At 39.4% G+C, this 72,089-nt stretch overlaps 1 protein-coding gene across 1 annotated transcript; it reads right to left on the reverse strand.

Moving 5' to 3' along the window:
• Window positions 1–19,677: 19,677 nt before the first annotated feature.
• Window positions 19,678–57,549, reverse strand: LOC132070234 (putative uncharacterized protein ENSP00000383407). The gene is made up of 8 exons (XM_059466894.1): window positions 57,469–57,549; window positions 43,097–43,233; window positions 33,925–34,062; window positions 27,763–27,803; window positions 25,372–25,409; window positions 23,806–23,892; window positions 19,964–20,031; window positions 19,678–19,780 (listed from the first exon to the last, which is right to left on the reverse strand). Exons 2-8 carry the CDS (start codon window positions 43,118–43,120, stop codon window positions 19,706–19,708), a joined length of 471 nt encoding a protein of 156 aa, XP_059322877.1. The 5' UTR covers window positions 43,121–43,233; window positions 57,469–57,549; the 3' UTR covers window positions 19,678–19,705.
• Between the last annotated feature and the right edge of the window lie 14,540 nt (window positions 57,550–72,089).

A 72,089-nucleotide genomic window follows, 5' to 3' on the forward strand; every position in this document is an offset into this window, starting at 1 on the left:
GCAGAAGCCACAGATTTATCAAACATCTGTGTAAAGTCTGCTGCAGCAATGTGCGTCACTGGTGGTTTTCCTGTACAATTCCTGGGCTCTGCAAGCAGAGAGCACTTTCCAGTTTGTGATGAACAGCAGAAAGCAACGGGCAGGATGCTGCTGCTGTGAGTTCAGACGTGCAGGGGAGCAGCCACACTGCTTCAGAGTGAATGTTAAAATCAATGCTAAAATACACTGCAGTGCTCATACCTAGAACATCTCAGTAGATTCTGTTGGTGAACGCTGTGATTACTAATCAGCTACAAGGGCATTTTATCCCATGGAATTAGCAGGTTTGGATGACTTGCTTTATAGTCATCCAGCTGAAGCTCAGCCTCCCAGAAATGCATTTACACATAAATAGTGATGGTTGTACATCTGCTTAAAAAGCTCAGATATGAGATTTTCAATAAAAGAAACTGATATAAAAATAAATTTAGGCTCTCTGTTTTAATCTCATACACAAAACATGACATGCTTCATTTGGTATTTAGAAGACCAGCTTAACACAGGAGCCCTGACAGTGCAGCAGGGGATTTTTTCAAGGTATGTACATGACGTCTGCCAGCCTATCTCTGATTAGAATCAAGATCAACAGAAGTAAATTCTGATTAACTCTAATGCCAGCCTGCTGTCAGAACACTCTGCAGTTGAAACCATCTTTTCCCAGTAAACATCTCCTGCTGAATTTCTTCACTGGTGTCAGAGTGTCACATTGCTGTGCCATCACAGTGTAAGGACTGCTGTGCAAAGGCTAGCAGGAAAAGGAATAACACAGCACCACTGCACATCCATTCACTTACAGGGCTTGGATTTCATACTGATTTTAGAGGAAAATGTTGTTCTCCCTTTCTCCTTTAACATGGTTTAAAGTGAGTGAAAATCCTAATTTGGAAGTGACAGAGAGTGACAAGAGGGTTTTATTTGTAATTAGTTTTAAAAATCTATTTCTACCTATTTAAATGATATGATACCTGACTGATAGCCAGCAGAGACACAGAGTCTTCATCGTTGAGAACAGATGATCATCTGCAACCTTCACCATCCTTTCCCTCCTCTCCTCCCCACACTCTCTACCAGAGCTGTGGGCTTCTATAGCAAAACTTAATCCAGGTGCTAACATTAATGGCAAGACCTTCAAAATCCAGCAGGATGTGGGTCAGAATAGCTCCATCAGCAGACCTGCCAAATCACACACACTGGGAATGAGACTTGAGAGCTGATTTTCTCTTACTTCCAGGTGTGAACCTCAGTATAGGGCAGCCTGGCTCATGATCTGTGCTGGTCTGGCAGGTGTAGGAGGTTACCTGGATCCCTCAGCTGCTTGCTCCAGGGCAGGAGTGAGGGAAAGTGAGAAAGCTACAGCCATGCTGGGCTCCCTGACAAAGGAGAGGAGATGCTTTTCCTGCTGGATTTTGGCACTGGGGACTGGCAAGGTGATTGCTGCACCCTGTGCTGGTCATGGCCAGTGCTCATCCTGCCCCACTCAGGATTTCATGGGATGCTTCAGGCTGTGGCTGCATGGTCACAACTCTCTAAGCTGCCCCAGGTCAGCTGAGCCTCTCTAGCAGGGTGGGGGCTTGTCCTTAGCCCATCAACCAGATGAAGTGAAGCACAGTCACATAAATTTATTTCATTAAGAGTTTTAGATAACATGCTTTATCTCAGGCTGTAGGCTAAAGGCACTCACAGGGACAGTCACAGTGCTCAGTATGTTTAAGGTAATTACTTATGTGTCAGTAACTTGTCTTTGGGGAGACAAGGGAATGGAAAGGGAAAGCTGCCTCCAAAGCTATGCTTTGTACAAAGTAATGCTTTGCCTCTTCACAAACTTCTCCTTTTTCTTCCATATTCCTTCCATCAATCTTTACCTTTTTCCATTATCCAACTCCTTCCCCTCTCACTTCCCACAGCTTTTGTCTCACTTTGCATACCTCTTCTATAGAGAACCTTCTTCTACCATCTATTCTCATTTATGTACTACTTTTTTCTTCTATTACAGGTATTATTTTGTATGGTTTCTGTTTCCTTTGCCTTAATGCTGCCATAGAAAGCAGAAGCTGATGAAAAGACAGAAAAACTTTTCCTGCAAACAGCTCCATAATCTGCTAAATATTCTACTGAGCTACAGACAGCAAACTGGAGGGGATCCTCACTCCAGGAGGAAACTCTGAAAGCTGGATTTAGGCCTTCTAGTTTAGAAGTTTTTTTGGGCTTTTTTACTATAAACTGGTAGAGAGAAACATTGATATTATGCTCCTCTGGTTTGTGAGGAGAAAGCTCACAAAAACCTTTGAAATATCTTTGGGTTAAAACACCCCTAGAAGTAGAAAGAATAAGACCTAAACCCCTAAAAATCAGCACCTTTATGTAAAATACACACCCAAACCCATTAGAGGAAGAAAACAAACTTTTGAAGCCAAGGAAGGGCAGAATCATTGCTATCTGTGATACCCGATTCTCACCCCTACACGTGTGTGTTTCATGGTGCAGTTTTAATAAGACAGCTTTAACGTTTACCATATTTTCTCTACTGAATGTCTGTCTAATTTAGTGCAAACTATGAATCTGAATGACAGTGCCAGGCCCTGCAAATAAAGTGTTTGAACTGCTGCCCTTCTGGGGCACAGGCTGGAATATGTATCCTTGCTCATGCACAACCAATTGATGTGTACAGGAACACACCATCCCCATTTTGCAAATGAAGCCTGAGGCAGACAAGTGAAGAGATTTGTCTAATTTCACACAAGAGGTCTGTAGCAGTGCAGGGAGCTGAATCTGCATTATCTACAGCCTTAATCACTGGATCATGAATCATTAGTTTAAATAACCTATGCTGCTATAAGGAAGTGGAGTAAGAATTTATTTTGGCCTTCTAGTTCAGGGGAGCACTAAGAAATTGTGTCAAAAGTTATTTACTTTGCAACTGATCATTGACTGCATGTAATTCTCAGGGTGTGACCCTGGGGTTAGGTGTGCAGAAAATTTGAGCAAATATAGAGTATTTGAGCAAAGTTTGGGGAGTTTGATTTCAGTCTTTCAGACTGGAAAATCTGAATACTAACCTGTTATAATTCTTAGGGGAATTATGTTGAAGCATAAATGTGAAGCAGGAAATCTAGGTATTAAAACACTTACACAATCTAGAACTAAATATAGAAACCCTCAAGATAGCTGCAAAAGTTTCTGTCTCATGATCTTAAACTATCTGAACTCCTGATTTTCCTACTTCCCACACACTGTTTGTCATCATTTCTTGTGCTATGCTATCAAAGGTAAGTTGTAAGTAGATGTGAACAAGAAGTTTCACATCATTTAACCTAATTAATTTGGTTCTTCTGCAAAAATTATTCAGCCAGATTTTTTCAAATGAATTGGAGTGTAAGCACTTCCAGCAAGAATTATGTTATGCTCAAGTTTCCAATTTGCTTTCCTTATGTATTAGGGAAGGTGAACTTCTGCAATCAATTAAATGTCTGCAGAAAAACAGTCCAGAAATTTCATTACCAGAGGTGAATTCCTTTCAAAATAAAAGTGAACACTCAGATACAAATCACTGTCCATTTTTTTCTGAAAAGCCCTGATCTTTGTCTTCCAATGATCTGTCCATATATCTGAGAGTATTTAAATAGCAGAATTACAGGTGTGTCCACTATGTGTTCATTTTTTCATTTCCAGTCTTATTTTTCAGGTCCTATTCTTGTTCATTTCACCCACAAGTAATTTTTCCAAGCTGGATGAACACACAGTTTTCACATTAAAATTTCAGTTTCTAAAAACAAGTTTGGAATTATGCAAGACATGCCCTGCTTTTGGAGAATGTCACAACAGAAGGGCTTCTTTTAAAGGGCTTTGAAACACATTCATTATAATAATGCTGCAGCCCTGGAAAACCGAATTTCTGGCAGTGAAAATCCTCACTCTTCCATTTGTGCCATTGCTGAGCACTGATATCATGTGGCTTTCCCTTCACTTCTGTGTGAGGGAGATGTAAACACAACTAATTTCTTCTGATTTGTGAAAGCCTTATAATTAAATTATTTTAGATTATATAAAAGTGACTTACCAAAGAGAATAACAAGCTAAATCTTAACTCACAAAAGAAGCAAGAAAACACAACCAGGTTCTGAGCCATCTCAGAGCTTCCAGAAAATTGATGTCCCCAAAAGAAGAGCCATTTGAGTCAGCTAGAGAAGACAAGGAGTATCAGGCACTGTGGGTGCACTGCCAGCCACCACTTAGCTATTCCTGTAACTTAAGGTTAGTGAGGATCCTTGAGTCATCTTCATGGCTTCCTTACCAAAGCCTCAAAATCCTTACCTAATTAGCACTTTCATTTCAGTTTCATCAGGGATTCTGAGGAAATCTGAAGCTAACTTTGCTCCTTCTCCTGCATGAAGATGAGCACACTGAGCTACTGCAAGCACAATGAAGATTAAACATTTTGGCTACAAATGCGAAGTTTGTCACCAACTCAACAAACATGAGATCTGGAAAATATTTATGTTTCAAAAGTGAATCTACACGGAAGTAAACTGCATTACTTTGTGTGAGGAGATAAACTGCACTGTAAAAACTGTAAAAGTTGCCTGATGGTTTCATTGGTCAAGGTATCCCTGCCAGCACCAGGAGCTAATACATTAGCACAACACAGCATGAAAACACAGCCTGGAGTAGCTGGTTCATTCCGCAGGAGCACTGAACAAGTGAAGTAATGTGTATTTTTCTTTTTTTTTCTTTTCTTTTTTTGCTTTGTATGTTGTATGGGAAGAAAGTATAGCCTTAAAAACATCTTTTTTAAAAATAAGAAACAACAAGAAGAATGTCCTTTATACTGGACTGATAGCAGATCCACATAAGGATGATATTGTCACAGACTAGGTAAATAAAGCAGCAGACAAGCAATGCAATCTATTTCCTTCAGCATGCAAAAGTGCATCATTTTGGCAATTCTAAAGTAGGCTAGCAGGAAGTCATCCTTTTACTAGACAGCTTGTTACCAACAACTTCACTTAGCTTAATTATATTTTGACTCTTAATCATGTTTCATGAAGCAGGTAGCACTCTTTCTATTGAGAAGTCATATGCCATTTACAAAGAATAAGTCTGGGAAATGCACAGTTTTCCCTGCAATTTCAATGATCACATTGCCTTTCATACTACATTCATGACAGTAATCCAAAATCTTTCATTTCTCTCTCTAGCTGTAGCTCTGCAGGACCTAGCAGCTATGTCAGAAGCAAACCTATGAAATTTGCTGAGGTGAATAATAATACTCTTCTGCAGTTATCTGCAACAATATTAAAAATGTTGTGGTACTCTAAACTATCTTTTAGTGCAAATAAATCCACTTCATTATCATTCTGCCTCATATTTACTAGCAAGTACTAGCAACCCAACTTCACAAAACAGCCCAGAAGTTTGTGGCAGAAAAAGTTTGGGAAGCTTTTTGGTAGAGTTAGGTATACATGCCTTTAAGATTAATAGAAGGTATGATATCATTCCCTATATAGCTATGAAAATTCTAGTCAGGTATTAAAAATAAAAAATAAGGCAAGGGTTACCATAGTGAAGAATAACAGCATCAGATTTTTCACATTTTTTAAAACCTGATTTAAGACTGCATGGTCAAAGACATACAGATGAGGACACCAAAATTTTCACATTCCTATGCAAGAAATAGCAAAAATCACTGTAGGAAGTGGAATGGTGCTGACAGATATTTGCTATCAGCACAGTGAATGGTGCATCTTTAGAGATGCTGGAACACCCTCCCAGTTTGCTGTCTTCCCAGAACAAAGCTTGTGAGAAACCTTGCACTTTAAGAGGTGATTTTCTCTCACTTTTTGTATTTAACTGAAGCAGGCCCTGTAATGTTTACCAACTTGTTGCTGTAACTGTTTCTTGAACAAAGTTCTTGTGAAAGTAGAAAAAGTAAAATTCTATAGATTCCAAAGCATTAAGAAAATAAGTGCTCCTAAATTCACTAGTATTTACGTAGGTTTTTTTCTGAATCCATCTTTTTCTTCACATTTCCAGGAAAATAAACACTGAAACTTCAGTTGTGGCTCTTGTCTTTTCATCAGTTTAAAAAACAAAGCCATTCAAATGTCACCAGCACTTTACTACAATAGATTTGAATAAATCACAATCCCTACCTGCTCACAAATCTTAAAATTCAAAATAAGTTTTCACAAAGTTCTGGAACTGGGGAGAAGATGAGTTGCTTTGTAGCACTGTTCCTTTTTGCCTATCAGTTCCTGTATCTCTCATGTCTGCAATCTGGGGAGCATGGGGGTGTTTCTAGGTGTCTCTTTACCTTGCAAGAGAGGTGCTGAACGCAGAGGGAGAAGGGCTGAGCTGGTGGAACAGTGGGGAGAGCACTGAAATTAGCCAGAATGTTATAAAAAGCAACAGGAAACCTCTTGAGGGCCTTGTAAATGAAGATACGACAAGATGAAAGAGAAGCAGCTGGGGACAGTTTCATATCTTAGAAAACAAATCCTGTTTTCATGCCTTAGCCACAGCTTGTCACCTGAACATGCATATCATGGTCTTGATTGGTTTTGTTTACTGCCTCTTTCCAGCTGCCCTTTATCTCTTCTCTGGGCAAAGACTTTGGGCCTCAGCTTGGCTACAGCTGAGCAGGACACTCTAACACCCATAGAAAATAGATTTATACTTGGATCTGGCTTCCTACCTTGTCACTGAAATAGGAACAAGAGCCACAGCTTTTAAAAGGACCACTTATTACTGACAGTAAAGCAGCCAGAGTGACCAGAGCAGCTGAAAATTGGTGTCTCAGAAAAGCAATTTGGGGATTTCCAGGCATTCTTTTTAGTGCTATATTTGTGCCAAATGAGGATTCAAAATGCAATTGAGAAAGCTCTTCTAAGGCATGTTCAGGTGTCTCTCAACAGAAAGACATGAGCTGAAGAAAGGAAAAACTGCAGAAAACAGCCAAATTGCTTAAGAAAATTGAGCAGTCAGAAAGTCCATTAAAGCCTACAGCATTCTGGTGTGCAGCAGAAACTGCTGGCTGAAATGGAGCAGAAATCTTCCCACAGCAATTCTATGGGCAGTGCAAATACAACTTTCAGCTTTGGAGCACATTTTGCTGGAGAAGAGCACTCTGTCCTGTTTGTTCATTACCAGCTGTCTGTACCCTTCCTCCCCACTCCACCAGTCCAGGGAGCAGAGATCAGTCCCTGGAATCACAGTGCCCCACACCTGCATAAACCTCCAGGCAATATGCAGCACGTTTTTGAGAGCCAAAATGATCAGAGGAGGTGCAGAGGGCAGGGTAAGAGCAACCAAAGCAAGGAAGCAAGGCTCTGATGGGGCAACCAGCAGCCAGAACCTATGCACAATGTGTCAGGAAAAGTTGGAGTAAGGAAATGTACAAAACCAGGGTTGACAATTGGAGTGTTTCTTCATCAAAAAAAAAAAAATGAGTGTCAAAGTAGCCATGTCTCCTAGGGGTGAAAGGGAGATGCTGGGAAATGGCTTGTCTGACTAGGAAGCAGCCAGACCAGGAGAAAAGTGACAGTGACAATGTCACTGAAATGGCAGAGAACCATGGCCAGTAACAGCAGGGCAAACATTATCCCGATAACATACAACGCTTTCATGAGAGGAACATGGAGAGAATGAACACAGAAATTGGCATAAAGTCTTTTGCAGTTTCCCCAAACTTATTGTTCATTCTACCACAATGCAACACATTCATATCGGATAGAAGCCAATCTTTCAAAGATTTTGAATCTGCTCTTAACCTGAAAAAGAGAGAGAAAGTTTATCTTCCTCTGCAGTACCTTTAGATTTTTTTTCTGTCTCCTCATCAAAATGCCAGGTCTTTTTAGTCTTGGGGAATGTCCCTCATACTTCATTCCCACTGAATGCCAAACACAGGTTGCACCAAAAAAATATTCTTATGGTATCAATGACTAAATCCTTCTTCTGTAAAACTTAACCATGCTGCTGAGAGGTGTGAAGAAGAGAAACCCACTTCCAGTAACTCTCTGCTGATTTGTCTCCAACAGAGGATGTTGTCTCCTCTCCTTTTCCTGTAAAGGAGGCCTGTGTGATTCTACAAATACATCTTCAATGTTTCACAGATATTGGGAGAGTGGATGGGTCAGCCAGTGATGGAGAAAAGGACTTATCTGCTTTTCTTCTCTTTGTCCCAGACTGTCCAGGATAGTCTGGGAACCCTTTTGTGAAGAGGACCTCACTGTGCCTTTCAGGTCCATTCAAGCCCAGCAAGCTCCTGCAGTTTACAGCCTTCTGACCGTGGATTTTTCCTGCCTCGTGAGGTTGAAAAAGTCTTATGCAATTGCACAGATTGAGAAAAAGCAACAGAAGGCTGAAAGAGCTTCTATAAAAGTCATATGGACATGGCACTTCTAAGTATACTACTTTGTTGGGGTACTGAGTATCTTAGCATACAAATGACAGAAGGACAGCTTTTAGTAAACACAAAAACAAAAGGGAAAAAAATAGTCTGAGACAGACAGCTTAACTGTTTTCTGCAGGGCTAAGCCTGAGGAATAAAAAGAAGTATAAAAATCCAATAACCTTTCCCATTAGGGTCAAGTGGTTGTTAAAGTGGTGTCTGGACAATCTTTTATTCCATCCTCTGCCTCTCTGCCTGCTTTTAAGCTGATTCATAACATCATAAACATCAGCCCAGATAGCCCCAATATTCTTTGTGATAATAGAAAAATATGCAGCATAGTAGTTACTTTATCCAAGCATGCAAGAACATTTTTCTTTTTTTTCTCCCTCAAGTATACTCTATTTCTTAAAATATACTCTTCCACTTTCTAAGGAAGAAGTATTTATAAACTACATGTCCTCTGGAAAGAATAACAGTAAAAATAATTTCACATGACAAGCTTGACACACCAAAAAATGCAATGCTTTATGTTGCCCCTAGCAAAATTTTGGCCAACCACTAATTATATTTTAAGAAGCTGAATGATAAAATATATATATATAAGACCTGTGGTTAAGTTAACTCTGCACAAAGAAGCTAATGGGTGCATCATGGCAGGATGGGTGAAATGTGGGTGGTCAGCAATATCCCTGTGCCAGAGGCTGTCCAGCTAATGCAGGAGGTTACTGAGGGATTAAATGGGGGAGGCTGGAGAAGAGTGGCTGGAGGAGCCTGATGGAGCTGAAGATGGATATGGTTTTTGGAGTCTGTTCTCACAGTCCTTGTCTAGATGACCTCTGTCAGCATTTTTACTGGTTTAGGTGATAAAAACTGGCAATATGAGGCATCATAAGGGAAGCTGTGAAAAGTGCTGGGGCAGAAGAAAGGAAGGAGTCAAGGGAAGAAAGGTGTCAAGGGAAGAAATTGGAGGAAGGGAATTAGGATTATTCATATTTTGTCTCTCTAAACAACAATCTTTCATGGAGAGATCCATGTCTTTCCTTGTGATTACAGGAGAGCACTGCTTAATTCACTGTCTGCCATTCAAGCTTTAATAAAGGCCAGGCCTGATCAGCTTTGTCTGCATTGCTCTGTCTGGATAATATTTGTCTGATCTAGATATTTGTCTGTCCCTCAAGCCAGATCAGCAGCAGTTTGCTGATGGAATAGCAGAGTCTTGGACCTTTGTCTTGCATCTACCACTTTAGTCTCAGAAGCATTTTGATAGTTCATATCTAGCTAATTCCTCCACAACTTGCTGCAGCAGACACAACAGAGGAGTTACCAAGTCAAGAAAATGAAACCATACCTTCCTTCTCACAGAATAAGGAAGAGTATTATGGAATATATTGCTTTTCCTCTAATAAGTAAATCAACATCAGAAAGAACATCTGCACCATCCCCTCTGTCTGATCCTCTCATAGCAAAACCACCAGTGTCCGCTTTTTGATCCTTAAACAGCAAAACTGAAAATCCAGCCTTTGTAATCTTCAACTGAGCCAGTTGGTAAAATGCAGATGCAAAGAATGAGAGTCTTGCCATTGGCTGTAACCTAAATCTAAAGGCACTAAGCCCACAGAGATACATTAAAGTCAGAGAGGCCATCAGGAAGGCAGATGGCAAAATAAACAATTCAGGAAAAAAAAGCACTAAACCCCTTGCTGGCACTTAATAGTAACATGGGTAGGACAAATCTCACCAGGGTAGGGAACATTAACAGCCCGTTTGTGACAAAATGAAATAAAATTATTTGAATTGACACTTTTGTTCTTATAAATCTGACCAACACCTCTATTACTGTTTTTACCTGGGACTTCAGTCTTCCCTGGGGATGCTGACAGCTGCTTGCATAAATGAGCCAGGCCGATGATGGAGGCCAGCATCCCTGACACAATTCACTCTCTGCAGAGACTCCTGTTTCCTGGCATGCAGGGGGACTCCTCTCACAGATCACAGCCTTTGTTCACAGCTCCCAGCCCATTTCAGCCAACTCTCTGTCCTGCAGGTGCTCTCCCTGGGACTGTGCAGGGCTGAGGCTGTCCAGGGTTCCTCTGATGCATCTCCCTCAGCTTTTTTTAGGGTAGTTTCCTTCCTTTCTTTTTCTAATTATCCACCATTCAAATTTTCAGACTCTGTTTCCTACATCAAATCCCAGGAAAATCTACAGCTAGATAGATCCCACATTTCAGGTCCTGCCTGGTATGTCAGCTACTGTGTCATTGGAAAGGAGCTGAATTACCTCCTCCATGAATTCAGAAATATGGCTGCTGTTCAGACCCCCATCTATTACCTCTCTAATGCTGTATGGGCACTCTGAGATCATGCTGCTCTCAGCAGGAAACTCTCTGATCTCAGGCTGTGGTTGCTCAGCCCTACATTTGAACACTCAGCTGGCTCAGGTTTCTGCAGGTGTCTCACCTCCTGTGGCTTGGCTGAACTTTCCTGGGAGATGGTCTTATTCCACAGTGAGAGACAGATCTGTCCCTGGAGCACTGTAGAGGGAACAGGCAGAAAGGGAAAAGTGGCTGCTTTTTACTGCTTCCCTGATGTATTTCACTGTACCAGTCACCCTCTGTGTGCTCACCACTCTGTGGAGTGTCAGAAGACCTCCTGTGCCCAGTGAGGAGAGGGAGAGGGAGAAAATCCTTGTTGTAATGCCTGTATTTTGTATATCTCACCAAAAAGAGTTTCTCTTGGTTTTGCTCTTCTAGTTTTGAATATTCCTTTTTAAAAAAGCCTGCAATTAAACCACAAAAACCTCCTCAAGAGATCTGTGCAGGAAGATAATTTCAGAACAAGGTTAAACTCTGCTTCTTTGTTTCTGTCTCTAGAATCTTCTTGCTGCCACACAGGTAATTGCAAAAATAGGCTCCACCAGCTAAGCTGACCAAGATGATGGAAACACAGATACCTCTGCAACCTCTGACATCTGCCTAAATAACTCTAGTGACCTTTACTAGCACTGCAGTGACCTCTAGGAACCTGCTCCAAGTCCATTGGCTCCATTCTCTCTTACTGACTTAGCCCAGACTTGCAGAAAGTTTTCTAAGCCTGGAAAGATGAGTATAGTACAGATGAAAAAACCCAAAAAACATGAGTGTGCTGATGAGAAACAGAATAGCCTGGAGCCTCCCATTTCTAAGCTGCTGATGTCTGCATGGTTAAAAATGAATTACCCAGGGCTATAGGAAGCCCTGGTGTTAGTCTGAACAATGCATTCACATCCCTTTACCTGAAATCTAAATTTGGTTTATAGCATTTCACAACCACATGGAAGATGACAGTATCTCTTTAATGCTGAATCAGAGCAAAAAGTTACCAATTTTTATGCATATCAGCACAAAAGAAACCACTTCTACTTACCCAGGAGTACTGTAGATCCATATCTGTTAGGGAATATGTAAGATGTGGCTGATGAGAAGAGCAAGTACAGTTTTCCCATTCCTCTATTTTTGAAATTAAAAAGTCACAAGGACAGAGCTGGTTGTCAGGAAACGGCTTCCAGTCACTCCACAAGTGAAATTCTGTTTCAGAATGAATTGAAATAGTTCCTAAGTTATTAAGTCTGGAAGTGTATGAGCGGCCCAGAGATGCAGAAAAAAAATCTGTCCTGGTCTCAGGCTCTTCTTTTCTTCTTATATTATCTTTCCATGTCTTCTTTTCCTGAGGCTTTGTCAGCTTCATGCAAGAAGTTAATGCTTCTTCATCCTCTTCAGAGAGATAAGCATCTTCTAAGGTATCTTTAAAAATGCAAATACTTGTTATAGTATGTTGCAATTCATAGAGAAAGTAGCACAATTTTATCTTTTAACTTAATAGCTGTCTTTCACTCTATATAATGAAGAAGTCAAGGACAAAAAAACCCCAAAGAAAACAAACAAACAAAAAAAAACCAAAACCCACACATGCACACAAAAATACCTCCCACAAACAAACAAGGAAACAAAGCCCTAACAAAACCAAAACCAAATAATTATGATAATTAGGGAGATGGAAAGGATTTTTTACTAGGTCAGGCATCAGAGCCAAAAGTGAGATTTATTCTCCATTTGCTATATTCATTTGTTCCCTCAAAGGTGTGGAAAATTTTATTAGTTCTGCCCATGAAAATTTGCTAACTGAATGTCATATTGCTGATAGTTTCAGACAGCATGAGTTGAGCTGGAAAAGTTCAGGAAGCTTTCTGGACAATTGCCCTCCCACCCCTTGTATGTATGTTGTGTTACAAAACTCCCTATTTCCCTCATGTGTTTCAGCCCAGGCAGTGATTTGGCTGGAGCAGTAGTTCAGCAGACAGTTTAAACTCATTTTGCTAATACTGAATTATAAATAATCATATAAACAAGTGCATTGTATAACCAATGTGTGTGTTGTTAAAATAATGTTGGCAAAACAAGTTTAGAGGAAGAACTGTTGCACAGTCAGACCAGAGATCCATAGGAGACTCCAGAAAATCAGCTGAGGCCGGAATTAATTCAGAATTTCTGTGTATTATAGCCCTGGGCATTGAGGTATGATGAGAGACTGACTTGCTTATCATCCCTCAGACCTTCCTGCACTTGCAGATGCTGCTGACCCATGGATTAGCACTGGAAATTATCTTCCCACTTGTGAATTTTGCCTTTCTGACCCGAAATGTGATACAAAACTAGAAAACCCAAAGTGTCCCCAGCATGGAGACCCTGCTGTTATACAATTCTATTTACCTAAAATCCCCACTTGCGAGATCTACTGTTACAAAACTCCAGCTAGAGTGACAGGAAACAGGTTTTCACACTCTGGGGAAGTCAGAGCTGGAGTGGTATCACAGTAACATCTCACTTGGGGGTTGAATATTGTGGGTGGTGAATGACAGACCAGGACAGGATTGTTTACAGTTATGTTCAATCCAGTGTCATTTGCCAAATGTTGGGAAGAATGCTGATGTGATGCTGTACTTACTGAGGGGAACCAGAACGTGCTTGACATCCTCCAAGCTCTGTGTGCTTGTTTTCTTTGTTCGGACCAATTTCTGCAATCTTTTTAATGTTCCCCTGGACTCAGCTTTATTGTCTGTATTGTCTGGTTCTGTACCCTGCCAAAAAAGAAAAAAAAAACCAAACCAAAACAAGAAAGACATTAAAATCATTCAAACTGTAAAAATAAAAACTAAGGGTAACATGATGTTTATCTTGAGAATGACCAAGTGTTGGATTCAAAGAACTGATCATTGACACAATGCTGTGAAAGTCAGGCTTTTCCTTGCTTCAGACTAAGAGGTAAAAAAAGAGTGAAAGGCAACTAAGAAACATCAAGCTTAGACCACTGTTCGTATTGCTGTTTGCATATTACTTTTCTTGAATACCCGAGCATTACTGAATACAAGCAGGACCAAGTGAAATAAACATATATTTTGTTTATTTCACTTGGTCCTGCTTGTATTCAATACAGGACCAAGTGAAATAATGTACACAGCCCAAAAAATCTGAAACTGCTTTGTTCTTTCAGACACTGTTATGATAAAATAATCTTAGTTATGTAAATTATTATTATCATTATTATCATTACTATTATTATTTGCAATAATAATTATTACTATTATTGTTGTTGCTGTTTTTATTATATGTCTAGATACACCTTTAAGGGCTGCCTTCATGGGTGATATTAATCTCACTGATGCTGATGGAGCCTATGTTGACTTCTTTCCTTAAAGATAGGACCCTAGGAGTCCTCCTTCTTTAATCACAATAATGCAAAAGTTCCCACAGTGGATAGCACTTGGCTTTAGACTCCCTCCTTCTCAGCAGCAAGCTATATTTCATGAGATCTGCAGTGTTCTGGAAACTGGGAATCCACCTCAGGAGCAGAGCAGGAAGAGAGTTGACACCATTTCATGTCTCCAGTGTCCCCTTTAAGTCATGGCTTCATTAGTGCCTTAGCTTTGCAGTGAATTTCACAGCTATCCTTGAAAGCTGCACTTTGGTCACAAAGTGCCACAACCTGAACTCATTACAGATAAAATTAAAACAAAAGACACTTTCCAGAAGTTCAGCTGATGACCTCCAGCTTCTGGTTGGTGTCCAACAGAGGATGTGAGCACAGTGTGGACATCAGCTCATCAGCACCAACTGTTCTCCTGTGCTTTTTCTGTCCTTCACTTGTTTGTAGAGTTCTTTCCTCTCCCAAATTCAAGATAGCAGGAATGCATTTTTACCTCAGCTAACAAGAGAAACTGAGGTGCAATTTTTCAGTCTCTCACTGTGAGATGTCTTTGCAAAATAAATCACAGGGGTTTAAAATGCTAATATTGCTCTCATATTAGATCTCTTGTAGCAATAATAATTTGTTCACTTGTAAGTAACGACACAAAAGAAACATGATGACTTTGATTTATGCTCTGGGATTTCCATCATGGAGACATCAAGATAAATGGAAGATAATCTATTCAGATAATTTCATTAATGGCAGACTCTAATCCTCTTTTCCTTAAAAGCACTCATTTCATAGAGTCCATTGTTAGGGAAAAGTCATAAGTGCTTAAATAATAAATGCAGTAACTCTCTTTCATGGAGAAAAAAGCTCATGCAGTATCAGCTGGTGGTGAGACAGCTTTTAAATTTACAGTATTTTATTTTGGCTTACCTAAGCATTAAAACATGGATTTTTATCTGCCTATCCAAACATTCTTTGGTGTAGAAACCAGAGAATCAGGTGAACTGTGCTTTGCCCCAATCTATATGCAAAGCTATCTATAAGGAAAGAATTCCCGCATGAACAAGAACCAAGAATATTATTGATTTCCCTACTTAATGGGCTTTAGTGATGAAAAAATCATGCCACCTCACAAATCAAAATGAATTGTATAAAAAATAAATCACAGGCTGCCCTTCAGTTGCAAATAATTTGCATGAAGTGTGCAGAAATACTTAAGCACAAAAAATATACATTTTAAAAATGCATTCTAAAATGCATTACAGAAGAAAGACCTAAATTGTGTCTGATAAACTGTTTCCAGTTTCTACAAAGGTATTTTAAATACCTTAGAAATCTTTGCCCAGTGAGATGTTATGAGGATTAACCTGGTGACAGCAATACAGCAATTTGGAAGCTAAGTGTGAAACACTGCTGGTCAGATTCCTGCAATCTCAGCCCTGTTGAGCACTCTCTTTCCTGGGTGTAACTGCATTAATTTCAATAAAACTACTTGCACAGCATGTCACTTCTCAGTAGAAAGAATTTAGTCATGGCACAGTCTAATCTCTGTGATTTTTCTTCAACTGCTTTGCCTTTCCCAAAGAAGTGCAATGATTTAATCATGCCTACCAATGTGCTTAAATTCAGAGTACAGACTAATAGTGAGAAGATATATATTAGTGTGTGTTTACTGTGTCCATAGTGCTAATTGTTATGGTACCTTAATGTTTGGGAAGCTTCAGTAATAACATGGCTGCACATAATTAATGTTAAAATAGTGTGTGATGATAGACAACTTCTTGCTCTGTTTAAAAGAGTTCTGTAAGACACACCAAATTTGGATAAATTTTCTGTTAAAAAATGTTGATAAAGCCATGGTCAGCCAGTGTATAGAGAAGTACTGTGCAGACTTTCCTATGCTCCTGTCCATATATATCTGACCTTGAAATATTCCCATGATGTTGGGCTGGTACTCCAGTGCAAGGCAAACTAGGCAGCCTAAGATAACAGGCAGATTCTGTCTTGGGAATCACAGCAATAATACAATATTCTCTAAATGATAAAGAAATATAATGATTAATAGCAGAGCAATAATAAGGTATTCTACAGAAGACAAAGAGATATCACAATTAATAACCTGGATATGGATAAAGATCTTTCAGCTTTTGGAAAAAGAACATATAGCACAGGAAAAAACAGGCTGTTCTTCCCAGCTGCTGGTGAAAGAAATTCACAATTTTCATGGTCACTCACCATTTCACTGTTACCAGGCACACCTGGACTGTGAATTCGTGGTGGGATCCATTGCTCATAGTTTATCACCTAGATAGTAAGAAAGGTAATATATATTAAATAATACAGCTTACATAAGATGAATAAGCATAATTAGCGTCATGTAATTAAATATAGACAAGAGCTCAGCAGTTTTTCAGGCCGGTACTGTGTGGATATGAAAGCAAAAGACTGACATACACCAGCTGCCACCCACTGAAATTGTTTTGGAATTGAGCTATCTTGATTTCCTCAGTTATCTGGGATTCAGTAACATCTTGGAGACATCACAGTGAAAGGAGCACCATGGCAGAGGTGTGCATTATAGTGTGGGATCCTTGGATCTCATCCTAGATCTTGGCTTTCCTTGCTCAATGAACAGGAAAGGCAGGCAAGCAGCAGCTCCCCAGCTGAGGAGCATCACTGATGCAGTTCTAAAAAGGGTCTTGCTTAGTTCACCTCATTGTTCACCTCATTTTTCCTGGGGTGTTGAGCACCAAGGGTGTGAGTTTGAGCTGGATTAACAATGTGGAGAAAAATGGGACAATCCTCAGAACTAAGACAAAACTATTTATACTTTGATCATCTGCCCATAAGCCATTTGTTGGTCACAGTGTCCTCAGGAGAGGAACTCCAGGGGAATCCACCTTCCTTGGGGCACTGCTGCAGCCCCTGGGGGCAAGCCTGGCAGTGCCTGCAGCTCAGCAGGAAAGTGATGAACACTGGCCTTTTCCTTTCATGAATATGAATGACACGTTGAAGGCTGAATGCAACCTATGAATTTACGTGAGAAATGAGGCATGAAACATTTTTGAAAATGTATTAGCCCAAAGACTGCGTTACTTGGTATTTTATGTCTTTCCCAATATGCTACAGAGGCTTCCAGCCATCAAGGGAGCCCTGCTAGACACAAGTAAAAAAGAACAAAGGTGCAGAAAATAAAGGCACTTTTTATGGAAAGGTACAATTATTGCAGCAGTGCTCATGCTATATCCCTCAACCTGTACTTCTGTTTTAAGCCCCATTTTCCAGCACTTACAGAATAAATGGAATGAATGAATGTCAATTTAGGAAATGGAGAAGGATTAAAGCTTTTTGTGAAGCACTCAGGGAAACTTACTTGCTTTCTCTTTTTTTATTTTTTTTCCTTCAACGAGAGGAAAAAGAAATCTAAGGTGTTAATCTGTGCTATTTACTCCTGCTTGTAAATTTGCCTCTTCCATGGCCCACAGAATCACAAACTCCCTCTGACCAGCTGAGGTAGGAATGCTCTTTTGGGGATTGTCTAGTTTAGCTCCCTGCTCAGAATTGGTCACCAGAGCAAGCTGGAGACAGGAATGTCTCCAAAGATGAACTTCTCATATCCTGTCTAGGAAGCTTCATCAGTGTCTGACCACTCTTATACTAGAAGAGTGCTTTCTTTATGTTCAGTGAAATTTCCTGTATCTCAGTTTGTGCCCATTGCTCCATCACATTCCTGGGAGTAGCAGCCTGTAATTCCCTGGACTTTTTGGGACAGCTGAGTTGTGTGAGCTATCCCAGCCCAGTTTTGTGATCCTGAGGCTGCAGTTGAGCAATTGCATGCAGATTTCTAATTCCTCATGTCTGTTCCCCATGCTGTGTGCATCAGCAGACAGGCACTTCATGAGGGCACTCCTTTGTGCTGATTTTGCAGAAAAAGAGCTTCCCCCATAATGCTGTTCTTTCAGCATTTCCTTGTTTGTGTGCATAATGTAGTGCAGCAAATGAAAACAGATATAATCAGACTATTTTGGAAGCTTAAAAGAGAATTGTATCAATGATGATATATAATAACTATATTAATGATGATATAATAATTATATCAATGATGACATATTATAACGAAGACATGAGGTAACAATCACTAAAATTCAAAATAATTCCATTAAACTTGAATTTTCTATAAAACAAGTGCAATAGGTCTTAAACTGATACCAAAGTTTGGAGGAACCAAAGTCCCTACAGTTCATTATTCATGCACCTGAAAAAAAAATCCTCTAATGCTTTGAGAAGTCAAAAAAAGGACTTTGCTTCTAAAATGGAACAAATAATTCATGGGGAAAAGTTTTAAGGGATTTTATGGGAGCTTATACTTAAAGCAAACATAGGCCTTATTCCCTTTTCCCCTCCATAGTCTGTCATGTCTAAGGAATGATCTCCTGGACCTTTACAGGAGCCAGTCCCAAAGTTGCCATGGCAGGAAAGGGACAGAGCCAGAGATCCCTCACACTAAGGGAAGAGCTATTGTAGGAAATCAAAGAATAATCTTTCTCCACAGTACCTAGAGAATGAGAGAAAGAAATCAAAGACAATGAGAGATGCAAAAGAACGAAGAGTTCTTTTCTCCTTTCCTTCCTCCTCAGATACTCTTTTGTCAGCTGGGAGAGGAGATAATCATGAGAACAAACTAAGAGTGCAGAGACAGATAAAGCCCTGAGGGAAAGCAGGAGGTACCTGGGACACAGTGACTTTCCTTGGTTTCCAATATGGAAATTTTCTGCCCCCCAACATGCAGATCATTTGACTCTTTTTTTAACCCACATTTTGACTTTGACCTACACTGGAGCTGAGCACTGCCTAAACATTGGGTCTTCACTGTTCCCTGTCTTGTCTCAGATCCCTTGAGGGTGATGAATGTACGGGCTTTTTCTTGGTTTTAACCTAAACATCTAAAAGGACTCCTGACATTGTATAGAAACAAGAGAGGAAGCTCAGCTCAGAGCTTTTTCTAAAGTTTATTGCTCACCTTGAATTTAAAACTTTTCTGCAAAGGAAAATGTAATAGATTTTCAGCTTCTAAATAATTTTATTGTATTCATTCCTCATTTAGAACACACACATATATACATGTGTGTTACACATTTTTAGTCCCAAACTGTGTAAAATTTTAGGTCCTGTGAAATCAGCAGAGCTAAGCTGGTTTGCCACAGATAGGAACTGAAGTAAAACATTATCAGAGCAAACATTGGACTGGAAGTGGAATAAAACCCAAACACCACTCATTCCAATTCCAGAGCTACAAATCTTTCTCCTCACCTCTGCTGCTCACCAGCTGATGGGCTGTTCCCTAATTTTATGTTGTTGCCATGATTATGCAAACCCAGTGATCAGAATTTGTTCATTCCTCATGCCAGGGGGATGACCAGTACAGATGTAGGAAGAAGAAATATGGTATATGTTGATAGAAATTCAGAGAGCATTAGGATACATGTGCCAGTATGGATCATGCAAGACAGATCTAACCACTCAGGATAGATCTTGCCAGACACAGTTCTAGCACATCAATTTAGCAGAAATGTATTCACTCAGGGAAGGAAGAGGTTTTCTAGGCAATGAAATCCATATGGCCTGCAAAAGAAAAATCACGAAAAACTTTGGAAGTCACCAGAGTCTTCTTTTAAAATCAGCTTCTAAAATACAGAGGCATGCTGAGTATGAAGTTTAGGTTAGGCAAATGCTGAATGGAAACAAGAAATGAAATTCTATTTGAATGAAAATTTAGATTCTGAAAAAAAAGAGTAGTTGTTTCACCTGACATGTTGTTTCTTCTATCTTCTTTCCTTGGAGCAAATGTATTCCATCAGCAATAATATTATCTTCTGTGAATTATGACCAAAAAAGAGAAAACATGCTTTAAAATGTCCTGCTTTATGTTTTAATGAGGAGTATAATTTGAATTGCACTTGATGTTTTGAGCTGACATTTTGACTCTCTGAAGTTAATCTTATATCATTTAAGCGCACATTTTATCTTACACTGCTTTGAAGTGAGGCTGCAGAACAAATTGGCAAACTGACTGACAGAAAGAAAACTCATTCGTGCTTATTTCTCCTGTACTCAGTCCTCAGTTTACTAACCCAGAACCCCACTGTGACTTTCCTCTTGCCCTGCTCATTTACAACAGCAAAGTCTAGAATATTCATACAAAAAATGATGGGCAAAAAATGATCTTTTCAACTTAAATCGGTTTAATTTAGATTAGATTAGAAATTGCTTTCAAAGGATGAACAGCCTTCCTTCTCTTGCAATAAGTGGATGTTTGGATGGGAAGAGTATTAACTTTCACTTCAACAATGAGCAATAATAGGTCAAACAAGTCTGGAAAAATATTTTAAGTAAGCTTACTTTGAAAGATCTACTTTTACTCCCAGTCTTAAGGCAAAGCACCCACCACTGTGCAACTGTAGGACAGCCCTAGTGATTAGATTACATCAGAACAGATATCAGGATCACTCAGACATTGCAGGGAGAAAAAAATCATGAAGAAAAATATCTGCTAATCACACTACCTTTTCTACCTGTTTTCACTAGAAAACAGCAAGAATCTTTTTTCCTCATTAATCCTAATTTGGTATTTTTATTGCTTCTGTGCAATACCTTATAGCATCAGTAGTTCTCCTGTTTGCAAAAGGACAGCTTACTTAACATCTAGATCCACAAAAACTAACTGTATGCAGGCAAAAGTGATTGCATTCCCTACTAGTAACAGGAAAAGAAAGAGTAATTCAGGGAATAATTCTGTGACTTAGATTCCTTAGCTATCACATGGAAAAAAAATCTGAATGTGATTATTAAAATTTAGATTCAAAGAGGCACATAAGATCCTGATCCAGATTTTGTCTTAAGCACCTACAAATCTCCCTTAAGTCACAGAGGGCCTGGCATCTGACAATCTGGTTGTTTATTTCATTATATAGCTAGCTGGACTTCCAGGAGCACCATAACTCATTTTAAGCAGTGCTCATGCAATACCAGATTAACATTACTGGGTTCTTTCTGGTCCTCAGGAACTTGTTTCCATCTCCTGCAGGCATCTCTGTACATCACATCCCTACACTCTGTCAGCTTACTCTGGAAATTCAATCCTGCAGTGTTCAGCTCTTTGCCCAAAGTCCTGCTATAGTCTAATCCAAAATACCATTGCTGAGTAGCTGTTTGCAGCTGAATCACAATTGTGGGGCAACATAGAAAGCCCCTGACAACCTATATACAGTGACACTGCTTTTGGCATAATATTGTTCCAACCCAAGTTAAAACAGCAATTTATTAAAGCAAACCTCAGTGGTCCCCCCAAACCACAATGCCTTTGTTTAGCCATAGTATGCCTGCAGCCACAGTGCTCTCACATCTTGCTTAGATCAGCTCTGCAGCCCACTGAATTATGGAATAAGATGTTTGTTGTAAAAAACAACCAACCAGCAACAACAACAAAACAAAAAAACCACCAAGCACACAAAAAACCCCATGCAAAATATATAAACAAACTTCAGATAGAGCTGCAGTGTTCTTGCCTTCCTAGTCTGCCAACAGATACCAGTCACCCTCCTGTGGAATGAATTAGGAGCAGTGGAGAATGACATCCACTGGCTCTGAGAGGTGTTGGTTCTTCCCTGTTTGTTTCCATAATCTTTCATGGAAACCCAATGACTGTGACTTCCACAGTCAACTTTTCAGCAATGATGCTTTTAGGCTGGCAGATCGTGTGCTGATTATTTGAGTTTGGCCTGGAGAGCAAAGGCAGATGTTTTCCACTATTGTGTCCGTATGATATGTAGGTGCTCACTGCATTTTCATCCTGGAAAACTTGGGTTTGTAGATGTAATAATACATTTGATGTAATCAAGGGCTTCATCTAAAGGCTATCAGGCTCAGCCCCTACAATTATTTTAGTGAGATTTGAGACAAGTTTGTGGATACAGCTCAGAAGAAAGCAGAGAAGTCTGTGGTGACCACAACACACAGCTATTAAAATCTAACAGAAATTAATTTTTTGCAATAGATGTGCAGACCTTGAAGGATTATCTCTGCTAAGAGAAAAGTTTGATCAATAGTGATGAATTATCTTGATCGATAGCGATACACTGTAAATCTCCTTGCAAATGTTTTCACCACTGTGTGAAGGGGACTTCCCTTGAAATAATTTTACTGCAGTAGGGGAAAGGGAGATTTTTATTTAGCTGCCAGCTTTGCTTCCTGTTCCCTCTGGGCCCCTGCCCTTCAATTACAACACTTGTCAGCTTTTAAAATGTGCACTGCTTCTTTTGCATGCTTTGGATATTTAAAAGGGTAAAAAATGCCTGGAGTAGAAAAGACTTTGGAGGAAGGTCAAAAAGTTCTACTTTCTTATTCAGCCTCTCCCCACTTCCAATCCAGCAACCTCTGGAGTATCATTGGAAGAATCATTCCAAAATGGTTGTGGTTAAAAGTAAGACTTGTCAGGAGGGAAACACCCAATATTTCTTTCACCTATCATTAGAACCTGTTCCTTGCAAGACAATGACATTTACTGAAGGTCCCTTTCCCCCTCACTAGCTCAGTACAATAATTCCTCTCAATCTTCCTGTCATCTCTTATTTCTGGTTCTGGTTCAAGAAACCAAATTTGCCCATAGATGGGCAAATGCAATACCTATTGCAATTTCAGATCAATTTCCAAACATTTAAGAGTTTAACTTGAAATGGTGAGCTGAACTAAATTCAGAAGGAAAGCTGGCACCCTGTCCATTGCTTTCTTTGACATATCCAGGTAATAGTGGAATCTCCTATCAGTGGATGATCTCTAGACCATTTGTGCAGGAGAAATCCCCACTTTTTTAGTTAAAATTGAGAACAAGACATACATTCACTTTAATCTCACATATCTTGGCTCCTGCTTCTGCTGAGCCTTGTCTGGTTTGGTCTGATTAAACAACAGTAAGAGTTCTACCTTAACTTTGAAAAGCACAAATATAAATGCCATTCCTGGAAGCAACATCAAGCAGATTATATGTTGATTTTTAAAGTCCAGTTTGTGTTTAAATAGGTGAGGTAACTGCTCACTTGTTAATACTCAATGTTATTTTAATGAATTTATATCGGTACAGTCTTAAGCAGTGTCATTAGCAACTTCCTAACATTAGCTGTAAGGTTGTTTTAATAAAGTTAGTCAGAACAGGTTTCAAAAGAGAAACAGACAAAGTACTTGCATCTAAAATTTGGCCAACTCTCTTTTGCACCTGCAACAAAAAGTTTCCTCTGACAAAAGTTGCACCCTTTTCCTGTTGGATATCTTGAGCTGTGTAAAATATCCAGGAAACAGAGATTACTAAACTGGCAAGCCCTACACAACACAACTCTGGCAATTTACTGCAGGGAAAGTCTCTTTTGCCCATGGACTACAGAGTGAATTGGTCATAGAGTGTGTTCTTATCTTCCCAGTTTTAAGGTAAGCTTTATTCTAACAACTTTTACCCCTCTTGAGGACAAAATAAACCTCTAAAAGACCTGACAATTTTTTTAGCTGGATTATTGGTGAAAAATGAGAAATTTTTCAAGGTGCCCTTTTAAATACTTTGTTGAAAATGCAAAATCAGCTGAAATATGTTTAGCAATTACCTTCAAGCTGGCAGTGCCTTCTGATGTAGGAATCATTCTCTGGCTTCCTGGAACCCTGCCAAAGTGTGCCATTCACATTTTTCCTGTCTAAAGTAAAAGCACAGAGAGCAGTCACCTGAATTCATAGCAAACCTGCGAAATAACAGGAAATTCTATAAAAATAGCATCAGCATGCAAATCAAACAAGCTTGCAGAACCCTGGAGCATCTGCTCAGACATGGAAATGAACTGATGATTTTGCAATATAGGAGGATGGATGAATGAATGGATGGATGGATGATATTTATTTCAAGTTTTATCATCTTTTGCTGTGGTCCAATACCTCATTTAACACTGTTAACACATGATCAGAATGATTGTTGTCTTAACCCTGGATCTAAGACCTAGGATCCCATAGAATATCTGTGCCTTTGTTTTGCTTCCAGGAATTGTATAATTATTCAATTATACATTGTATTAATTGTATAATTATTATTATTATTTAAGTCTATCATTAGCGAGCTGGAGTGTTTGCGAGGAATAGCATCCAGGATGCCCACAGGGATGCCCTGTGATTCCAAGGCTTGGACTGTCTCAGCCTGGCTGGCTGAACCAGGCTGGCTCTGGGAAGGAGATGGCCATTCTCCTGCTCCTTCAGTGAACTTCAGAGTGCCTGTGTTTCACAACATGCAGACAGCTATTTGGGGTTTGTGCTTTCAGGGTTTGTTTGGCTTTGTTTTGTTGAGTTTTGCTTAATGCTGGGTTTCACTCAATAAATTTTCTTTGTGAAAACTCTTGCTGATCCTGTCAGGTGCCGGGAATTCATTACAGCCTGTTTGCTGTCCTGCATGAAAGTGTTCCCTGTGCAGGGCTGCAGAGTGAAGCCTTATCACAGGGGAGCTTTCATCTCTCTGAGACACGTTGTGGAAAAGAGCCACATCATTACAGCCACATACAATAGCCTTTGTGCTCAGCAAGGACTAGATACAACAACTGAACCAAAACTCCAAAGAATAAATGAAAGCATGAGAACAGGAAGCTCTCACTGAAAAAAAAAAAAAAAAATCCAGGAAATTTTACTTTTAAGAAGCTGATTGTTATTTCCTGTAGAGTATTTACAAGATAGAACCCATTGAAACCCAAGCATAGATAACAATACACAGCATCAGGATGGGTTTAACAAAACCCCTGAATTGCCTTTTGGGTGATCTTGTTTGTGAAAATTCTCACAAAGTAGTTTAAAATGGGAAAGGGCAGGGACCTGAATTTTCTTAGATCAGAGACATTTCAGGGTTTTACTGAAATGATTAAAAGCAACATGGGAAATGCTGAGTATTTCTAATGTTGTCCCATAACAGGTTCTTTATCTCAGTGTAGTTTCTATATTCAACTAGTTTATTTTCAATATCTACCTACAGATGTGTGTGTGGAAAGCAGGGAAGAGGGGGGAATATATTGATAGCTTAATTCTATTTTTTCCTTTCCTTTGCATTTGCTCCAACAGCTGTAAAACAAACCAGACCCTTAATTAAAGTTGGCTCTCTGAGATTAGCAAGTAAACAGCAGATAATTTAAGCAGCTACTAACCAAATGCTTCATTTTCAGACATGGACTTCTGGATGGATCTAAAAGAATTAAAAGAATTTACCATTAGCTGAAAGTCAGAATGAAAAAATTAAAGCTTGTTTAATCAAATATGGGTATTTTCAAACTAATTCTTCAAAGCAGGGCACAGGGATTTAGCTGTATTATTCCCAGTGGCTTTAATTGTAGTTACTTGTCTCATTCACCCAGTCATCTACTCCCACATGCCACACAAAGCTCTGAAAGGATCTGAGGCTCCATTCTGCAAGAATATGTGACTCAAGTTTCCTTTTGAAGTGAAGAATTCATGCTGGAATCCAGGGAACCCACCAGGAAGAAAAGAAGAGATGCTTTCCTTTAGACATGATCTGAAGTGTCCTACAACTTTCAGAATTATTGCTTTAGGTTTGGTGACATGATAAGGGATTGAACCAAGGAGCTACATAGGAACATAGCATCCCCAGGACCTTCAATGTGCAAAAAGCCCCAGTAAACCTTGAGCTTTTTTGCACATAATTCATGGTCCCATCAGTGGTCAGTAGTTCATAGAGGACAACTTGAATAGATTGGAAAAATGAAAAAATCTTTGAATAAAGGTTAATTTGTTTCATTTTATCCATTAAAAACCCAGTGTAGAGTACTTTATGAGCAGTGGTTGGAATAGGTGAGAGCAGGGACTGTCTAATGTGTGAGAATGATCAGCAGAAGGGAAAGAGCACAAAATCTGGGACTGCATCCTCAGTTATGCAGGTGCTGAAGGGTTTCCTGAGGAAGAGGGTGCAGCTCAACTGTTGGGGGATTTTTAAGGAATGGTCTCTACCCACTACTTCCTTCAAAAATTATTGGATTTTGTGATTTCAGAACTCCACTGTTTAATTCTTGTTGTCTAAACAAGGAATACTTATGCTATTTCTGCTACTCCATATAGTGTGGTGCTTCCTTGTTGCCCCATTGTGAGGAACACAGAATGATTAATTCCTCATCCACTTCCCTCATATCTACATGAAAGATCAATGGGGAAATTTCTGCATTATCACTGGGAGTGCCATGCCAGGACAGTGATGGCTGGACACAATGAAATAATTTTCATTACAAAATATTTTCATGTTGATTTGAACTATTTTCTTCCAACTCACTTTTTTTTTAAATTATCAGTCAAATTATCTCAACAATGCTTCTAAATTCTGATAATTTTTTTACAATAGGATTAGGTTCCAAAAAGAATAGTTTTATTTGCATTGTAAAATTTGACATTTTTAGCTATAGACTATTTTTTTTTTTCATGGGGCAGACCTAGTTCTGATCTAAGCAGAACACTTTTACACATCCAGGTGATTTCATCATACCTGGTAGAGCTTGATAAGGCCTACACAATAGTTTGACTCTACAGTGTAAGAGAATTATGAGAAATCCATGAGTACTAAAGTTATGGACATATTTTAATTAATGAAATTTTTGGAGGAGTTTGAGTCCTGACTGGTGACATAGAGTTGAGATCTCACAGATGAGTGCACATGTCTCTGTGTTTGAAGCTGATAAGTTACCACTGTTTTTATCAGATGACAAGAAATAGATTATTTAAGAAAAAAGAGCTCTTAATTTTCTTAGAAATCTTTACCCATTTTGAGATTTTTCAGCAACAGACACAGATAACATTGATGCTCTGAATCTACTGGGGCCCCACCTACACATGAAAAAAACAAAGACCAACAAAAACTCCAGGGATTTTCATGTCTGTCACAGCAGACAGATAAGATTTGTCTGTATCATTCCATTAGGAAGGATTTCAGATTTCATTTGAAGGGGTCCACTTCAGTAATGCAATAGATTTCAACATGAAGCACAAAAAAGAATTTTCAAAATAAATTGCTCTCCCTGCTAATAAATATTGATCATTAGCTCAAACCACAGCATTGTATCCATGAATGGATTCAAAACATGTTGCTATCACAGAAATAATTCATAAAATTATGTCTGACCTGCTTTATCCGAACCATTTTGCAAACAAATATTTTGCTTGGATTAAAAACACAAACAAACAAACAAAAAAAACCTCTTCAGGAGATTATCAGGTCAATGGTGCAAACATGCTATAAAATAGGTTACCACTTCAATCTCTGAAAAGCAGACATATGGTTAAACTAAGCTCAGATTAACTGCATTTGATTTTAGCTGTCCTGGTTCTGATATTTTGGAAGAAAGCTGTGTGGATATGAAAAAGTCATGGCAAAAGAACCTTAGTAAAGAATTACAATGTGCTTTTCAGCTGCAACATTAATACATGTACTCTGTGAGAATGAAAGCAACATTGGTAAACCTTAATAAAACAACAAGGATGAAAGGTACAGACAAAGAGAGTGACACTGTATAGACCTTGAACTGGTCTCAACTTACTTTCTTTTTTTGGTCAGTGTGTTCTCAAAGTCAGGAAACTCCTTTTAAAAAGATAGAGAAAAAAGGTCTATGAAAATCCAAAATGTTTAATCCAAATCCATTATTTTTGTCACTGAAAAGACAATGAATTATATACTTTTGATGTGTGCTTTTTAATAGCCACTAACATTTCCAGTCTTTCTTTTTCCAACAGCTGGAGCTGTGGAGGACACAGTGCAGCAAACAATATATGTAATTATGTAGCCTAATTTCAGGAGGCTTCAGTTATCCATAGCTCCCAGGATGCTGACAACCATAATACCCCTGAAAAACCAGAGAACCATGCTCATACCTCAGGAATGAATTTAATGTTTCTTCCATAGTATGACTCTTTGGAACTTTATGAGGATTAAAATACCCACAGGTTGCAATGGGATGTGGTTTCCTGATGGACACAGGACACAGGCTCTGTAAACCCAAACTTAGAAGGGAATGTGCAAGAGGGCAGGAAACCTCAAATAAAATGGAAAACTCTAAAGAGAATCAAATCAGAATCAAACACTGGCCTGGAAGCAAGATCACACAGGCCCCAGGGCCCAGACAACAAATATTTATACCCTGACAAGTGTGGGAAGGAGGAGAAGTGATGTAGCTGCTGAAAGAGAGAACAAAAAGGTGCCTTGCTGGGCAAATGATGCCAAAACATCTCAATGCGTGTTTTTCTGTGCAGTTAACCATGGACTTGAGGTTAATTTTAACTGTAGGAAAACCTAAGGATGTCAGGCTAGGACAGAAGAGATCTCTGTCCCTATATTATTGTGATATCTCCTGAGACAGGTTATCCAAGCACTGGATCACTTTCTTCTTATTTATTTCTTCCAGCCTGAAAAGCAGGAACTGGGTTAAAAATGTCCATGATGATAACACTTCAATCTGTTGTGCAACAAGAAGCTTTAAAAAAAATGATATAACCATTCATTATTTTATAAATCTGTAAATTTAGTCTAACTGGACCTATTTCTCATGATATTGAGTTTAATTTATTTCCTTCTTGTAGCACTAACTACATCTGCATGGCTCTGACCACAGTAATTTAAAAATGCCATCCAGGTGACATGATAAAAAACCAAAACCTGTACTACATAAAACCATGTAAGTTTAAATTGAGCATTTTATACTTCTCCCCCTCCTCTCTTCCCAATAAAACTCAAAGATTTTTTTAAAGCTTTTTCACAGAGTGAAAATAAGAAAAGGCTGTTTTCCTGTGCTAAGTTATTTTAACTGAGTGTAAGAGGCCCTTCTAGCATGGATATTTGTTAATAACTGTACGCAGTTTCAACATAATTTTTTTTGCCTGTATCAATTTGCTCACAGATGCTGTATGTAGATTAAAAGAGTATACAAAATTTCTCACTCATTTTGAAATAATGTAGGCTATGTAAGACAAATTTCTTGCTGAAAAAAGTGTAAGCATTTTAGTCTTGGGACAAATATTTTCAATAACTCAAGAGAAATTACTACAGAGAAGTAAAAAAAATTTAAAAAGTGATTTTAAGGCTTTTTTAAAAGGGTAGTGTCAAATTTCATTGAAAAATATTAAATATTTCAAACAGGTTTGTTAAAGGAAGCATTATCCATGGAGGTCAGAGACCAAAGGGTATTCTAACATAAAATCTGTATAGGATCCAGGGAAAAAATTTGAGACAGGCCCCATTGTGGCAATATACATAGATTTGATTCACATCTTCACACACCAAACAGCTGGTGTAGCTCATGAAACAGGGTTTAATCTTTTGCTCCACAACTTGAAACCAATTCCTAAAGTCCTGCAAATTTGCATTGATGACAGTGCATCATATATTGAGGTGATGAGTAATGTGGGTTCACAGGATGTCATGGGATGCAGTGCCAAAATGAAATAGGTAGTGGACTAAAATTACCATTTAAAAATGGCACCTTTCATTCAACATGTTCTTCCTGCTCTTTCTGAATCAGGTGGCTAAACTGGGGTACAAGAATAAATTACTCTGGTTTGTACTTTTTCAAAGTATCTTTTCAGTATTCACTAAATTTACAATTATGTGTAACTATAAAATTAAACTAGTTTCTAAAAACAAATTTCATCATCTTAGAATGTAAATAAAGGTTCACCTTGACTTTACTCTGCACATTCTCTAAAAAGCATAATTATCTTGTTTATGGGAACAATTCTTTCCTTCCTTATCCCAAATGTTTCCTAGGAAAAAACTGCATATGGAGAAACCCTGCATGATGAAATTACTGATAAAGTCCTTTTCTTCCTGATTTTATCATAAAGCTCTGAATTAAGGAAATTAATTAAACCCTCTGGGATTCCAAGCTGGCTGAGAAAAGCTAGAGCTCCTGTGTTTGTTACAATTTGCAATCAGGGAAATGACCATTCCAGATAAGCAGCCCTCTTCTTGCCCTCACTGGGATCAAAGGCCAATTAGAACACTGCAGATTAAGGCAGGTATCGCAACTGAGTTTGATATTCCTGCCAACAGCTTAGAACAACTGAATTTTTGGCACTCTTCTGATAGATAGGGTAGTCAATGGTCAACAAGTTAAAAATATGTGGATCTTTTGACATTTGCTGATTTCAGCCTGACAGGACATACATGAAAATGGTTTTAATACTGAAGGCTCTTTGCCTGAGAAGCTGGAGACAGCTCATGAGGTACAAGACTGTGACACCAGGTGACAAGAGGTAGAAATTCAGTTTCCCAGTTAATAGCATTAAAAGTGACAGGCAAAGAGTACCCATGTGATTCATTATGTGCTCATGGCTACCAGCAGTTTTTGAGGAACGCCCAATTTAGATTTCCTATGCGTGAACTACAAAAACAACTCCATAAATCTATTGTTTTCTTTCTTTCTGAGAATATCACTAAAGCTGAGCAACAGGCAAAGTAATCACAAAGTTAACAGGTCAGTTCTCCAGGAGGATTAAAATCAAAAGACAAGCGTGAATAACAGGCTCATGATAGTACCACAGGAACCCAGAGTGGGAACATCCCTGGCAAATAATTCTGGATACTAAACAGGTCTCTGCAGTCATGTGAAGCAGAAGAACAGTGTACATGAAAGACAGCTTTTTCTTCAACAGGATGTGTCATTTGGGCAGAAGATTGAACCAGAGCCGTGGTTCAAAAAGACATGCCCAAAGACTGTGTTCAGTGAATGATGTCCTGCAGAGCTTCAGAGACCACACTACCCTGTATTTCCCAAATCACCAGAAGAACTTCCCAGCCCAGCTATGATTAGGACAAATTACAACAGATGAGTTCGCTGCAAGAGTATCCCTACCTTGGTTGCATTACGAGGAAGAATTTTCCCTAGCCCTGATCACCTTTTTAAATGTGAGGAGATCTGATCCTGCATGCCTGCCCTGTTGATTTTGAAGTTTTATAGGAAAAAGGAAGGGCCAAAGCCTCCTTTGGAGGAGGAAGTGTGCCCTGCCAGGCAGCTCCACCCTTTGGAGATTTAGCAGCTCCATGGAACCTGCCGTGCTTCAGCCAACCATTCAAAGATTCACTCCAGTCCATACCTACTTAGCAGTGCACTTATGTACGTGCATTACTGGATAATGATGGATGGCTAAGTGGAGCCAATAATGTCCTGAATTTATCATGCTGTGGGGGCTGTCCTGCAGCCTGGAACCGAGTGACGGAATTAAAAATGGGAGAGAAGTACAAATGGGCTCGGTTAATAAGCTTAACGGCTTCATCCAAGGTGTAGCTGTAATAACTCACAGGCCAGAAATAGCAGATAAGATTACACACAGGCCTCTGGCCTCAGCCACATTTTTCCATAGGTCTTTCTGCCGGCACGTCATCACTAATCTTGTTTTCCATTTCTAGAAAGTATTTTATAAATAATCGTGTTGATTCTATAGCCAGCACAGTGACACAGCATCCAGTTATTTTTAGTTAAGTGCTGAGCTTAACTCTTTTATTTTCTGTTAAACCAGAAAATTAAACCTAGAGCCAGCCTTGGGAAGCTTGTTAGTATCTAGTAAGCCAAGTGTGCCTACCCTGTTTAGTGTTGTTTTTATTGAGAATGAGCTGTATATTTAATGATGAACAAATGTGCCATCACCATAACATCTCTTTTAAGAAAACAAAAACACATGATACTTCCTTTATATTACTTTCTAGCAGAAACCAAAGTGTTGGATTCTTCTATTCAGTGTTATACACGTACCTTCATGTGCTATGCAGTACTATCCCACAATGTGAAAGATATTTCACTAAAATTTGTTCAAAGTATGGGATTTTCTAATCCTGCACTAGTAGCAAATCTGCTTCTGCAGACTGGCTCAAGGAAAACAACATGCTTTACTGGATAGGTTGATTATTTTTCTTTAGCCAAATAATTTATAAAGCCTAACTCTAACCCAATACAATGAAAAGTCTGAAGATGCTGCCACATAAAAAGCAGAATAAAACAAGAAAAAGCAAGAAACAGCCTGATGTAAATAACTGCTGAAGTTTTAAGCCTTAGTTTTACACATTGTGAAAACCATAGCAGAGCACAGTGCCATGGGTGTGTCTTTACCATACCTTGAGAAAAGGCAATTTCTATTAGTTTTCTATTGCTAAGTCCATTAGGATGTCATATATCCTATTCTGGGTACAAACAAAAAAACAAATCTGCCTTTTTCATTTTATGTTGTCTAAATACTGCTTCTAACAAATTAACATCTATTGGCCAAGGAAATATTAGTGTAGCAGTCATTGAAAATTAAGTTGGAGTCATGGCAAAGGGATCAATGTAGCAACTGTACTATAATGTTCATCTTTGGGCATGTAGAATGGCATGCAGTGCACAAATACAAATACCCAGAGCTTCCCACAATGAACATACTTCAGTCAAGCTAGGATGAGGTTACAGCCACATTTCACAACCACAATTCTACACTCTTAACTGGTAGCTCATTCTTATAGTGACAAGACCACAGCCTGGTAATGGGGAAAAGCCCTGTCACTCAGGAGACCATCTCCCACCTACTGCAGTAAAATTATAATGTAGGGACATTTCAGAGCCCAGGCTCATAGATCATCACCACAGGCTGATGCTGTGAGGAATCATCTTGAGATCTCTGCACTGCTACACTTTCAAAAGCAGGACCATTATTTACAGTCCCAAGGTGATTATGTGGAAGAGAGGAACATGCACAAAGTGAGGTGGTTACAGCAGATGGGTCTGAGAACAAGTTGTTTTCAGTCCTTTAGCAATTTAACAAGTGCATGCCATAATTCCCCAGGCATTCTCCCATCCCACCAGCTCCAGCACTTTCTCCAGGCAAATCCTGTGTGCAAACCTGCTGTGTGATATTGCAGCACCAAAGGCCCAGCAGTATCACAGGTACATGGTACCTAACCCAGAGTGCACGTGGGTAAAACTTGGCACAATATCTGAAGGGAGGACAGTCTCCTCTGAATGATGAACATCCTGATTTCCCCTTCATTCAATCCCCAGACTGCATCTTATATTGAAATAGAAACAGTAATTATAAGCAAAGGCACATTACAAAGCAGAGAACAGAGATTCTGAAATAAATAAGATTATGAAATTGACAAATACTTTAACACAGTATATTAAAAGCATCATCTATTATACCAATAACATGCAAATAAGAAAGGATTAAGTAGGGCAACAACATTTAGGAAGGGGAAAAAAAGCCCAGAAGACAACCTTCTTCACATGTTTGCCTAATGAGGTCTAGTAAAATGTCAAGTTTATTCCAGAGGCCATCAGTTACAAAATTCCTGCTACTCAAGCTTTAGAAATGCATTTTTCTGTATTAATAAAAAGGACAACCAAAGACAGTGATAGTAGATTCTTTAGAGACAAACCATACCAATAACTGTACCCAGAGCTTTCATATTCTGTTACTTGCAAAGAGATTCCCCTGCCCGGTGCAGCTGCACTAATCTCCCTTTGCTGTAGAGAAACTCATGACCTGCTTTTCAAGGGTGCTGGTTGTGACTGGACAGAAATCAGGTCATTGGCTACAGAGATGAGAGGTGAGCAGTGGCTCTAAAGAGTCCAAATAGCTCAAACTGGCAGATAAGCCAGCAGAAAACACACATGCCCATGTACACAGCAAGAGTTTTTTTGCAAAATGCATTGCATGCTTTGGAATGAAATGTTACTTACCAAAGACATGGACCTGTCAGGTGGCCCAGAGTTTCCCTGTGTGCTCACTGGAGTGCTAGCCTGGCTCTCAAGGGCAGCTGCATCCTTGGCTTCCTGATGCTCTGGGACAGGCTCATACAGGCTGTCCATCGAGCCCTCCTGAAATACATTTAAACCGAGATGAACACTTACAAATATATTCAATTAACTGTAATTTAAAAAGGAAGATGCTTGTGTGATCTGCATAATGGTGTGTGTTTTACCTCCCCCATCTTTTGAAATCCTTTACTTAGTTTTATTTTCTCTGAAAAGGCATATAGATGTTGATTTTAGTAAGCATCCAAATGCTGGAGTTCACAGCATCATGACTTAGACACCACAGATTGCCATGTTAAAGCTGAGGGTGCAGTAAAAATGAATACTATCTGATCAGAAGGAGTAAAACCAGGTGTAAATCTCCAACTGAACACTACATGAAAATTTCTGTGAAAACTATGAAAACCATATACCATGAAAACTTTTATATGAACCATAAAAATGTTTTCTAGCTAGTACTTCTATACAGGAAAAAAAAAAAGAAGTAAAGTTAATTTGATGCAGAAAGATAACCCCATTACTAAAAATTAGAGAGAAACAGTGCTGCCAGCACCCAGAATTTAACAGTTATGGTTTAGGTCCCCAAAATAATGATAATGGCTAGAATTAAAAATTCAATTTGCATTTAAATTTTTGAACTCTGGGTTTTAATGCACATGTAAGGTTCTTTTTATCCAATCAACAAGAATATAAACATTTTAATAGAAACTAAGATTTTCACATTTATCCCACAACTCCAAGAGATGGGATTATATGTACACACTGCCATTTCATAATTCAAGAGTTAAGTGAAAGCAGATGGCAAAACTAAAGGCACTCTAACTGATGATCCTAAATTTTAGATGTTGCCATTTTGATCTGCACTGAATATTTTCCCAATGAATTTTGATTACTAATTTTAACTGCATTAATTAAGGGATAAATCAAATTTATAGCAGCATGACTTACAGCAGAGCAACACCATTGAAATTAACATAGTATATTATTATTTAAAGGCATTTGTTCCTTTATGACAGAAGATAAACACAGATGTATGTTTGAAGTTATATTATTAATACATAAAGCTTTACAGGCAATATTTTTGACTGGTGGAGCAGCAGTTCAAAGACATGACTAATTTTTGCAAGCACAATGTTTATCAATGGATATTTATTTGCCTCAGTCTGCTAGATTCTTGATAAACTAGAATAAATATTTTGGGAGTAATATTTCATGGTGAACTTCTTGAAAATACTCAAGTTACATACTTGAGCCTATTCTAGAAACTAATGAGTTAATGCTTCCTGAGAAATTGGTGCCTAGTTTATGAAACACATGGAAGTGCTGAACATCCAGCTGAGCCTGGGTTTTGACAGCAACTGCATTTTTTTTTTATTACTGCATTTATTTTTTACCACTGTAAGTATTTTGCCATATAGCAACGATGGTTCAGATGGTTCAGCCTCCCCATCTGAAGTTGTGGATGGAGCACTTCTAGACAAAAATGATGAGTTTAAAAACTTGTTACACACTTCCAGGGTTCTGCAATGTGAAATGCAACCACAGGGAAATGTGAAATGCTCCCTCAATAGGGAATAGAGCACAACTTTGATGAAGAGATTATTTAATGAAGAGAAGGAAGCATAAAAGAACTTGTGTGAAAGGGAGAGTGTAAGAGAGCTAAAAAGGGAGAGGAAAGATGGGACAAGGAACAGTGAAAGGAGAGAGTGGTGGGGGGAGGAAAAGGGTAAGAAAATACACCAAAAGTATACAGAAAAAGATGGGAGGAGAAGGGGGGAAGAGAGGAACGATAAGAGAGGGAGGAGAGGAGGAACTAGAGAAATGGAGAAAGACCGTGTGAGGATTGATGCTTGAAACAGGGAAAACATGAGAAAGAGCTCAGGCACAAAAAAGAGAGATCTTGTGTAAGCAAGATGGAACTCAAGAGTGTGAGAAAGCTTGAGTACATAAGAAAAAGCCAGTGTGCAGGAAAAACAGCAGGTCCATGTGAAAGATGAGGGCACAAGGAGTAGGATGTGCATGAAGAATTGCCAGGGCATGAGCAAGAGGAGGCAGGCAAGTGGAGAACATGGGAAAGCACAGCTTTTGTGAGAAAGGAAAAGCAAGTGCACAAAGAGCCAGCACACAAAACAGGGAGCAAGGGGAGAAGAGAGAGAAAGGGATGGGGTAGCAAGGGAGAGACAGAATGTGTGAAAGAAGAGAAGCCATGAGTGAGAGCGGGAGAAGACAAGAAAAAAGAGCACGAGACAGAGATGTTGGATTGTGAAAAAAAAAAAGTGTATTTTATGGTTGGCATTTCACAAATATTAAAATGAATATTATATATGTTGTTTTACAAAGTAATGCTGTATTAATTTTCTCAAGTAGTGTGTAAAATATAGTTTTAGGTTTTAACGAAATGTTAAAGCAGAAACTATGCTATGCAAGATTTTTTTTTAAAGATCTTTTTTTAAAGGACCCACAGAGAGATAGCAGCCACAGGACACCTAAATCTTTCAGAGAAAGAGAATTTATTGCTCCATTATCAGGAGAAACGAACTTCTTCCCACCTTGCGCATCTCTGAAGACGCCGTCAGTATTAAGAGGAAGAAGTTGACACTGACCAGACAGAATCCTGTGTTTGAATGGAATTTATGCATCATGTATGAGCTGTATGAATATGCAACAGGTTACTGTTTTTAAGGGTTAACCCTCTGTTAACGTGTGGTTTTTTTTGGGTTTATGTTGCCCAGAAAGAGGTACCCGGATGTCCGTAACTCTTTGTTTTTATTGTCTTATATTGTCCTAATCCAAATTGTCCAAATTGTTATTACTCTAATTATATTGCTATTTCTATAACCATTTTATTACTATTAAACTTTTAAAATTTTACAAACAAGTGATTGGCTTTTTTTACATGGATGAGAAGTAAAGCTTTCCTGAGGAAGAGTGGACATAAGGGACTGGAAAGGTTGTGAGTGCAAGAGGAAGCACGGGAGTGTGTGGACAGTAAACACACGAGAAACAACAAGTGTAGGGGAAGAGCGAGCACATGAGAGAGGGAGGGCACCAAAAAGCTCAAATGCAGGGTAATGTGCAAGGGTGTGACAAAGGGAGGACATGGGCAAGAGAGCAAAAGTGTGAGAAAGGGTGTGACAAAACCCATGGTGTGTGAGGGCGTGGTTGCAGGAGACATTGCCAGCATGTGCAAGGAGGTGCTGGAAAGAGGGAGGTCACAAGAGAAGCAAAGCCACTCCCTCCAGAAAGGAGAAATAAAGAGAAATAAAGAGGGAGAAAGCACAAGGAGAAGGGCAGAGAAATGGAGTGAGAAAACAAGCACCAAGGTTTGAAAAGGGTTAAGCACAAGGTTGTGAGAAAGTGTGAGGGCACAAGAAAGGGAATGTAAGGGAAATCAAGGTGTGAGAAATGGAGGGAGCATGAGAAAGCATCCCTGCATGAAAGAAAGAGTGAGATGTGAGAAAGGATGTGTGTACAAGAGAAAAAGAAAGCAAATATGACAGTAAGGCAGAGCAAGCCCACATCAGAGGGAATGCTCACATAACAGAGAACACTCATGAGAAAAGAGGAGGGCACAGGAAGGAGATGGTGCAAGAAAGGGCAGGGTTGAAGGCAGGAGAGCACATAAAGGAAAGCAAAAAGGGCAGAGCAAGGGTGCAAGAAGAACAGCATCATGAGAAAGGGCAAGTGCTTGGGAAGGCAGTGTGCAAAGAAGCACCAGCATGCACAAGCAAGGCTACAAGAAAGTGCACATGTGAGAGAAAGGGAGAAAGACTGTGAGAAAGAGAGCATACTGGGAAATAAGGCATGCAAAAAATCAGCTAACACAAGGAAGCAAGAGTGGGGGCATGGGAAGAAGGGAATGGGAATAACATAGTGAAGAATGAGCAAGAGATGGTGTGCAAAAGAGAGATTGTTCAAGAAAGAGAAGGCATGTGCAAGAATTGCGTGTGAAGGCAGGAGACACAGTGAGAATGAGTTTGTGAGGGAAGGGGTGAGGTCACGAGAAAGGGAAAGACAGTGCAAGGCCAAAAGAAAGAGGGGTTGTGAGGACAGGGATAAGAATGAGCAGGACAGCTTGTGAGAAACAGTGAATATGTGAGAAATGGTGGGCAAGGAATCCTTGTGACAAACAGAGCTCTCAGGAAAGAAGGAGAAAGGGTGCAGGAAAGTGAGCACCAGGGCATGAGATTGAGTGGCCATGAAGTGTTAAGCAAGGGAGAAAGGGCATGGTGGTGCAGAAAAGAGAGTGAGGTCACGTGAAGAGAGAAAATGGGTGAGAGAGCAGAATCACAGGTTCTAGACAAAAAGGATGAGTTTAAAACCTTTCCAGGATTCTGCAACGTAAAATGAAACCCCTCTGCTTCTCCTCAATAGGGAATAATACATGGCATTGTTGAAGAAAGGGAGAAGCATGAAGAGAGCTCCTGTGAAAGGGAAGCATGAGAAATATATAATGGGAGAGAAAAGGCAAGGAACAGTAAAAGGAGAGAGTGGGAGAAGAATTAAAAGATAAGAAAGGGACGCAAAAGAAGATGGAATGGAGGCTTTTGTGGGCTCAGGTGAGTGCAGCCACAGGAAAGAGTGAGAACACGTGACAGAGAGGGCAAGGATGTGAGAGGGGACAACCAGGAAAGCAAGTGCAATAAAGAAAACTCACACAAAAAAAGCACAGGAGTGAGAAGGATAGCACCCAAAAAAGAGAAAATACATCTTCAGTTTTCAAAATTGTTTTCTTTGCTTGCTGGTTATATACTTCATAAATGTATGTTTTCCTGGTAGTAATTGCCTTTCTTTGAGGGCAACTCAAAGTATTTAACTGAAACTTTCTTTCTCCCTTCTATTGTATTTTATCTTAGAGTTAAATCTACTTTTATACCAAAACCTGCCAAGTCAGTAAAGTTTTTTTCATTTCATACATTAATTCTTTTAGTAGTCCTGAGCATAGTCAACATCACAGAGGAAAATGAGAGACAGCAGAATAAAATATGAGCTTAATTCTGGAGTGGTTAGCACATTTCCTTTATCTTACACAGAATAAAAAAGCTTTCTGAAGCTCTTTGCTTCAGGAGTTTCATGGGATAAAATATCCAAAATATGCTAGTTCAGATCTAGAAGAAAATAATTGCCTGTAGCTCTTCCCTTTGCATGATATTATTATCATCATGGCATGTAGAGACTAGGTTCATCAAAAGGTAAAGAAGGAGAATTTAGTAATGCAGCCAGGTTATTTTCCATTTCAGGTTTAGGGGTGGAACCCTGTCTGTGGTGGGATGATAGCAATTCAGCTAAAAGGAACAAGGGCTACATAGAGATGATTACATGGGAAGCCCTACAAATTTCAACCACTTAGATCTCTTCTAATCATGCACCACTTTAGATTAAGGTCTTTCCACATTCAGCCAATCCTTCTTTGGTAAAACACATTTTTAAGTCCAGTCCATTCCTAAGTCCCATCATGTCCCACTAGTCAGAGCAGCATTAGCACCTTTCTATGGTTTCTTTAACACAGAGGCTCCAGCTATTTCACCATTTATCCACTACATCACTTATATTAATACTCATTCTCTCTGCATTTTGCACTATAGAAACATTAGCTTTTAGTGCCAAGGGCTTTTTCAGCTTATAACATTACATGTAATACATTTTACATTGTGCTGTCAGCACATCTTTAAAACAACAATCAAAATAAAACCTAACTAGTCCAATGCTACTGAAAATCACTAAGAGGATTAGACTTTCACTCAGTACTTAACTTTACATTTTCCTAGCAAAAGTGGTGGTTAGAAAGGCACCATATGTGAAAGGAATAGACAAATGAAAAGGATCTTCTTTGGCTTAAATTCTAAGAGCAGTGCTCAACTTGAATAACTGATGTGAACAACACTGTGATTAGGAGTGTCACAGCCTTTCTCTGCTGGCTTCTTACACAGGTTTCTGCTGTGCTTTCTTATGAAAACTTTACTGAAGGGCAGGGGCTGTGAGTATTAGTGAGGATAGGTTTAACAGGTACTGTTCCAGGTGAACTGGTGCTAACCCTAGTGTGTATATCCTTGATACTGGAGAGCCTACTTAGGAAAATAATGTGGGAAAAATTCGACCTTAACTAAAGGAATTTACAGCTCAGATATATAGTTAATTGATCAGATTTGTAGGATTCTGATATTTATTAGGCAGTGTATCAAAACAGGTGGTTTAGCAGCATAATTTCTTGCAATGCATACAAAAACAGGGTTTAAAGAGTATTGTTCTGATTCAATTGTCTGACATGCTAAACACCATGAGATGGAAAAGACACTGCAAATGTAGAGTCTAAGGTTGACCTTCTAACATATCTACAAAAAAAAAAAGGGACATTTACCCTGTTGATCATTTTGTGAACAGAAAAGGGACACAAGGTTTTGAAAGCAAGTGTAATTTGCATACAAATCTCTTGAGAACAAGGCAGTGAGTCTGATGAGATAAATAATCTCAGTTGAGAAACCAAATCATTCTAAAGTCAATTCAGGACACCAAGTAATGCTGGGGAAACACCCCATGCTGGAGCACTCATACCAGGAGATCAGAGGACTCCCAAGTGGTGACAGATTGGAGTAATTCCTGTTTGCCTCACTGGGAAGGGGACAATCCAGTTCAGGCTCCAAAGCCTCATCACAATTTTCTTGTGACTATTATGTGTTTCCAGCCTCCACATCACCACTTGGTGATAGACTGGCCCATAGCACTGTGTCTCATACTAGAACTATGTCTCAGTTTTATGGACAGATATGAAAGCAAATAAATTGAAATTCAGCAGTATGAACAGATGTTCCTCTAACAACCTGGTTGTTCCACCAATTTGGATTAGCCAGAAGTCTGTTTAAACAGAATATTATTGTCATTCTCTTAGGTTGTAGATTACTTCAATCACTATACTCCACTACAGGGTAGAAAGGTATTTAAAAAGCTATAAACCAGTGTATTTTAACAGTCTATGCATGTGCACACATAAGTACACATACACACAATCTTTGCAGTCTGAAGTCTTGCCAGTCAGTCTACATGAGATAAATACTTCCATGAGAATAATATTTCTTTTGTACAGCTCTTTTTGTTCTGTCTGTCAAGAGTCTGAATTTCTCTTCCACAGTTTCAGGTTTAGCAGTTGCTCCAGATGTTCACTCAATGTAAATCAACCATGATTTCTATTCCTTGGTGGCTATTTGCATCTACTAAGCAACTCTCTCCCATAACACCTTTAAAAGTTGTCTTTGAATCCTAATTATGTTGTTGCTGTTCATTATTTCTGGCTTGACTCCATTGAAGGGAAAAATACACTTATATTGATAAATTTGTAGCCAGCCTTTCCATCGTCACAGGGTGACAGAGTAAAAGTGGCCCATGCACATACTTGGATCACCAGCTCATTTCCAAGCTAGACAATCTGAATACTGAAAGCAACTGCCCCCTGTCACAGGCACAGGGAGGACTGCACAGGGCTTTTCCTTTTATGAAACCCATTAATAATCTATAAATTATCTTTAGATGTGGATAACTTGAGAGGTGTTTTGCTGGGTGAGCACAAGATTACCAAAGCAGACGGAATGGCTCCCGTGTAAAGCTTGTAAAGAAGGGAGGTTATCTTCTTAGCAGCAATCTTTAAACAGAACTAATTATTTCATTACAGAAACTACCATGGCACCAGCTTTCACTTGTCTGAACCATCCATTATCACAGCACTCATTGTCTCTCCCATAGAAACCCTGGGTGCTGCATACCTAGTCTAACAGGGAAACTGGAACCTCTCACCTACACAATCTACCTAACATTTTATCTAAATGTTGGTTTCTCTACCAATACAAGGCTCAACACCTTTTTTAAAAGTGAACTACTTAGAAAACAAGGAGCTGCTCCAACAGAACAGTAAAATATTGATAGAACAGTTCTTTCCCAGAGAACTTCTGAAATGAGTATTTTCAAGCTGTTACAGGCTGTACCACAAAGCCATTGTTAACTTTGTACAAATACATAGGCATTCACACTAAACTATGACCAAAATTGTCACTGAGTTCCCAGAGAATTATTTTTTGAGAGGTTCTTGTCATGGATTCCTGAAATACCACTGCATTTTACTTTAAGTACAAACCAGCTTTTAATCCTTATGATCTGGAAAACACCGGGACACTGCACTAAGATAGTATTAGCAGTCAGGAGCAACGATTTACACAAAGCAGTTGCCCTATTTGAGTTTGAATATTGATTTCTATTGTTCTTTCTAAATGTATGGGAAAGATATACTAAACATCAGGACAAAAGATGAAAAATGGGCAAACGGATCTACTGTGCTGGGTTAACACAGCAAATATACTCAGCTAATTACCATTAGTAATACTGGGCATTGGTATTGGCAGATGGTTAAGCTCTTAAAACAAAAGCAGTTTCTGTGGATTTCCTATCCTGATTTACCTGTTCATTCTGAGCAGTTGCCTTGGAAAAAAAAAGAAAATTCCCCAAACCAACCAACCAAAGAAAACAAACAAACAGAAAGTGCAAAAAAGCAAAACCAACTAAAGAGGCTCTTAAATCAAGTCCTCCGTCTTTGTGCAAATATTGCCATGACTAATTTATTCCTGATTACCATCTTCTCATGTTTGGCTTAGAGAAAACTATTGCTTGAAAAGTTCTAGCAGTTCTCCCAAAATACTGAAAAAGGAAAAAAGGATACTATTATCTTGTTAAAGAAATCCCTCATGTAGAACAAATTATAACATACATATATTTAGTAATTTTATCTTACTTTGGAGGTGTTTTACTGTATTTGGATTAAATGCCTCATGACTAAATCTGCATATCTGTTTTTGCAATAGTCCCAGATAGTGGATGGCACATTTATTATATATTCTCTGCTTTATATTTTTACTGAATCATATTTTGCTACATGCAATTTCTTACACAAAACCTCCTTCGTCCAGGCTAGAGAGACTCACTGTTGTTATACAACTCTTGCACTGTTTGTGATTTAAACCCTTCATTACTTTCCATAAAAGCACACCCACCAGTTCAGTTTATAAACTCAGTAACCCACTAAAAAAAAAAAAAAAACACGTCTGTTCACACTTACCAGAGAAAAACAGAAAAGATTCATGTTGGTGTTGAGATCCACTCCAGCACCCCAAAATTCTGCTCCACAAACTCCTGCCGCACAATGCGGTTCCTTCTTGCTCTCCCAGCTGTTTGTACATTTCTCCCTGGAGATTACTGCAAGATAAAATCCCTGCAATAATCCACTGGATTCAGAGCCCATTATCAAATGAGACAGGCTTCCCCAGGCCAATACAAACTGTTTTCTGAATTAAAGAGCAGTGTTTACTAGCAAAACAAAAGCACGGTCTGAATGATTTTCATGAACTCAGAAAATGCTCTCTTGCAGGCTGTTGTTTCCATTAAAGTTTATCATCTAAGAGAAATAAAACTTTTTCTATCTGAGACTACTGGCACATACAACTAACTCCAAGGCAGATCTTCTCAATTTACTGAGATTATGAAAAGACAGAAATTCTCATGAAATGCTGGTTTCCTATACACATGAATTAATATAAAAAAAATCAGTAATTATTAGTGACTACATTATGAATGGAACCTTCTTACTTACAGATCTTGGGGAAAATAACCCCAACTTGTGAGTCACAAACAAATGATTGAAAACACCCACAACCAACCAATGAAAAATCAAGCAAAATCTCAAATTGTTCACCTGTGCTCTAAAAAACAGTTACCAAACTACTGCCTAACATGTTGATTGCTTGATGACGAAGATTAGGATTAAACCAATTTTGCTGTTTGAAAACTTGGCAAATCTGGAAAGTAAAAAAAACATTGAGAGTGGCTAAAACTGATCCATGGGTTATAGTAAGAGGTATTTTAATGTATACAGACAAGCAAACAAAGAAGAAGGGATTGTAGAGAAAAACACTAGTCTCTATCACTAACTGGTGTAAACCAGAAAAATTCCATCACCAATAGTGAAGTAGAACAGTCTAACAAAGAATTAATGCAGAAAAAGCACTGTCAGTCTCAATTTTTATAGATTATTAAATACCTGAAATTAGACAGTGTTGGGAATAATATTGCCCACCAACCCACAAATAACTTCCCATAAATTAATTTCTGACAGTTTTTATGTGAATGCTATGAAATTTGATTACATGAACAAGGAGCAATTGGTACTGAACAGAGAAGCTGAAATTCACCACTAACAGAGAGGCAGTGTCGTGTTGTGACCATGATCTTGATTTCTTTTCTTTGGGCCCACAGCTTCATATTTGTAAAGGACAGGTATCTCTTTCATCACCCCTACTTCTGACTTTCTCAGTTTTTTCTAGTAATTTTTTAGTCTGAACCTGCATGCCAGCAAATCTGAAATGTCTGTACTTTGGCAGGATAAATACATTTTAACATAAATTAGTTTCTACCATGAGCAAAACCCAAACAAGGCTCACACAAACAAACACAGGATTTTAAAAGGATAAATCCTTAATTTACATGTTTCCAATTTGCTGTGAAGTATGTAGAAGTCTTCTTGAAGGCTTTTCCCAGGCCTCCTTTCCAGTTATAATTTCAGGTTGGTTTCACATATTAGTAAAGTAGGGATGGCTGTGAAGAGCTTTATGACAAATGTTACTGTTTGGAAGAAAATTGATGAGAGATTTCTCATTTACTTCTTCTATAAACTTGAGGAATAGTACCAGATTTTGTCAATTACCACCTAGTGACACAAAAATAGACATTTGAGAGACCAAGCTTGCCACAGATGGGCTTGCATTTGCTTTATGGCTCACTTGCTAGTTTTCTTGTGAGGGAGCAAGTACTAATCCTTCCTGTGCCTCAGGTTCTCCAGCTGGAAAAACTAAACTACCAGCAGAAACCTCATGTGCAGAGCACTATGAAAGTAATGACCAAAAGCACCCTTTCCAGCTACAGAGAATTAATTGCTTTTGTTTTTTTTTAATGCCTATTTACAGTAATAGCTATCTGGAAAACTCCAGAAAGACTGGAGTACTATATAAGTTACTATAGTAAAATGAAAATTAGTAACTCTGAATCTTCCATTCAGACTGATTTAATTTCTTCATTTTGGATTGTAGCTTTAGAAGTGATTTGGCTATATACTCTGAAATATTTAGGAGAAAGTTTCTTGATTTTATACTGCAGATCCTCAAGGAAAGAATAACTACAAGGGCAGACCTTAAACTAAAGCTATTAAGTTTTCATTTTGCTTATATTTATAGACATGCAGAACAGAGAAAAATAAAGAATAACCATTAAAATAGAAAAAGCTGTACCTACAGCTACAGATACAAATATATGGCAAGGAAATTGTGTAGGAAGGCAAAAATGCACATATTACATGGTTTTAGATACTGTCAGTGGTAAAAAACTCTTCTTATGAAAAAGTAACACTTTAGATGTTTGTTATTCACTGATACAACTTTCTGTAAGGGTCAAGTTTGTTGATAGGCCTAAACTAGAGATGACATTAGACTACTAGATAAATCACAAACTGTAAGGAAACACCTACTAGAATAATTAAAATAAGAAGCAACAGATCATTATCAGGATGAATAATGTAAATAAAATACTCAGTAAGTTCATAATGCCATTTGACACCACAGCTCTGTGGAAGGAATTTGAGTTGGGGAATAATTAAAAAACAGTAACTAAATAGATCAAATTTGAAAGTGGCATCAGTGTTGTAACCTCTAAGTATATTTTATCTGTTATAAATAGTGCATTTTTCTGCAGCAGTAGCATAACAAAACAGCAAACCCATTATAACAGGGGACAGGAAAAAGTTTTTTATCAAATAGTTGAACCTTCACTTTGCAGCTTTAATCTTACATTATGGTTAGCATTTAATTCTCTTTTGTCACTGCTCCATGATTTCTGTATGCTTGGGCTCTAAATCCTAAAAAAAAAAAAGAAAAAAAACAAAAAAGGAAAAACAGAAAAAAAAAAGTCACACAAATTGAGACTTTCATATATTGAGTTTTCTATCCTGCACAATGACAGACTTCATAGCTGACATCTCAAGGCATCCTTGGCCTTTTGAGGAGACTGGATTTCAGGTATGTGTTCCCAGTAAGTAGGAATCCATAATCTAACCTGGCATACAAGCAGGAAAGGTCAAGCTATGGTGCAGGTACTCTCAACTGAGCCCTAGCTCCAGGCTCCCCTTCTAATGACAGCCACTCTACTGGTGCAGCTTCATCTGCCACTGGGAGAACTCAGCTGGGCTGTGTGGTTCACAGATTTCTTTGTGTGATGGACAAAGATAAAAAAAATGTATTAGTAGTTGTTAACTTGGACGCATTTCAGTAAATATGGAAATAATTTTTGCTCCTATTTTCTTCCTCCTCCAGTTTTTACTCTTACAGCATATCAATCCTTAATTAAATTTACATCTAGTTGTCTTCTGATCATCATTTCTTTGTCATCTGAATGTTTTCATACAGGCTGAAAACCAAAAGCAACAATGCTACTGCCTGATATAGTCTGAGTGTTAAACACGCAACTTCTTGTAGGCTGAGTGGCCACATTTCTCTAGTCACTCCATGTAAAAGGCTGAATTATTACTTTAATATCATTTCAAAGTAAACACAGCGCATTGCTATTATCTTGGTGGAAAGTGGAAGTTCAGAAATTAAGTCAGAGGCTTCCCTCTTGCTGTCCCATTTCTTTGGAGAGAAAAACTTTCAGCACTTCCTTGGAGCCAATGCCTACTCCAGACCCCACTTATTCCCTGACACATGAGGGCAATCACACTGGTGCACACTGCATAAAACCCCTGTCTCCTTTCAGGTGCTCCTGCTCATTTCCAACAGGCAGGTGACAAAGCAGTTCTGTGCAGAGCTGTGTGACCCACAACCCATGGCCAAGAGCTCCATGAGAAATCCCTGTCTGAACCTGGGAGACTTCTGCTGTAACACAAGTTAAACATTTCCTGCCATGCACATGCCCTCAAGACACTCTAAATGGTAGAAAGCTCCATTTCAGACCACAAACACAATAGAGTCTCTAAGACAGAGCTACTAACATTTGATATTCCTGAATCAGATGTTCCAATCAGTGGCTCTAAATTACATCTACTTAAGAGTTTGGAAAGGACCCATGAAGTACCAACTAAAAATCTAATTCCTTAAACGGTATTGATTTTTTTTTTTCTTTTAGAATCTCCTTCAATTTAGAGGCAGCTTCTTCATTTCCTCCTTTTACATTCAGCAGCTAATTAAAAATTGGTAAGGAAAAAGCTTCACAATCCTCCTCAACTCTGCCAAATTGCAACAGTCTGCTCCTCCTCTGAGAAGAAAACCTTACAGACGCAGGGATCAATTCAATACAGCAGCTTTTACACCTTTGCAACAAGGATTTTCAGCAGAGTTTAGCTCAGATTCTATTTTAATCTTACTCAACATAAAATGCTCTAACATTTACTTCACCCCAGAAAAATCAGGCAAATAAAGACAAGAAGAGCCAATATTCCCTAACTCAAAATCAAATAGGCAAGTAAAATGCTTTCACAGTTTCCAGGATCCAAAGGAAGCTCTGTGCATAATAAAGTCACTGGCAAAAGTCCCACCAAATTCTCTGTAATCAGAATTTCACGCACCTTCTCCTGCTAACTGATCACATTTAATCACAGCATCACAAAAGCCTAAGGTGTTTTCCATGTGATTCATTGTAACATTCAGTTATTCCTTGAGGCTAACCTTCTTTTCAGGTTAAATAACCACATTGGTCTTTCCCTTGTTCCAAAAGATTTAATTTTGTTTTTCAGAGCATTTATATTTTAATGAAAGGAAAAACTGCATCTCTGTTCTAGAGATGAAATGCATATTTCCTAAACAGGAGGGCCAAATCCCCTGCTCTATAATTTACAGAAACTCAATGAATCACCCCCACACATTCTTTATTGCTATCTAGCACTATACTGCAATTTAGAGTGAAAACTGCTAACTTCTATCATCAGGTCAATTTATGTATTATCAGACAAAACTGATGTCTACAGTGAATTATGGGTATAGGAGTCATTATCTTCCCAGAGCACCTTGAAAACGAGATGTCTAATCTCAGTAATGTAAGTTTCCTGGTTAAATAAATCCCTCGTGTTTAGTAATTCTATGCATTTATAGAAAAGATGTCACCCCCCACACACCTCCTCAGACTTTAAAAAAACATTTTAAATCCTCAAGGGGATTTGAATCTTCACTAAACAGAATTGATTTCTGTACTTACTACTTAGTATTCTTAATCACACAGTTCACACATTTTTGTTATGTAATGGACTGGGAAATTCAAAGAACTGGCCTGTTTTGCAAACATTTAGTTTTCCATCACCCTACTTACCTTTTACTTTGATGGATTTTTTTTTTTTTTTTAATATCAAGATGACAGCACCCTGCTGGAAAGAGCTCCAAACAATCAGTGCTGCCATTTAAGTCTGAAGCCACCCAGGCCTGGTGGGAGCAGTTGGAACAGAATTTGGAAAGGCTAGCAGAGTTTTTCCAATCCACTCTGCAAGAAAGATTACCTCTCCACTCTTGCCTATGAGAATTCAGGTTAAGGCCTGTAGTCATCTATTTCTTCCTTGAGAGCATGATCCAGAGCTAAATGAAGCCAAGAAGAATCCATCTATTGATCTTAGCATTTCTGGCAATTTAATTCAGGGTTCCCCTAGCAATTTATACATTATGTAGGACACAGCCTGAGGGTGGGGGGGCAGGACAGTGGGACTGAGTTCACCCTCAGCAGATTTGCTGAGGAAATCAAGATGTGGGGAGCTGTGAACACGCTGGAGGGAAGGGATGCCATCCACATGGGCCTTGGCCAGCTCAAGTGGTGAATCTGTGTGAACCTCATGAAATTCAACAAAACCAAAAGGTTCTACACCTGGATCGAGGTAATCCCAAGCACAAAGACAGGCTGGGAGGAGAATGGACCCAGAGCAGCCCTGGGAGAAGGCCCTGGGGGTGCTGTGGGTGAGAGGCTGGCCCTGGCCTGGCCATTGGGAGCCCAGAGCCCCCCGTGTGCTGGGCTCACCCAGAGCCCGTGGGCAGCAGGGCAGGGAGGGGATTCTGCCCCTCTGCCCCCTGTGCTGAGAGCCCACCTGCAGGGCTGCATCCAGCTCTGGGCTCCCAGCACAGCAAGGACAGGGACCTGCTGCAGCCAGCCCAGAGCAGGCACCGAGGGCATCTGAGGGATGGAGCAGCTCTGCTGGGAAGAAAGGCTGAGAGAACTGGGGTTGTTCTGCCTAGAGAAGAAAAAGTTCTGAGGAGACCTTACAGCACCTTCCAGTACCTGAAGGGAGCCTACAGACAGGCAGAGAGATTACAAGAGCCTAGAATGACAGGACAAGGGGAAATGGCTTCAAACTAACAGAGAGTAGGTTTAAAGTCACTGTTAGGAAGAAAATCTTCCCTGTGAGGGTGGTGAGGCTCTGGCACAGATTGCCCAGAAGAAACTATGGCTGCCCCATCCCTGAGAGTGTTCAAGGCCAGGCTGGATGGGGCCCTGAGCAACCTGGGATAGGGGAAAGTACCCCTGCCCATGGCAGAGGGGTTGCAAGGAGATGATCCCTTCCAACCCAAACCACTCTGTGATTCTATGATTATGAGTCTATCCTAACTTGCCCCCAGTCTATCCTAACTTTCCCCCAGTTCCTGTGGCCACAGACACCTATTCCTGTTCCCAAGCACTGCCTTATCCTCAGGACATAGCCACAGATGGCTGCTGACAGCACCACGCTCTGAGAGAAACAGGAGCCAGCTGCTTCTCACAGCCCACCCTCCACCCCTACATCTCCAGGAGTAGCCTCTCAGCACAATGTACTATTTTGTCCATACCACCCTATTTTCTGCTGTTTTTAGGGCTGGACCTGGCTTTTAGCCAGCCAGTTCAGCTTGCATCTGCCTAAATTTGTACACCCAACACAAAATTATTCTTCTGTCCTCAGGAATCTTCCCCAACACTCTTTAACACGCTCATCAAATCAGGAGGAACTCACTAGCAGACAGTGAGGCTGCAGCAGTATCTAAAATAAAAGTAAATAAATAAAGCCTAACAATTATACTGGTAAGCTCCTGTCTCATGCTCTCATTTTCTTATTAGGTTTCTGTGAGACTCCCCATTTTGGAAACCAAATTAGCAACTCAGAAATTCTCCACTTAGTTTTCACTTACCTATCCCATGGATTCTTAGCTGATTTAGATATGTATTCTTTTATATATTGTTCCCAACAAATTCTGCTGTACAAGAAACACATTTTGATCACACCAATTCTAACGTAGATTCAGGAGCTGTATAAAACCATTTTTTGATAAAAAAGACAATTCCTTGATACAGTTTGAGAAGATCAGCAGTCTATAGCAGTTCTACATTAAAGAGTACAACAATGCAACAGTTGCTGTTGTGTCAAATAAAGCTTTTCTCTAACACTCTGCAACTTGGGAATCAAACTCTACTCAGAAAAATCCATTGAGATTCCAATATTCTAAACGACTTCTGAAGTGCAAGTAATAATGCATCCAAGAAGTACCAAATTTGCTTGGAAGACAACAGTCCAAACACTGAAGGGCTGCAAATATAGTCGTGAGCTGGAATAGCCCACATAAAATAGTTCACGCTTCAGCAAGTAATGAATGCTGCCCACAGAGCACTTCTTCCCATCTTGCTGTTTTACTCAGCTTAACAGCTCCACGCTGTTTGGATGGAACATTGATATTCATGGAATTTGCTCTGGATAGATCCTGAGCTGGTGGCTATCAGCAAAGCTTGATATTTCTCCTCTGGGCTGTGCCAGCTGATCTGGTGTCCCCAAGCAGTCACACCCAGGTAGCTAATCCTTAGGACAGGGCTGCTTTTTAGAGGCAAGGAGGCATCAACTGACACAGTGGCAATTTGAGCTGTTTACATCCCTGTGCATGTGATTGCAGAGCCTCCAGCTTGGAGTGTCCTCTTTTTTGACTATCCACAACCCTGCTACACTGTCTTACTGCCTCCCCATGTGTTATAGCACTTGCCATCACTTCTACAAACATACTGTGCCATGTGAGAGATAAACTGTATTTGCCTTTTATGGCCCCTTTAAAAAATGGCAGTTCTCATGCCCAATGGCAACTCATGACTTCATGTACCTCCAAAACAGGACCCATCTGTACCAGCTATTGCAGGCTATTATTAAGATAATCAAATATGCAGAAGATCCATATTTGGGGAAGAAGTTCTTACACTACTGTCAGGACATGTTGTAAGAACAACACATGGCTGGTGTGTTCTAAAATATTTAGGGAAAACAAAATTTAAATTTGATTATCACATCCCATCAGTAAAAAAAAAAAAAAAAAAAAAAAATCCATCGGCTACACACTGTCTGCACCAGTCACATTAAACCAGGCTTATACAGTGGGAACAGTAGATGCCATCTGCAGCCCTAGAATAATCTTGGCTGCACACCAGCACATATTCATTTCTGTGGAGAACAGCCTTGCTTGCTATAGCTGAGTCCTCATGGTACCTCAGATGGCCAAATTGTCTCAGAGCTAGTAACTGGATATTATCACTCTTTTCATCATCCTGGTTAAACAAGATGCTTGGAATTGGCAGTTCCAGAAACTTTATAAAGGTTGAGCAGGGTAACCTTTCTTGCCCCCATGCCCTGATTTAGCAGAGCATGATTACCTCAGGCAACTGACGAAAAGCCTGTGATGGATAACTTAAACTGGAACATACATTAAAAAAAAAAAGTATACAAAAACCATCAAACAATACAACAAAAAACCTGCTGCTGAGGAAATGTCAGTATTTTTCTACATTAAGTAGAACAGTCTTTCAGCAGGACAATTAACATCACTCTAATGAATTACAGATGGATTGAGAGGGGGAACAGGGAAAAAACCCAAGGCAGTATTTCTGTATTTAAATAGGAATTTCTACCTGGATAGGCCAACTTCTTTTAATTTATGAGAGCAAGGAACAGTTGGGACAGTTCTTGAGGCATCCAGCAATCTGCAAAAAGGGTGTGGACAACTGGCACAGTTACAGTTCAAAGGCTTGTACATCAAAGAGGGACCCATTCCCCTGTGACTCTCCCTGCTCTTATTTCACTCAAATTCTTCAAAGTGGGATTCAGTGGGATAGATTACTGGGTTTTTTTATCCTGGATAAGCATGGAATAGCCAAGATTTACTCTAACTCTATTGAATCCACATGTAGCTCAAAAACCCTGCTACCCTAAAACCACCAAAAGTCAAACACTGCTGTATGCAGAAAGAAATGTTCACAAATAAACTCCAAATATCCATCAGGAAAAGCTTATTGAATCACACAGGTATTGGTTTAGTGCTACAAACATCTAGAAGCAGTTTTACCCAGGATAGTGGGTGGGAGGGACTCCAGAGGTTGCCCTGCTGGCCATCCTCTCCCACCTTCATTACAAGCACTCACATGGTACCAGTAGCATCAGATCTAAAACTTGACAATCTTTAGCAGAGTTATCCTTTCAGCAGCCCCATGGCAGGGAATGTAGCACTACACCAATGTTGTCATACAGCTGAGTTTATTGTCTGTACTACTAAAAACCAAAATCGTATACATGTCACCTAGCAGTCAGTGATGAAGGAATGCCTGAAGTCAAAATGCTGATTTTCAAATCTGTGGTTTCAGTTGCTTCCTCACTCTTAAGATGCTTAGTGATACTTAGAAATGTAAAGTCTATCTGTGCAAAAATTCAGACACTCTAGATTTCTTGACAATATTTAGCAGCTAGACAGCTACCCTACATTTAAGCTAAATCAGGATCTCTAATTTATGCATTCATGTTCCTATGGTATCTCTGCAATTAATCTGACTGCTTTCTTCAGAGCAGCCTTACCCAAGCAATCTTTGCAGAGAATAAGGGTAGAGGAGTGGACAGAACTCTACCCTTCCTGCTGCAACCCACCAGTCACAGCATCCCTTATCTCTAGGGTTCAAATTTTCTTCTTGCTTTCTGTTCCCTTCATGTGATTCCACCACACCAGGTGACTTTCTCCTTCTCCAGAGCCTTGAATCAGCTGTTCTGCTTTATGCAGATTAATTAGACACCAGTGGAGCTAAGGAGAGGTGTGTATAAATGTGTAAGAGCTTGAGCATGACTTTTTGGCCTGGTTGCCAGAGCAGTCATCACTTGACAGAGGATACAAGTGAATTCCCCAGTCAGAGCTCCAAGAACAAATATTGATTTCACTCAAGCAGAAATGAAAATTGTTGCAGCAAGTAAAATAGAATGTTTTGGAGGACTGGCTATGTGTGCTCAGGAAGAAATCAGAAGAAAACCAAAATTTGAACCACAAACCAGATTTGTGTACTAAGCATCCAGCAAAGATACTTGTTCATCCTCTGAATGAAACTGGAAACAGTCTAATTCTGCAGTTAGTTTGTAAACTGTGCAGTATATCTAGTACAATTGCCAATCTTTTTTTCTTTATTACTTTTATGTGACCTCTTGAGGAGCAAAGGCTGGCATGCATCTTACTGTGTCATCTCCCTCTGCTCACCACTGCATTCCTTCCTCCAGGAGGGAAACAGTGAGGGTGAGGAAGGAGCCATTCCAAAAAGACAGTGGCAAAGCCAAATGCTATGGGCTGATTTTTAGTAGCTTGCTGCTGTGTGTAGCACTAACCACAGGCTTAGTGCTACACACAATCAGTCCATTTTGTCACCAGTGTCTTGCTGGAAAAACCCAGTTGGATTGAGTTGGACACAGGGAATCTTATTTAAAAGAAAATGATGGCACCATATGAAAACTGAATAGGAGAAGATAAATGGGTGTGCACATATCCTAGCCTGGAAACTTCCACTGCTTCTGCAAGTGGTGTCAGCCACAGCCACAAGTTTGGCTGGGTGTAGTTTACACTTCCTTAAAAAAAGCATATTATTTATCTCACAGACACCAAGAAAGGCATAATATATTATTAAGGGATTAGGTAGTCAAAAAGAAAAAAACACAATGTGAGGGCTGGAATTACATTTCTGAATATGACTAATAAAAATTTCAGACACTGCTGGAGATGGGATACTCATCTGTTCTTCACCAAACATCTGAGTGCAATGTGTGATCTGCTTGTGTGATCTTAAGTACTCTGGAGATGTTTTCCCATTTTCAAATGGTATCCTACATCTCCATGTTACCTGTGGGTTTTGTACTAATTGTAGTAGCAGAAGATAAAGCCCAGCCTACAAAAAGAAACTGGGAGCAGACATTAATAGAACAAAAGCTAGGAGAAGAGAAATAGATCTGCAGCAAGAGTTTTCAGTGGAAACTGAGACAAAAATACCATGTAAAAAGAGATTCAATGCAGGTCAAGGCTTTCATGCAGAAATCCTGCAGAATTTGACAGAAAGATGTAATGGAAAAATTTTCAATCAACTTACCACTTTCAGGATTATATGCATTCTCTTGAGGCAGAGAAATCTTTGTGCATACCTATCTATCTAAATACGTATGTGCATATATATACACATACCCTGGGTTCCATAAACTGGTTTGTGACAACATCTAGAAAACCTGCAAGTACAGACCTTTTCTTTCTTTCTTTAAATTAAAATACACATGTCATATTAATGGGCTTCTGTTTACAAACTTAAGAACTACTCTGCAATGACATCTTTACAGAAAAAACACAATACCCTTGCCACTTGAGCATTACAACTTTGGATTTGTAGAAACTCAAAAATCATTGAAAAACTACTGCAGTCATAAAATTCTGCTAATTCCAAATGCACAGATTAAGCAGAAGTGTCTAGAAAAATTGCCAAAGTATCCAAGTGAAAACAAACATGAGGGATATATAATTACAAGGGACAACAAAACTTTGGTTGTTATCTCTTGCATGTGTTGGTATTATCAGCTGAATCTTTGGGTAGCTCTGATCCAAAGGCTGCTAAATGTTAATGAGTGTATTCCTTCTGATTTTAATAAGTTCTCAACTAAATCCTAAACCATTTTAGTTGTGTGATGTGAAGAATGGTGTATGAACATAAACTTTGCATGGCATTAAGTATTAAAACTAGTGTCTCATTATTCTTTATTTTTAATGTAGCAAAAATAGCCTTTTCAGAAACAAGGACTCCAGATAAATTTTTCAGCAGTGCTTTTCTTGAGTCCACGCACTTAGGCTTTGGCTTAGATGTAAGGTGAAGCAATTAATTTCCTCTGTTTGGCAGGTGAACAAAACTCTTGCAATGCAACTTTGACTTTCATTTTAGTTGCAGTCTGTTATTGCTAATGAAAAAAAATTCTTCCTAGTTTTTCTACTGTATCAGCTGGATAAATTGTTAACACTTAAGAACTCCCCAGGCAGTAATGAATGACACAGTTTTCTGTGTTATCCCAGATAAAGTTTAGGATATGGAAAGCAGCTTAATCCTCTTTCTATACTCTCCCATCTGTGCTTTAGAGGCACCACAGTAAATTACTACATACTGAAGCACTGCTTCAGATGCAATTTCATATTTTCAAAGCTGAGATAATTTTACTCCACAGTGTATTTTTTAATCTTGGTAAAAAATAAGTAAAATGTCTAAGGAAGCCAGGTCAGATAAAACTCTTGAATTTAAGAGATGGATGGTAGTTTTCAAAGTAAAACTTTTATAAGGGTTACTTAGAATACAGAATTAAACCAAACAAATTACTTTGTTTACAGAAAATTTGCAATGCGAAGTGTTAAGATTTAACTCAATTGTAATCTGCTGTTAATTATAAGACAGGAATAGTAGCTGACAAATATGGCTTGAGGCACTCTTTATTGTAACTTAAACACGCTATTGCCTGTGTCTAATGTCTTTGATCCTGCTTTCACTTTGCAGAATGATTTTACTTGGTACACTTTTGCCATTAACCTGCTCAGTCACAGTTAGGGCTCATTTCTTTCTCCATGAGGAAAGCTTAAGTTTTGTGTTGGATTTCTCCATGTTTTATCAGATGTGCCTTTTGCTGCTGTCTAATCATTAAGGATAAAGGGACTGATTTACTATCTATTGGAGTAAATTGACTGACTCAGTTCAGAGGCTGAGCATAAGCAGCTGCTCCAAGTCTAGAAGTGAATGCAGTGAGAGATATTTTATAAACTTCTCTATCTTGCTTTTTTCTCTATCCACATAAAACACCACACTTAGTAAAACTGAAAAAATCTAGTCAGTTCAGTGTCTTGCTCAGGTCACCATATGGTTGTAGAACAGCTGGTTCATGTTAAACCTCCACAAAATTGAGATTATACTTAGAAGAAGCAGCAGATACTTTGAAGAATCTGCAGCCACAGTGCAGCATCTAAAGCAGCCTGCCACAAATCATCACTCTGATAGAGAAAGAGTTCCTCTGTAACCCTTTGTTACTTTGAGTTTCAAAAGATCATCTTACTCCGTCTCCTATGTCCTGGGACTAACCTGAAGAAGAGAGGCCATCCCACCTGGTGACCTAAACCCAGCTAAGCAAACATCTGCCACCCTACAACCGGATTATGGCAATCCGGCACTTTCGCTAAAACCTGTCAATTGCTTCTAAGACCAAAAGATGTCAGACCTGAGTTTAATCTCCTAATTCTGGGTGGGGAAAAGGGACCGTGGATTTTTCTGTGGGGGCAGGCAATCCAGCTCTGCAGAGAGTACCTTGCTGACATTGAAACAACGCTGCTTCCCCCTGCCTATGCCCAGAAGAAACTCCTATTTTTGTTCTATTTTCTTTAGCCCCATGCCAAGTGCTGGCTGCTGGGATTGCAGGGGAACGGGGCCCCATCTCCGTCACCTGACCCACACACATCTGCTCCTCCAGCGTGGTGTGGGGTGGGTGGTGAGCAAAGGGCACCTGAGTGGGCAAACCTGGATTTGTGCTCACCAGTGGGAGAAGTGACACATGGAGTCAAAAGCAGCTTGGTAATGATGAAGAGCTACCCATCGGGGCTAAATTGTAATTGTATATTGTTGAAGTAATAGTGAAGTGGCACAGCTATGCTACTGTAAAGATGGAAATTTCAGCAAGCCCTTGAGAAAATAACAATACCTGAATATAAGGCATTCGTGTGGTCTTAACTTGGCCCCTTTGGGTACCTGGTGTGACGTTATCAATAAAGACAGTAATGCAAGGGATCATGTAGGAGAAGCAGGGACAGGGTCTAAACCCTGCCTCTGGGAGGGAAGGAAAGCTCACTTCACAGGTGGTGCCTCAAGAGGCAGGAGAATGGGTTACCTTGAGCCTGAGAAGGTTGAGGGACCTGCTGGCAACATCCTCCCCCCACTTCCCTCCTTTCTCCCTACACTTTCCTTGGGAACCCCAAACCAGCCCCAGGGTCTGCCTCCCACACAACCCTGATCCCCAGGGACAGCATTCAGCCCCCTCTGTGCCCTGGGGACAGCAGGTGCACCAAAAAAAAGGAGAAGGACCTGGCTAATCTTGTGCAGTTTTACCTGAACATCGGCTCACAAAATTAAACAGCAGATGCTTCCCAAGGGCACGACACGGAGAGGCCTCCTTGAAGTAGGGGAACAGCTTAAACCTTCCAGCTAAGGCTGACAGATTTTCTGATAACAGAAAATGAAGCAATCTAAAAATATGCTCTTCCAGCTACCCCTACAATCAGTTACAGGTAGATCATAGCATATTTCATAAATGTCAAAGCAAGCTGTCCTGACATCATTAGTCCTTTATTTTAGACACTGATAGAAAGAGATAAGCTAATTATTTATGAGTATTCAAAGGACAAACGAAGCACAGAAGCAGATTGATAGGAACACTCTTAATAACCTGATCCAAAGATAATTCACGATTTCCAGTTGTTTGGGGTTTTTTTAAGCTTTTTGTGGCTATGATACCTCTTGACTACATGTTTTTTATTGTAGTGCTGTAGGCAGTAATGATATACAATAATGAGGTATAAAAACAGAAAGCACGCAGGCTAAAAATTAGTCAGATTTATAGTTTGCTGATAGAAAAATAGAAATACCATACTTGGTATAGTAGACATTAAGTTTAGGTCTTAGGTGCAAATATAGAGCAAGACATGGCTTCCTTAATGGAACAGTAACATGAGTTCACCTTTTAGTAAATTTGTGTATGAGCTTGAAAATCATTGTAAACAAGGTAACAGATATTTTGGAACTGAGCATTCATATAAACTGCTAATGAAGTAATGCTGGAACTTTTGAAATGTGTGACATTACTGCTTGTGACTCTGCAAACATCACAATATAGCAGAGATATAAATGAAACACTCAGTGTCTCCAAAATAATAAATATTCACAGCAAGTTGTGGCACAAATGGATGGAACACCAGCAAACTGCATGATTTGAGCATAAAAGCAGCGGACACTTCAGTTACAGGAGGATATATATCTTTGTCAAGGCTTGGGAAGGCATTGAAATCCTGCCCAGATTGCACAGGTCTTCTTAATTATAAAGAACACCAATAATAAAAAATGTTTAACTTGTATGTCACTGTGTCAACCATCCAAGGGAACCATATTTCCTAATTTTATAGCAACATTCATGAAGCTGTTAAGAAGGCAGAGCTGCATCTAGCAGCCTTCACAGAAATTCACCTGGTCTGCCATTATCTGACAACCAACACCTCACTGGGGCTTGAGACACAGGCAACAGAACCTCACTATGAAACCAGGATCTCGGTCATGAAAAGCTGAGAGAATGTTTAACAATTGAGTAAAAAATACAAGTAAGAGGGTTGTGATAAACCTGTGAAGAGAATTTGTGCTTTTTTAAAGGAATATTTGTGCTTTGTTCTTCCTCTCAAAATGCTTTCAAGGAAATACTTATTTCCTAATCAGCTTAGTCATAAGTTATTGTTAAGAGCACTTTGTTTTTTCCTTCTGAAAAGGAAAAAAAAGTATGTGAAACAGACATCATTAAATAGTATTACCCATAAGCAGCATTTGAAAATACTGGTGTAACCAGCCAGATTACATTCATTCTCACAAAGAAGAGCAACAAGAAGGAAGGGGAGGGTGGGCTGTTGGAGGAAGAAGGAGCAAAGGAGAGCTCCATTCATTCCCTGCCTGCAGTTTCCTAGCAGACACGAGGCCCAGTCTGGTTTTTCAGCTTTGTAGGAATGCCAAGGGCATTGAGAGCAGCATCCATCCTTTCAGCAGGGAGGACAGGGCTCTGACCCTGCTTTGGTGCAGTGGCCCACAGGGCTGGATGCGTATGGATGCTGTGTCTGTGCTCTCCATTAGGGAGACTCCACCAGGGCTCCGTGGGGCCTTTCAGGAGAGCTGTGGGATGTTTCTGATTCCCTCTGCTCCTTGCAGGTGGGGTAGCCAGCACAGACAGCCCCAAGAACCCCTGAACACCTTCCTATCATTACTGCTGTGCTCTCCACACAGTGTGAGTAGCCAGCCTAGACACTGGGTTAAATAATTGCCGGTAATCAGTGGCAGCCTTAATTAAACTTTTGCCAAGCAAATTTAGTTAATCGTTCAAAACACATGTGTGAGATTCTGCAAAATGAACAGCTTACCCTCCACCTTTGTGAAATTATGGTTAATCATTCACTAATGTCTGCATCATCCTATTTAAGCCTTCCCCCTGTGGTTTTAGATTTCTTTCTGCTTGCTAAGCCACCACAGGGGAGTGATATGTAAACACACAAATACATTATTGTAGGCTTTTCCTATTTGTGGAGCTGGGTTCTATCAAGCCATATTTACAGCCTCACCAAGAATGATCTATAATTCATTCGTCTCACATTCAATTGAATTAATTTAAAGGTATAATTCAATTTAATAAACATGCAGCTCAGTGTACTGAGCAGTGAGACACTGCAGCTGTTTTAGGCATGCTGCACTTCACCCCATCTTTGTGTTCTCAGCCAGCCTCCTGGCTCCTGGAATTCTTATATATCAAACCAAGCACCACACCAGAGCCACAATGGACCATAACAAGTCAACAACAGCTTCTGAACCTCCAAGCTGTGTAACTATTAACTGGCTGTCCCAAATTTCTTCAAATTCTCCTTCTCCATGAAGATTATGTCCTTTACTGTGCAGCTATTTTAAAATCCTCTTGTTATGAGCTGCTGCACTCTTGCTCCTAACTCTACTAAGTCCATTATAGACAACCCTTTCCTGTGATTTACACCTCATTATAAAAATCAAATTTCTTGGTTGTCAAAAGTAAATTGACTGCAGCAAGCTGAAGGCACCAGATCCCTAGCCTACAAAGCCATCACACCACTCCAAGGGTGCAACTTCAAGTGTGATGGAAGGATATCCTATAAATACAGAGCTCTCATAGAGAGGAAAATGAAAAACCAGTTATCAAGTTGAGTGAAGGAAGTGCAAACTCTCTCCTAACCTTAACCCCAACCACCAGGATGGGCTGAGACTTGGCCCACACTCAAAAGCCATCACCCAGATGAAAAAAGCTGTCAGCAGAGAAAATGTTCTGCAGGGTATTGCCCCTTGCGCCAACCCTTTTGCACCCCACTGCTGCTGGAGATTTAGGCATTGTGCCTCTCCTAATACTAAAACTTCTCTTTACTGTACTTTTAACCATAAGCCTAAATGAGTTGTGCTCTCAGCCATAGTCTGGGTACCCAATATATGTTTGAGATGAAAAAGTTATTACAAAAGAAATAATTACATGATACCATCAAAAGGTCTCTGTGAAAACAAAGAACATTATGTGTAATTAGTGTAATTTCTGAGATGGCATTTTAGTTATACATGTAAATAATTGATTTTTATAGCTTACTTGCCAAATTAAAATCAGAAGCACAGTACATGTTCAACAGACCCTTCATTATATCTTTCTTCATTGATCTAATCAGCCATTCCTCATCAGTGCTGAAATGCTACTTATAGTCCAAACTTCCTTCCAACTATTGGCAATTCCAGCAAAAGAACAATTTTTTAAATTGACTAAGATATACTCTATGTGTCATACACACAAGAAATGATCCAGGTTTAGGTTTTTCCTTTAAAAAATAGTGATGTTACCATAAATTTATTTTCTTGGCAACTTTTTTCCATTAATGTTACTAATATTATTTAATTGAATTAAGATATGTAGCCTTCCTCACACACACATAAATATTACAGATTCTATCCCTCTAGCGTATTCCTCTGAATTTCTGAGTTTTTGTCAGCTATTTTACAATTTTTTCTTGTCTATTGTCAGCTTAAAACCACTGTTTTCTTCTATTTACTTTGAAGTTATGCAAGTTGGCTGAGTGCACCAGCACTATCAGAGGTTCTCAGGCTACCCCGGATATACTTGGAAGTTCCATCATCTCCTGCAGCAAATACCAATGGAGGTATCACACAGCCAGGTGCATTTTGGACAGTCTTTGACTTCCACCCAGCCACACAGGGGCTGGATCTGGACAGAGGTATGAACCCACAGCCTGTAGCTCTTGCAGTACAACAACCTTGCTAAGTCATTAATTAGCTTTGATTAATATTTTCAAGAGTCTGTCCTTATGCTGCATGTATTGAATGGTAGTAGGTGACATGTAGAAATTTAGATATTTTTGCTACTTTTTTCTCTATATGTAGGAAATCTTAGCATATCTACACCATTCTCCTTTTCCCCATAAATCCTATTCACTCTGTGCCTGTGCACATGAAAAACCCCTAGTTTACCTTCTTTCTCTTCTGCTAAGCTTGGCCATTACAAATCCACCTCAGAACGTGGGAAAAGGAAGATATTCCAGTCACTGCTCTGTGCATGCCATACCGACAGAGCAGCCAACATTAACAAACAAAACAAGCAAAACTCCAAACAAAACAAGCAACACCACAAAATCCTGAATATGCCAAATCCTTTGCACCAACAAACTGAAGAAGAAGAAAGCATTTCCCCCAATTTTTTCTGGTTTGATATTTCTACAATTGTCTCAAATAGAGGGGACCATATTTAAACCCTGACACGAGATCCTTGTGTTGATGTGCCACTTCAGACTTGGCCCTCTTAGCACAGATTCCAGCTGAACCTGAAATCAGCAGCTATTCCAGGCTTTGGACAAAAATGGCTTATGAGTGGTCCATCCCCTGCCCCCATCATATCCGAGGAATGTCATGGCCTTACAATGGCAGACTTTTTGAACCCTTTCCAATTTCAGATATTTCCTTTCTCTTTTAATACCTCATTGCTTTTGCATCAATTACAGCCTGACCTAAAGCCACCCTGGCAATGAATGTGATCTATAGTAGAATCCATTTAAATGAATTTCTGATGAAAGAATAAAACTGTTAAAAGAATAAATTTACTCCACAGATTTATACAAATCCTGTATATGCACTGAAATCCTCTTAAAGGAAAAACTGATGGAAGATTAAAATGTTAAATGAATTAAACCTCCAGCATCCTAGTGAAATATAATGATTATTTGACCTATTAAATGAATAGCTCCACTGACCATATAATAGTAAGTCTTCAAATATATGTCAATTTTAAATATGAAGTGAAAAAATGTAAAGCAAACAGTGACCAATGAGAATATCTATTTATACAATAAACTTACAGAACCACATGAAAACGTTCTTGAAAAGTCTTTGATCACTCAACCTTAAAGTTAGAAAGTCCTTAATTTATTTTAAGAAAGAGAGAATTTTGATAATTGTTAAAAGTTATTAACTGTACAGCATAAATGTAATTTTTGCTTTGTTTAATTTTAGCATATTGAAATGCCTGAGAAAGTCATTCATTGCTTTTCTTTCTAGCTGCGGTAAACTTTTAGGGATTTATTTTGAAAAAAGATGCTGACCAACATCTGCATTAGAGTAGCCTGCATGCCATTTTACAGAAAGTATCTTTTAAAACTGTTTTATCTATCATAACCTATTACAGCGACCTGAGTGGGCCGCTGCTGGTGAGAGAGAGACGGTGAATCTTGCATCTTGATCAGAAGGCTGAATTTATTAATATATGATATAATACATTATAGTTATACTAAAAAGAATAAGAGAGAGGTTTGCAGAGCTGCTAGCTAAGCTAAGAAGAGATAGAAAAGAACCCACAACAAAGTTGTGGCCAAGGACTCAGTCCCCTGGCTTGAACTGATGATTGGCTCTTAATTATAAACATAGAAAATGAGCCAATCAAGGTGAATCCTATTGCATTCCACAGCAGCTGATAACAATTGTTTACCTTCTCTTCTGAGGCCTCTGCCTTCCAGAAGACACAGAAATCTGAGAGGAAGGATTTCTGTGGAGAAATGTCTGCGACAATAACCAGCAAAACCATACAAAAACACACATTGTGAATGCTGTCATATTTACTTTAGCTTTTTTTTAGTGTATAGTCAAGAACGTAACATAGACATGTTTCCAAGAAATATTACATCCACGTATTTTAAAGCTAAAATAAAAACTAGGGATTTTGTCTTTGCCACCAAAAGCACTATTCTGGTAACACTAACATTCTGTGAGGTGATCCTACTCTGGAAAAAAATCATGCCTTATCTGTCTATCTTGGGTTTGGCCAACTCTTTTAGTAACTGGTTTCAGGTTTAAATCCCAGATTAAACCACTAAAAATGTGCACTCTAAATCCCCTGGCAATGAGTTGAAAACAATTTTATCAGTTTCCTACCTGAGAAGAGTTGAGTTCATATTCAGTTTAGGTCATAGGTGAAATGAGTTTGTCAGTCATAATCTAGTCTGTAATAAATTGATATCTTGATCACAAAATTACTGTACTACTCAATTAAATATTGCCTGAAGGGACTCATCATCAGAGATGGAGACCCAAAGATGGTATTAGGGACTGAAGTCCATTTTCAGTGTATGAAGAAGTATAAAATCCCAAGACAGTCCATTCTCAATAGCAAGTTGCTGTGCATGGAAATGGCATCCTTCCTCCTGCCAACTCTTCCCTTTTTGTTTTTATGACCCACCAGATTTCAAAAATTCCACACCAAGAAATGCCACAACCCTTAAGTCACAGCCTTCTCTGCAGAAGAGGCTTTGTAGAAATTCAAGGGGGCTTTTAGTGACTCCTTACAATTGTGATCATCCTTTTGCCATTTAGCCCAAATCCTGTATTTTACAAGGATGCATGGATAGACCCAAGTCTTTACCAGAGGGTCTGGCTGGCAGTGAAGCATCCTGAAAACTCCACCTTCCCTATACTGAGGGGACAAAGAGTGTGTGCAGACTGCAGCCACCAGAGGAGTTCACCTGGAAGGGTGCAAATGTGTCAGTCCTTTCCTACAAAAAACGATATCTTCTGCCTGTTCCCCTCCAGAAGCAAAACCAGATGGATGTGAAAGGTTAGGAAGGGTACTTCAGCCCCCTAGGTGAGGTTAACTTCAAGTCCTTTCAATTTCTGATTCTCTCATAAACTAGAAAAAAAATGAGAAAGGAAAAATTGTTTACTTGACTGGCAAAACACAAGGAAAATAAGTCTTGCGAGATTTGACAGTGGAAACCTTTCAAGGTAGAATTTCTCTTTAATTTGCCCTCGTTACATGGACAATATCCCCCTAATCCTGCAGTTGCACTGAGATCAGAGACCACAAAGAAATTTTCAATTTCCTGAAACTCCATCCACCATTAAATTCTGATAATCAATACACTGTAATAGCCATGAAGAATAAAGCTGGAAATAACCATGCAAACACTTCAATCATCTCTTAAATTGTGTTCTACTGTACCTTGGAAAGCAAAAATGGAAACTGAAAACACAAACACATGGTAATAAGGAGACACAGGAGATTAAATTCCTGAATTAAAAAATTAGCTGGATGCCTGGGCCCAGAGAATGGTGATGAGTGGAGTTTAATCAGCTGGTGGCTAGTCACTAGAGGTGTTCCTCAGAGGTCAGTATTTGGGCCAATTCCATTTAACATCTTTATTGATGATCTGAATGGTGGGATCAAGTGCACCCTCAGTCTGTTTGCAGATGAAACAAATTTGAGCTGGAGTGTTGATCTGCTGGAAGGCAGCAAGGCACTACAGAGGGAGCTGGACAGGCTGAATCCATGGGCTGGGACCAGTGGTCTGAGGTTCAACAAGGTCTTGCACTTGGGTCACAACAACCCCAGGCAGTGCTATGGGCTGGAGGCAGTGTGGCTGGGAAGATTCTTGGTGAAAAAGGACCTGGGGGTGCTGGTCAGCAGTGACTGAGCATGAGCCAGCAGTGCCCAGGTGGCCAAGAAGGCCAATGGCACCTGGCCTGGATCAGCAGTGGTGTGGCAGCAGGACCAGGGCAGTGACTGTGCCCCTGTGCTGAGGTCACACCTCAAATCCTGTGCTCAGTTTTGGGCTCCTCACTGCAAGAAAAACATTGAGGGGCTGGAGTGTGTCCAGGGAAGGCAATGGAGCTGGGGAAGGGCCTGGAGCACCTGAGGGAGCTGAGGGTGTTTGATCTGGAGAAAAGGAGCCCCAGGGGGAACATTATCACTGTCCACAACTGCCTGACAGGAGGGTGCAGCCAGGTTGGGGTCGGTCCCTTCTCCCAAGTAACAAGAACTGGACAAGAGGAAATGGCCTCAAGTTATTTTAGCAGGGATTTAGATCAGGTCAATCAGAAATCAGAAAAAAATTCTTCATGGATATAGGGTAAAGCACTGGCTCAGGCTGCCCAGGGAAGTGGGGGCATCAACACTGGAAGCATTTAGAAGACATGCAGATGTGGCACTTAAGGAGACAGTTTAGTGATAGACTCGACGACAGTGTTAACACCTGGACTCAATGATCTTAAAGGTCTCTGAAAACACATGTACTGGGTCAGAGTTTTGCCAATTAGAAGTCTGATAAAGAGATGGTTAATTTAAGTTTGATACTCATGTTAAGATAATCTTTGAGACTGCCTTGTTGAGAAGTACAAAGCAGTTGAGAGCTGGGAAATAAAGAGCTTTTGTTGACAAGACAGCCACTAAAAAGAACTGGAGATCACTGCAAAAGAAATAGAGAGCATCCAAGGCCAATTTGAGTTAGCGAGGCTAAGATGAGAAGCTGAATGTGAAATATAGTCAGAGAACACTGTTTTGGTAAAGATTCTACTGAGCCTGACAAAAAGAGCCCTTTTTCTTAATCATGAAATGATGACCTAGCTGAATAGTGAAGCCCTGCAAAGCAAGTCAGGAGAGGATGCTGCAAATTCATGCAAAGCTTAAATATCTTTTGAGAGATGTACAAATGGTATTGCCTTTACAGGACAGCAGAAAAATGTAAGCATAAGGAAGGTCTTGATTGTTCCTTTACCATACATAAATAACAGCTTCTAATAACCCAATACTCGCACTAAAATCTTGGCCACACACCAGAGAAAACAACCTTTCCATCCTTGTCTCTTGGGAATCCTCTTCAGAAAGACTTCATGTTTTTTAAAAGCTCAGCCCACATCTGTATTAGTCAGCTCACCACATCTGATTATTCTTCTCCTCAGTGAACACTCAGAGGAGGGGTCTGCAACCTATCCTATAATCCTCTCTTTGCCAAATTTTTCATTTACATCCTTGGTTTTGTTTTGTTTTTTGTCCAAAGACAAAAAAAAAAAAAAAAATTCTGAATCAATGGAAGAAGAACTTAAACATCTTTTAGCTTTGGGAAAAGAAAAAAACTGAATCAGGATCTGAAGCTATGTTTAGTGGGTTAATCTGTTTTAATCCATGAAAATCAGTCTCAAGCCACGCTCATTAAGAGGAATTTAATTTTGTTTTCTGTTATTTAAGCAACCTAGGAAACATGTGACCTTCCTGCCAATAATTTCCCTGTACTATTTATAAGCATTTTTGGAGGTGCTGATTACAGGGCTGAATGTCAATAGGATTCTGTCTACTGTTTAAGTTATTACTATTGCTGTAGAACTTAGAGCAGCAATTATGGAGCAGGACCTGAGTGAGGCACAGGATACACAGATCCAGGGTACAAGACAGGTACTCTCACAAGAGCAATATGAGTAGCATTGAGAGTTAACATGGATCTAGATGTGAAAAACTGAAACAGTGTTGCTGAGAATGGCAGAGAGGAGTTGCATCACCAATGCCTTCATTGACAAGAATTTTGAAGATTTGAAACATGATAAGACAATAACCATGACAATTTGCAGGTATTTATTGGGACCATTGCCCAAGAATGAGGGCTATCATAAGAAAGGTTTGATATTTGATATGAGTGTTAGTGATGGGTCGAGAAGAAGAAACCCTTAATAACAGTCCTGGCTATTTCTGAGAGAAAAGGTTTTAGTGGCTTCAGTGGGATATGTCTGATGAAGCAAAAGGGGAAGAAAAGTTGACCTTCAAAGTTCTAAATTGCACCTTCAGTTACACATAAATGAAAAGGAGGAACACATAAAAGGCACATTGAAGCTAAGGGTATGAAATTTGTATTATGAAAGACTGAAGCATGACTGTAGTGGGAAGGGAAAAGAAGGAATAGAGGGAAAACATAGATACAAACTGAAGGCAAAACAGGATGGCACTGAGGCAGCTGATGAAAGAAGGAGCATAGTCAGGAACTTCCACCGTATTCAGGGGAGAAGAGACCACAGAATCTTTACAAAGGCTGCAAAGCAATCTGGGAGAGGATGGGAAGCTCAAATGGTCTTTTTGGGGGGAAGGTTCTCACTGGAATAAATTGCTGATACTTGTACAGAGAAGTCAAGAATGAAGGTGTGGAAAGTTTTGAATCAGGATGCAAACTGGAGAAAATGTGACTGGGATTATAAGCATGGAATTTCAGCTGGAAGAGGAAAACTGTTCAGCCAGGGAAATAGTGGAAATAGAAACTATTTTGCAGCAGGAGGAGACAAGCATGGAGAAGCAGAATTCATTGTAACTCTGCAGTGTATAGACACAAGTGCTACAAGGTGAACACCAAAAGTAGTTCTAAGCTGCAACTTATTTGGGCACACCATGCAATTAGAAAACACATTGAAACAAACACATTGAATGGCAAAAGGGAGTGAAATTAAATAATGCATTAATATACTAGTTAAAAACAAGCAGCAAACCAGATCTACACACATCCTACAAAAGAAAAAGCTATCCCAAACTAGAAGAAAAGCCTGAGAGTGGATGAAAAATTATCTGCAACTGTCTGTAAGAAATGATGGGGGAAAAGATCAAGCAAGAAGACCTGTAGGTGGCTGATCTCAGTATCTTGAGAATAAATACTTTCTTACCATGTGTCCTCCAGGGTGGATAAATCCCACACTTCAGATGAATTCTATTAATGCAGAACAGGCATGTGCAGTGATTAAATGATTTGTGTGAGGTGACACAGAAATCAGAGCCAAACACTGACCCCAAGACCCCGGGTCAGACAGTTTCTGAGCTAAGAACTCACAGCTCACCAGTTTGTGAGCTAAGAACTGTCTCTGAGGTGCAGACTGAAGTCTGATATCCCCTGCTCTCTGCAGAGTCTCTTTTTATAGATCTACTAATGGAAGAGCATCTTGTGAAGTTCAGGCTATGTCTCCAAATATTTTAACTTTATCTCAGTGCTCTGTAAGAAGTATGAACTCTGACATTGTAGGAACAAAGGGACATCCATAAATGGCTCAATTTTTTGTCTGCTTACAGTTGGGCAGAGGGGGGAAATCAAACTACACCCCATCACATCACAGAGTTGGGGAGCTAATGCTCCCCATAGCACAGAGAAGCAAAGAGTAAAAACTCACTACTTGTGAAGCATCTACCTGTGCTGACAGCTAATTTAGGCCAAAAATACATGCTATACAAAGAAAATAAATTCTTATGACATGTCAAGTCTGGAATCCAAGGAAGCCTGGCAATGATATTGAAGGAACACACTGTTTGCATACTGATTTCTGTACCACTTTTTCTTTTGAAAAAACATATTTATGCAATTTCACTAGGAACAGAAGTACCAAACTCAAATAAATGACAAAACCCAACCACAATCACTCATTCATTTACAGTTCAACCTACCACTGTGCAGAAATCCTTTCTAGGGTTTTGGGGTTTGTATTCTGGTTTGCAAAATGAAAATTAGGGATAGCCTCTTGGCGTCCTTTTAGATTTTTGAGATGTAAAGTATCTCCACATCTAAGTTTACAGATTCTGTGTATCCTGTAAGCTCATTTCACACATATTTTTGATCTATCAATAGCTCACTGAACATTTAGAAATAACATAATACACTAACTTCTAATTTTTTATTTGAATGATTTTTGAGACTTTATCTGCTTCTTAGCTAAGTGCTTCTTTAGCCCCATGTGTTCAGCATTTTGAGAGCTGCCTTTAATAGACCTACTCTTGCATGCACTTCATTCACAGAACTCCTCCTCAAGAAACCTACAGCACAATAAATAAATAAAAGAACTTCACCTCGGTGTATCTCCTCAGTGGCTTTGCGTGACTTTTACTTCACCTCTTGAACCTCTTCAACACCCTGTCAGACTGGCTGTGCTCTCTCCTTATCTGAGATTACTTTCCCTGCACCAAAATGCAGTTCATTACTTTCTTCAATGGAATTCCAAACCTGCTCTCTAATAGATTTCTAATCCTCGGCAAACCCGTGCATTACGAAGCAAGCGCTGTGCTCGCCATATGGCTAATCTGATTTTCACTGACCCTGCCCCATCATTTTCATTAAGAGCACATGATTGGGAAAATACCACACCAACAAGGATGTGATTCCCATTTCCGGCCTTCCCTCATTGTTCTGGGGGGATTCTGATTGTCACACACCCTTTAGTCTCTACAGGGAACTGCAGTTGCTTCCCCTCAGAAATCTGTTATTACTTTCAGGTATATTCAAGAGCTTCTCAAGCTCAGAGCAATGAATGCACAGTTCCCTGGACACTGCACTTCACTTGCTTGTAGAAAAATTAATAGATCAACAGATTCGTGATCTATCACAGCAAGGATGGGACTATAACGCAAAGAGTATTTCCACACTGGCACAGTGTTAAAATAAAAATGGTGTGTTATTTTTATCCCATTTCTGAGCATGCAAAACAATCTGACCACTTGTGATCATTAATAATCTTGTGCAGCTTTTCACAGCAATAAAGGACTTCATCAAAATGTCCTTGGAGAATTCCTGCTTATGTAACTCTATATCACCCAACTATATCCTTATTTCACCAACTGGGTGTTTCTAGCTCATGTCCTTTGACAAGCTGTTCTGAGATCATACTGAATAATTTTCAGTAGCAGCAACCATTAACCTTCAAAGTACAGGAATTTTGGTGTTGGAAGGAGAATAAAAATACATACACATCAGAGGATGTGTAAAAATCAGTGATTTTTAAGTATCTGTTGCAATATGTAGAAGAAATTCTTTAGTATTTATAGCAACAAAAAATATAAACAAAGGATGTTTAGACTGAGCAAGTTTGAGACTTTGGGGTGGAAGATTTCATACAAATGTTGATGTTCTCATGCTTTGCATTATGGGGGTTTGGATGATTTATTATGATATGGAGATTTTTTTCTTATATGAATCACTTCGTTTCAGAGATAATTCCCAATGTTAGGCTGTTATCAGGCACCTTAGGAATGAGGCCTGCCAAAGACAGACATTAAGAAAGGAACAACAACAACTTTCAGGTGGGTGAACAAGCTGTTCTTCTCACACTTAAATATACACAACTTGATATTTATTAATTAATAGCCTCTCAGCATGGCAGAAAAATTGCCCTTGATGTTCTACATACACTCTAGTCGGGACTGTAACAGTGGTAGCCAGTGTGACACAGCCCCAAAAAATGATACAAACACACAATGAATGTTGCTCTGCTTGAGTAAACTCCTCTCTCAGCACTTTTTGAATCATCAGCTATTTATTTCAATATTCTGCATGTCATCATTGCTTTGGCAGGCCATTTTTTTTTCTTTTTAATACTCCTTGTGTATAAACAGCACATATAAAATTTCTGTTTCGGAACACTTCATTCTTAACTTGTTAAAGTCTGATCTGGTAAACGCATCATTTGTGTCATGACATCATCCCAACTTGTGACAGTAAATGCTGTAAGAATTCATATCAAGGTGTTACAAGTCTTGCATTTACATGTTTGACTGTTAATTTCACAGTGGAAAAATATCTGGGTCATCACTTTCCAGAGGCACCAGTGTCTGTTTCTATTCCTGGTCAACCTCAGAACGTGTTCCATGCCTGCTCGAGTGGTGTTTTCCCTGCTGACACAACCAGACAGACAGAACTGTAAATGTTATTGTGAGACACAGCAATTTCTATGTGGGAGAAGGGCTGATAAGTTTCAAACTATCCTCTTTTGGTCTAAAGAAGCCTTCAGTGCTTTTATTATACCCTCTTGATTTAGCTGTTTCTGTTGAAAGGGCAGGCTCTGACCTCCTACGAGTGCTGTAAACAAGCTGCATGCAGGTTTTTAAAGATGCTCCCAGTTTGGGAGCATTTACAAAACCCATGTCAGCTGCTTGAGTTACCTGTGACTTCAGTGGGTGGAAACCAGCCCCAGACTGCCTGAAGTGGCTCAGTTTCTAATATTAAAGTGAGATTGAAAACTAGCAATGACACTTTATGTTTTTTTCACCTTTGAATTGACTATTGATCTTGCTGACTGCAGTGAAGGAGGTTATGGAGAAACACCTTCTTAGAGAGACAAGAATATTTCTCAAACTTGCTTCATAAACATTTCACTGAACTCAGCTGGGACAAGAGCCTCCAGAGCCCTCTTCTCTTGGAAAAAATGTTGTCTTTCAGAACCTGACATTTCCCAGCTGGAACAGGATCTGTTTCTATGAAACCAGAAAAGCAAGTGTAGCTCATGGCTATTAAAGTGCAATTTTTTTGATGTGCATCCATCATTCATGCTGGTGACCTAATCCTTGTAAAGTCAGCGGGAGAGAAGAAGACAATTCAAAGACCCTATAACACCAACACATCTGCTCAAAACTCTTCCACAGTGACCCTTGCACATGAGTTAAATTTGAAGCATTTGCAGGAAGACGTTGACAAATAATTTAAAGTAAGAGCCAAGAAAACTCTGACCTCTTCAACAGAAAACTCATGAAGGAATTAACAGAAAAATAAACACCCACCATTTACATAATCCATAAATAATTAGTATTTCTGTTCTCTCCTCTGTCCATACACCGCCAGGGAGGGACACACCATAAC

Source organism: Ammospiza nelsoni, chromosome 2 (assembly GCF_027579445.1).
Source record: "Ammospiza nelsoni isolate bAmmNel1 chromosome 2, bAmmNel1.pri, whole genome shotgun sequence".
NCBI classification, from domain to species: Eukaryota; Metazoa; Chordata; class Aves; order Passeriformes; family Passerellidae; genus Ammospiza; species Ammospiza nelsoni.

Excerpts from the sequence above, each read along its gene's own strand:
- LOC132070234 (XM_059466894.1), bottom strand. The coding sequence starts at position 43,120 with ATGAATCTTTTCTGTTTTTCTCTG. Across the intron at positions 27,804-33,924 it reads CTGACAGGTCCATGTCTTTG|GAGTTTCCTGACTTTGAGAA; the intron begins GTAAGTAACATT and ends TCTTTTTAAAAG. Across the intron at positions 25,410-27,762 it reads ACACTGACCAAAAAAAGAAA|ATCCATCCAGAAGTCCATGT; the intron begins GTAAGTTGAGAC and ends TAATTCTTTTAG.